The following is a 57,449-nucleotide window of genomic DNA, read 5'->3' as shown; positions in this document are numbered from 1 at the left end:
AGACTCAGAACAACTTAACCTCAGTGGTTTGCTGCGTGCACCATATGCCTTCAGCCTATGCCCCGTTGACTGAAAAACACCCGTGTGACATATATAACCATCCTACTTTGTATGCATTTTCACACGTTTTAACTTAAAGATTCTTCAGTCACACAATATATTGCCAACATACGCACTTGTGTTTTGCAAAGGCCTCTTCACTGCACAAGTGACAGGCATTAGGGAAAGACTTCAGATCACACTGCTAAATGCCATGCAATTGCTTCCCAACGTAGTCCTCAGAAACCCAGCCTTTGTGCACAAGGGCAAAAGTTCAAGGCCCTGAGGGTTACTGAAACTTAATATGATGACTGTACTGTGTGCTGCAGCTAAAGGACAAGAGACAAAGGTTTGGGAGGAGTTGACTGGCCAGTGTGAGATACTTCTTGGTTCCTCAGCATTCCCCCTGCTCCCTCCTCTGTGGGCTTCATTCCATATATACTGCTCACAAGCCAGGCTGTCTTGCAGCCAAAGTTCCCTGCCTGTTCTCCCTCAGGGAGAAGATGGAAGTACAGTGGTACCTTGGGTTACAAACACTTCGGGTTAAAAATACTTCAGGTTACAGACTCCGCTAACCCGGAAGTAATACCTCGGGTTAAGAACCTCAGGATGAGAACAGAAATTGTGCAGCGGCAGGCCGCAGTAGCTAAAGTGGTGCTTCAGGTTAAGAACGGATCTCCGGGACGAATTAAGATCGTAACCAGAGGTACCACTGTAACAGCAAACCATTTCCCCTGAAGTCAGTTTGCCTCACTACAGAGCTTCCCCTATAAAGGAAAGGCACAGAGATATATGTCACTTCTGGTCTCCATCACACTTGGCTGGGGTGACACATGACCAGAGAGCACCCAGTCTCACCCACAGTGGGAAAGCACGTTTGCAAAATTCAGAAGATCACAGGTCCCTGGGGGAAGCAGGCAATGTGAGAAGACCTCTCTAGGCCCAGACCCTGAAAAGCCACTGCCACTCGGAATAAACCAGGGATGAGGAACCTGTGACCCTCCAGAATTTGCTGAACCCCAACTCTCCTCATCCCGGCAGAGTTAGCAGGGTGGGACTGACTGGGGTTTGAAGCCAACATATTCTGGAGGGCTTCAGGTTAGGCACCCTTGGAATGGACAAGATGGCAAGAGAGCTGCCATATACCAGACCAGGCTTTCTGCAAAAGGGCTCAAGATAAAAAGCTGGTAATAACTCGTGGACATCTAATGCACCTGAACATTGAAGGTTCAGGGCAGATAAAAAGAAGGAAGGCACTTCTTCATGCAGTACAGTTCAGCTATGGCACTTGCTCCCCCAGGAGGCAGTGATGGCTTTAAGAGGGCAAGACAAATTCATGGGGGAGGAGAGAGCTATAGTCACGACAGCTGGGCTCGGAGTCTACAGTTAGAGGCAGATGTTTCTGAACGTCAGCTGCCAGAAACCACAGGAGGGGAGAGCTCTTGAGATCGGATCCTGTGTGCAGGTTTCACACAGGCATCTGTTGGACTAGATGGGCCACTGGCCTGATCCACCAGGGTCTTCTTGCCTTCTTATGGAACTCAAGAGATTTTGCATTGTTTCCTTTGCTTTCAGTGCAATTTCTGTTGGAAAGCCTAGAGATTCAGGGGTCTACAGACTACTGAGGGTTTTTTTAACACGTCAGGGCCATCTCTCTTTACAGCCACTCTCTATTATTCTCATCACATCTATTAAAGATTTGAGGTAAGGCACTTATGTAGAACAGGGGGGTCTGGGTAGGATTTTTAGACCCTGCTATGCGCTGTATTCCTTTCAGAGGAGGAAGCGGAACGGAGCCCAATCTGATGTTGTCAGGGTGGGCAATCTTCCCCCGCCTTTTCTTGGATTAGCAACTAATGGGATTTAGTTGCTCATCCAATATCCCCCTTCAATACAGGAGTGGAGGGGGCTAAATGCCACTCCGGATTAAAAAATACACCCCTTCCTCCATAGAAAAGTGCAGCTCAGTTAAGCTGTTTCTAATTAAAGCCAGCCCCCCCCCTACGTGTCCATCACCCCTCCCTGAGCAAGCCATGGCGACCCCAGCCAAAAAGGGGGAGCTTGTAAATGTCATACCTTTCATCCGCCAGCATGGAGAGACTGCTCAGGGGGTCAGAGATGGAAGACACACTTCTTTTTCAGGCAACAGGTAGAAACACAGAAACACCCCCCCTCCTGTTCTATGCTCACAGGCAGTTAAAAATGAACTGACGACCATTTGCAAAACAAAGAAGCCAATTTTTGTCTACAATGATTGGCAGGATTTCAGAGATGTCTCCCAACCCAAGTGGAGACAAGGGCGATGGAATCCGGGACTTTGCATGCAAAGCAGATGCTCAAATCATTGAGCCAAGGCTGTTCCTCACACCGTCAAACCCCTCATCTGTCCTGAGAAGAGGGAGCAGGTGTATAGACGCCATTTCAAAGGGCGAACACCTTTTACTTATGCGCTTTTCGCTTCTCCTTAATTTTTATTTTTATTTTTGCATTCTCCGCTCACAGAAAAAATGTCCACAGTAACTCCTACACGACAGAATCATGAAGACTCTGAGAGTCATCCATCCCCCTGCAACTAGATCATACAGGGCAGGTGGCCATCCAACCTCTGATGAAGGAGTTTGTCACCTCTGGGGGGAGTCTGCTCCACTGTAAAACAGCTCTTGCGGTTTGTAGACCCGCCCCCCGCGAGAAATAAAGACACAGTGACACATGGTATTTGAGTTAATGGGTAGAATAAGGCCACAACTTTTTTGGTTAGAGCAAGTGAGAGGTATTGGCTTAGGCATTGGACTCCCTAGCAAGCATGACTCCACCCCACTCAGCAGGGGGTCATATCAGGTTAACACCCCGAGGAAGGAGCCTGTTGATGCAAATACAACTGAAAGCTCCCCCCGGTGTCACCGGGGGTTGTGCCATGGCCCTAGCCCCCAGCAGGGCGTCGGACAGGATCCACGACCGCTGGATCCCTTAAGGGGACACCCCTATAAGAGGAGGGTTGGATGATGGCTACAACCAGACCTCGAACACACCAGACAACTCCATATTCCAATGCCTACCGCCAAATACCGAAAGAAGTTGTGACGAATTGCTACGAGGCCAGTGCCAATTAGCCAATTGCATAAAAAACTCCTACCAGGCCCCTTGGGCAACCAAAGGCGACCAACCAAAGTCCATAGCAAGGTCAAAGCAAACACACTAAGGGAAGACCTAAAGGGAGGGAGGGCGGGAGATCCGTTTCGGAGCAGCAGCAGAAGGGGAGATATGGAGGCTGCCGCGCTATTTTAAAGCTGGTAAACCCCGCCCACGAGCTGGCCCTATTGGCCAGCCAGGGGTCTGAGCGTGGCAGCAGGTATAGGTGAAGCAGGGGGCCGAACACGCCCCCCTGCTTGGCTCGTAGAGGGGGTCCCGCCTGCAAAGTCTCCCCTCCCTGAAGAGGAGAGATCTTTCTAACAGAAAGTTCTTCCTGATGTTTAGTCAGGTTCTCCTTTCTTGTAACTTGAAGCCTTCGGTTTGTTTCCTACCCTCCAGAGCAGGAGAAAACAAGCTTGCTCCACCCACCACTTAACAGCCCTTAAGGTAGTTGAAGATGGCTATCATATCTCCTCTCAGTCCCCTTTACCAGGCTAAACATACCCGGCTCTCTCCACCGTTCCTCATAAGGCTTGGTTTCCAGACCCTTGATCATCTTGGTCACTCTCATTTGCACACCTTCCAGCTTGTCAATAGCCTTCTTAAATTGTGGTGGAATCAACAGTGCAGAATCTGACCAAGGCAAAATACAGCAGGACATGAATCACTGAGAGGAGCTATAGCTCAGTGGCAGAGGAGGTATTTCTGGTTCAATCCCACCTAGCATCTCTGGGTAGGGATGGGAAAGACCCCTCCTTGCCTGAAACCCATTGCAAAGTAGGCGCAGCAATGGAAGAGGCAGCTTCCTCTTCCTTAGAATATCTGGGGGTGGGGAGATGAATAGATGAGCAGCAGAGGTTATGACATCCACAATAAACTGTCCTTGTATTGACTGTGTCTCCAGGAGTGAAGCCAAACTGCTGCAATAGCAGCACCATAGTGACCTCCTCTCTGTGTATGGAGGTCTTGGGCTGCCCAGATGACAAGACCCCTCTCTCGGACTCACTGATGTGGTCCAAAAGAAAGCAGAGCAACATGTTTGGCAACAGCTTGGCTGCAGGAGCTGCTGGAAGGAGGCATACAAAGCGCTCCCCAACCGTCTTAGGGACTCCACTCTGGATTTGTGCAGGGTTTACTCTTCGGTCTTTTCTTCACCTGAAAATACCATGCAAGGCAGAGGAGGTTTGGGATAGGAGTTTTCCTTCTCCTAGATGCGTTATCTTTCCATGCTGATGAGCCCCCTCTACCCCTAGTTTCCCTTCTTGACCATTGGACCCACTTTTGGTCTCATCCACTCCATCCACTGCAGCCTGTCTTCACATGCAGGGAGTTCCTAACTCACAGAGGGTTTGAGGCCCATCAGCTCCCCCTCACCTGGTTTAGCTGGACAGTCAAAGCCATTCCCAGGGTTAGGCGACTGTCGCACGCCAAAAGCTTCTAAATGGACCTAATCCTCTGCACTTTGTGCGTGTGAAAACAGTCATCAAGAGAGGCAAGCTCCTATTGAGAAAGCTGCAGAACATAGAAATCACCTGCCCAAACCCACAAACACCAGACTAGAGCCAGCAGCTACATAAAACAAGTTTAATATCCAATGGGAGTGCACAGAGGTCGTGGTGCATCCAACTGTTCAGGGGGGGGGGGCGCGAGAAAATCACATCTAGGGAGCCATGGCCCAGAGAATGAACAAATCAGAAGGAGGCAGGGAGAGGAGGAAACCACTTTACACCACGCAAAGGGAGCTGAAGCTGGGTAGGGAGAAGAGAAAAAGAGGAATAAATACATATTTGCCAGGATGGGGGAAGGGAACACACAGTACCAACACTGTCCAGAGGCAGGGAGGGACCAGAAAGTTGCATGCAGTGACCTGGGTTTAACCCGAATACAATCATTATCCCCTAAAATTAAAAAGGGGGGGGGGAATACAACTCTTCCAACTTCCCCCGCATGGAAAAGGAACCTTGCAACAGAAGGGGTGTTTCAGAGGAAGGATGGAATGTTCTGTCCGACTGGGAGACATCCATGGAATAAGCAGCAACATTACTAAAAAGCCACCCTTTTGAAGCTGCCAAGGGCCGGGGCAGGGGGCACACATGCACATGCTCCCCTTGGCTGGAAAGAGCAGGCCAAACCAGGGGAAAAGGTGCAGTAAAGGTGCACGGGCAGCTTTACGATAGCAGTGGTCCCAAATTTACTGCGGCAGCAGCCTGCACCAACGACCATCAAGCCCTAGTCCGTTTTCCAGGAAGGGAGAAAAACAGTAAGGAATTGGTGGGGCTCAGGAGAGGGGCATTATCAAGGGCTCCAGTGCCATTTGGTCAAAGAAGTTGGAGTGCAAATGATTCGAGTCCATCAGCAGCATTAAAAAATCTAACCGTTCTGGGCCACTCATGAGGATGCTGTTAACATGGCGACTGATTTGGGGAGGGAAGAGCAAGGAGGGCGTTCAGTATTGCTGCAATCTCAATTGTTGCCAGCAGGGGTCACTGTCCAACAAAAAATATACAGGGACAGAAAGAATACAAATGATTGGGGGGGGGGGGGGAAGAGAGAATGAAGTAGTAGCACTGCTCTGCCTCCAGAACATTGCCCCAATCTGGGAAGAGAAGGAAAAAGGAGAAAAGGGCATTTGATCACCTGCAGACCCATTTCCTAGAATGCCCCCTCCTTGCGCTAATCGGTCTCTGTTCCCTCCACCCCCACCCCCCGCACATATTGCAGATGCAGACACACACACACACACACACACACACACACACACACACACACACACACACACCCTTTTAGTCCCCGGCTTCACCACCTAGGTCCCTCTGCTGCAACCCAAAGCGCAGCACACAGAGAAAGCAAGAAAGCAGCAGCTGCCACTGAGTATTGGTCACCTCCAGTCAGAAAAACAAGAGAGAGAGAGAGAGAGAGAGAGAGAGAGAGAGAGAGAGAGAGAGAGAAAGCTTCACAGACCACCAAGAAAATACAAAACTGACCAACAAAATAGAAAGGGAAACAAAAGAGAGAGAAAAAGAAAGGCCACAGAATCGGCACCCAACCCCCCCACTTGCCCCAACCCTCCCACCACACCCATATATTTTATTATCTCTCTATATATATATATTTATCACACACGCACACGCACACACACACAGAGACCGTGCAAAAAATCCTGGCAGAGCCAGAATATGAGAGAGAGAGAGAGAGAGAGAGAGAGAAACCAAAAGTTAACCCCTACCCACCCCAAACCCCACAGCAACCGGTGCCGGCAAGGAAAAGCAAACCCAATAGGGGAAAGGACGTTGGGTAGGGGAGAAGGGCGGAATCAACCCATAATGGAACCAACAAGTGAGGGGGCTTCGCCCCACCGCCACCCCTCCACTCATTTCTTGTTCTTCAGCTGGTTGGCCAGCCAATCCAAGCCCTCGTAGAGGCCATCTCCGCTGGTGGCACAAGTGGCCTGGATGTACCAGTTGCGATGGCGCAGCGAATGCAGGCCCAGCTTGTCCGTGATTTCTGCTGCGTTCATGGCATTGGGGAGGTCCTGGGTGGAGAAGAGGAGGCAGAAAAAGACCAGAGAGTTCAACTACCCAAGAAGAAATGCGGGGAGAGGAGAAAGAGGAAGCCAGCCTCAAAGAGGCGTCCTCAAAAATCAATTTAGGACCCAATGTGGGTTTGAGCCAGTGGCAACTGACCCAATGGCGTTCATGTGGCGGGAGCATTTCCAGATATTACAGACCTGGTAAGAAGTGTCCATTTTTGCTAGAGGCACCATCTAGCTGCCCCTTCCTTCCTTCTTTAAGCCTCCTAAGATACTCTGCTAGTTCTTCCTACAGTAGCCAGACTCCATACGGGAAGAGCTTGAAATGCCTGCCTGGCGATGAAGCCCTCCGCACCCACCAACTTTTCAGATTTCATCAAGCGTTGCCCACAGGTTCTGCCTGCTCTGAACTAAAAAGTATGTAAGTTAGTAAAATGGCTACCAAGGTAGTCAAAATTGAAACCGATGCCACCCGTGGCTGCTCCTGTAAAAAACTTCTGCTGCCACCTGCCAATGGCTTCTTCCACATGAGGCCGGTTGAGGGATCATCTTATGAGTTGTGGTTCCCCACCTCTGGAACTCTCACCCAACAGAGGCTTGCCTAGTTATCTTTCACATCCCATTTTACTCTCCCAGACTTTTGAAAGGCGTTATAAGGACATTTACAAGCAGGTTTTTTTGTTTTTTAATGTTGCTTTAAATTGTATCAATATTATTCTCTTGTTTACTTGGAAAACCCACCTGAAAACTAAGATTGAAGGGTGGTATATAATTGTTTTTAAATACTATTTTGCACAGTTCATTCTGCTTCTGCTATTCACAGGGAGGAACAAATGGAGTTGCTTCACAGAAGAACTGATGCATCAGTGAAAAGAACTCTTACTGAACAACTCCTTTGGACCCCTTTGATGTAACCCCCACACTTCCTAGTCCATTATTGCAATCCAAAGGGCTAGAAATCCAGGAGCTGGGGTTCTTAGGAAACAGAATTCAAAGCTCATACCACTATCTTACATGCACTCCCACAGAATCACAGTGCACACGCAGCTTTGAATTATCCATGCACTTATTTTTGCAGCCACAAAAGCACTTGATTCGTTTTGCTCAGTCTTGCACCCAACAAGTACCTTTCCTTCTGAACAGCTATTACCAGTAAATCCTGCTTCTGCCTGCCTCTGCCCTAGAGCATGGGTCAGTAGCACCTTGTTACTGCACTCCCAAGACAGTCAAATGCAGTCTGCCAGCAGGCCAATATGTTACCGTGCGTTCCTCGTCAAATCGCAGTGCCAGAGGCATGTCTGCTTACCAGAGGCAGGCAGGCAGGCAGGCAGGCAGGCATAGAGACCTAGATCAGATCAGCCCATCAAAGTGGCTCAACTGACTCCCCACCAATCTCCGATGTTCTGGAGCACCCCACCTCCCACTCTGGACCAACCTGTTTGTTAGCAAAGACAAGGAGAACAGCATCTCGCAGTTCATCCTCTGCCAGCATCCGCATCAGCTCCTCACGTGCCTCGTTCACCCGCTCCCGATCATTGCTGTCCACCACAAAGATCAGACCTGAAAGCAAGAAAGGCTGAGGATGAATGGACACAAGGTATATGAGGGAGACAGACAGACAGACAGACATCTTGCAAGCAAAGTATGAGGATGTGGAGTGGAAATGGGATTAAAGAATGTGAGACCTGTGTGTATAGGGAGGTATACAAATTTAATAAATAATGATGATGATGATGATGATGATAATAATAATAATAATAATAATAATAATAATAATAAAGAATTAACATGTGAGGAACTCTGGAGACTGCAAAGGGCAGGCCAGCTGCTCAAAAGATCTAACTACCTGGAAAGGCAGAAGTAAGGATGCAAGCCAGTCCAACCCCATTTTTTTCAAGAGAAGATGGGAGAAAAATGTTACCCAATGGAAACTCACAGCCCTTCCTCTCAAGGAGAAGTGAAGTCTCTTAGAAAAATCTCAGGCTTCGAGTGGCCTTTGCAACCACACAGCCTTATCAGCAACTCTGAGAGGCCTTTTCTCTATGCAGAGAATTTTTTTAACTCCCTGCCCTGCCTTGCCCTACCAACACATACACACAAAGAAATGGAGGGATGGGCTTGTTTTCAAACTTGAAAGGTAGAATTCATGTCCCAAATGAGCACTCCAGGTTTTAAACAGATCTCTCAATTGTCCAGGGGCATTGTCTGACTAAAAGCAAGCAGCACACATTAAACCAGTGCCAATTACCCCCCCCTTCAGCAAGGCCCCCCCATGCAAGATGCTGAAGCTCAGGAAAACAGAGGCTGCCTGATAGCTTCAGAGTCTTGACTGTATGGTCCCAGAGTTATCATACAATGCCAGCAGCACAGGGCTGAAGTTCATCCAAAGTCTCATGCTGTCCAGCTCCACTTGCATCCTACCCCAGGCCACATTCTCACTGTACATTCAAAGCACTATGTTAGCACTTTGAAAAGCCTTTCTGAGAGTTCTTAGGAAACCCTAAGAAGTACAATTCCTAGAGTCCCCTGTGAATTGTGTCTAGCTGTTAACCAGAAGGTTGGTGGTTGGAGTCCACTCAGAGACGGCTTTGGGGCAGGACTAGGGTCGCTTCCAACTCTACAATTCTATGATCTCTGGAAACTGTAGCTTTAGGACGGGAATAGGGCTCTCCTAACAACTCTCAAGCACCCTCAACAAACTACAGCTCCCCAAATTCTTGGGGGAAGCATCCTTAGGAAGAACTTCCTGACAGTAAGAGCTGTTTGACAGTGGAATTTGCTGCCAAGGAGTGTGGTAGAATCTTCTTCTTTGGAGGTCTTTAAGCAGAGGCTTGACAGCCATCCGTCAGGAATGCTTTGATGGTGTTTCCTGCTTGGCAGGGGGTTGGACTGGATGGCCCTTGTGGTCTTTTCCAACTCTATGATTCTATGATAATCCTCAACAGCTCAAAATAAGCCACTGCAAATGAATCATATAATTGTAGAGTGGCAAGGGACCCCAATCTCAGCTAAAGAATGCAAGACAGATGGCCATCCGACCTCTGCTGAAAAACCTTTAAGGAAGGACATACCACCCCCTCCCAAGGGAAGTTCTCAGCCACACAGTCCTGCTGACGCTTTGCTTGCAAGTCACTTTGTTCCTCTTTGGAATCGTGAGATTCACACCTCAGTGAGAGAGACACCTGCTCCTATTTAAACACCCTGGGATGAGAGCAACAAAGCACTCTGGCCAAGTTATCTCAAGACAACAAATCAGGGGGTTCAACTGAGTCCGGGGGTTGCTGTGCCAAAGACATCCCAAGGGTGAAAACAAGCCCAGAGCCATGCCAACCTGGAAGGTGATGGGCAGAGAGAAGCTTGGTAAATCCCATACCTTGGGTGTTTTGGAAGTAGTGCCGCCACAAGGGCCGTATCTTGTCCTGGCCGCCAACATCCCACACGGTGAAGCTGATATTCTTGTACTCCACCGTCTCCACGTTGAACCCTGAAGAAGAGCAGCAGGTTCAGAACCGAGTTTAGCATGACAGGGGACTCAGCCCTCCCTCTGAGCTAGAGAAAACCAAGCATTCCACATTTAAAGACAACACACCAAGTATTAGCATGATTTTGCATAAGCCCCAGAATTAGCAGGCAAGCCTGTCTTGCTTCCAGTTCTAGTTCTGGCTTCAGTTGACAACAGGAAGGCAACAAGTGTGGCCATTAGAGACTCTATGCTGCTGCATGGTTCAACCATTTTTTGGTGCTCATTTTATGCATTGGTAATGCCAGAGAGGGATATTCTAAATGTTTTGAATTGTACTTTGGGAACTGCCTCAAGATCTACGGATGGAGGGCGGTATACGAATTTAGTGATTAAAAAAACCCACCACTTTATGAGGCAAGATTTGTTCTCAACAAATAATTTGGCAAAATTAAATCCAAACGGGATCTTAGTTTGTTCTTCAGGCTTCACCAGTATGATGCATTCACCAGTGAGCATGTTACCATGAAGAAGATTAAGCACTTGTTGACCAAATCACTTGTTTCCATGTAGAACCTCAGCTACAGTCCAACAGGGGGTTGAAGAAACCACAGGGTTGTATCCAGTGAAGACACTGCACAAACAGAACTTCTGCTTGTGCAACGGAACATATCCTACCACTCCTCTCTCTGTGTGCCCCCCACATCACCCCAAAATCTGCCCTGGGGTCTGTTTGTCCCTTCAAAAAGCTCCTCTGAAGCAAAGTGGGGGCAGGTATCTTGGGGGGGGGCACACAGGGGACAAGAGGAAGAGAAAGTTATTTAGTGCGAACAAGAGCCATTCTGCTCATGTAATTACCTTGTTGAATTTAACCCATGGGCTCCAATGTGACTAACTCTTTAAAATATTCTGAATAATGAGTCACCCCTTCCAACATAGCTGGATAAAAATCAGATGGTGCAATCCAGGGAGCACTAGTGCTCCGCAATCTGTTTCCTTCCACAGCAGAGGCACCGCTGGTGAATGGAGGTGGCACAGCAACAGCGCATAACCAATTGCACTCGTAATAACCTCACAGAGGGGGCCCCACCCCAATTTTCCTCGTTTCTGAGCCATTAACAACAATGCTATAAATGTTTCCAAGCTTCCCTTTCAAATCCATAAAACCAGCCATGGTTTTTTGTTTTGTTTTTTTGTTAAAGGTTGAGGAAAGACCAAACCAGCCAGTCCTGTTGTGATCCCAAGATTACAGCAACATATCAGAGGCATAATTCATAGCCGAAATGGAATTTCTACATTTGAGGAGGAAGGTACCTTTGGAAACCAGCTGCTGAGGGAAGGTTGTTCTCCCCCTCCTGCCCTGGCCAGCCGCTGGTGGACCAGAGAAACCTTTGATCTACCTGGGCTTTTCTTAAGTTCCCGCGGCTCCAATGGGCTTCAAGGTAAATGTGCTTATGAGAAGCGCAGAAGCAACAGCCATCTCTGCTTAAAGCCTGCCAGCCAGGAATTGAGTGCGCTGGCAGGATTCTTGTACCTGACCAGGAACAAGAATCTCAACTGCTAGGGAGACCCTGCCCCAGTAAGGTGCCTTTCCAAAGCTGGAGATGGAAGCTTGGAATGGCAATAATCAAATTTGGGCAAACCGCTGGCATGGCAGGCATGTTTACGAGTTCTCCTCTGGATCTAGCGGCTCCTAGTTCTGTGAGTCACGCTAATTAAGCCTGCTGTGTGTTCCGTCAGGGACGGAACGGACTAGTACAAATGACAGATAAATTGCTTTAACTTAGCAGACACCCCTCAGCACACCGCTTTCTTAGAACTGGGACTCAATCCCAGGGGCAGTAAGGAAGACGGGGTGCAATGGGTGTACCATGGGGGAGCAAGGTGCTTGCTAACACTGCTGCCCTGAAGGGACAGCCTATAGCCTGGCTGCAATTCAACCCTTGGAAAGGGAAGCAGGAGGGAAGCAAGAGACTGTACCGATAGTAGGGATGGTGGTGACGATCTCTCCCAGCTTGAGCTTGTAGAGGATGGTGGTCTTCCCAGCAGCGTCCAGACCCACCATGAGGATGCGCATTTCCTTCTTGCCAATCAGGCTCTTGAGCAGGTTTCCAAATATGTTCCCCATGGTGGCAGGTTCAACAGTGCAGGACTTGGCTTCTTCTGTCCAGTCGGTGTCAAAGGACAAGTCCTGTGACAATGGAGAAGGGCTATTAGTTGGAGGAATGGCAGCTCACAGTAAGAACAATGCTCTTGAGACTTGCCCATCGTGGATTTCCAGTCTCTCCCAAACTGGAGCCTGTCAGATGTTGTTAGACTCCCAACTCCTACCATCATCGCTAGCCAGCATGGCCAATGGTCAGGGTTGATGGGAGCTGGAGGGCACCAAGCTGGAGAAGACTGGAGCCTGAAGCAATATGATGAGTTTTGCACCTTCCTTTAAGGCTGGGCTCACACACGCAAGCACAGGACACCTGGCCAGATTCAGCAGCCAATTGTTGAGTATACTGTACAGTAAACCAGGGGTGGCTAACTTGTGGCTCTCCAGATGCTGTTGGATTCCAACTCCCATCAGCCCCAGCAGACATGGCCAATAGCCAGGGATTACGGGAGTTGTAGTCCAGCAACATTTGGAGCAGGGCTGTCTCTAGGCCCGGGCTGGGTGGCGCAAGGCGCCAGGGCGCCTGGCCACCAGGGGCGCGGAAGGGGCGCCGAACGGCTGGTGCCTGGGAGCAGCTGCTGCTGGCGCGTGCGGCCATTGAGCTTCCTCCATGAAGCAGAATCAGCGAGACTCCTGCCTAGAGTGGCACCATGCGCCTGCTGCCACTCTAGGCAGGAGTCTCGCTCATTCTGCTTCATGGAGGAAGTTCAATGGCCGCGTGCCACTGCCGCGTCCCGGAGCGGCCGCTGGAGGGAGGCGCCAAGGAGGGGCCAGTCCAGGGCAGGAGGCCGAGCAGCCCCCTCTGCGGGAGTGGGCTCTGCGCCCAGGCAAGGTGGTGTGCGCTGTCCAGGCTCCGCCATCCTCCATCTCCACCCCTCAGAGGATTCTTGCACCATGGCGCTGGATACCCTTAAGACATTCAGGGAGGCTTTTAATGTTTAATAGATTATTGTGTTTTATTTTTCTGTTGGAAGCCGCCCAGAGTGGCTGGGGAGGCCCGGCCAGATGGGCGGGGTATAAATAATAAATTATTATTATTATTATTATTATTACTGATTTGGAGGGCTACAATTTCCTTAACCCCTGCAAGAAACACAGACTCCACAGGAAGTGTCAAGGAGATAGTGAAGTGCTTCCTGTGGTATTGAATCTGCCTGGCGGCTATTCACACACACAGGGTAATTTGATGCATGGATCTAAGACTCCATTGGAAACCTCTTTCGAATGGAATCTTCTTTCAAGCAGGAGGAAGGCTTTGCTGAACTGAAAGCCACACCTTCTGCAACTTAAGCCAGCCCTACAAATGAATATCACAAAAGTTAATAACTGACTACAACATTTTCACACAGCCCACCCACACAATTTTGTTTTTCATTTGTGACACTACAACTGCCTGAAAGGATATTATGCCAATTCTTTCTCTCTTCATCAAGACCCGGCCTGTCTTCTGGAGGCAATGCTTGCTTACCAGGAGGCAAATGGCTCTTCAAAAGCCCTCCCTTTGATGGTAATGCAAAATTATTCCCACCTGAAGATCTTTCATGCAGGCTAAATAAAGACCCACTCTAGTCACAACCAGACCATACATTCAAAGCACAGCTTCCCAAAAAGAATCCTGGGTACCAAAGTTTACCAAACCCCTCACAAAGCTACAATTCCCAGCACCCTTAACAAACAATAGTTCCCAGGATTATTTTCTGCGGGGGGGGGGGGGAGTCATGTGCTTTAAATGCGCATTGAGTGTGCTTTAAATGTATAGTGCGGATGTGACCATAATCTTCTCTTACCTTTTCAATGAGCACCCTTTTCAATGAGCACCATCTATTTCTACCCCTGAAGAAGCTCACAACTTATAACCAACTTGACGAATGCCACAAACATACAAACAGCAAGGTATGATGGGGTTCTCCCATGTCTTAAAAGAAAAGTACCATTTCACAAAATTTGTCACACAATAAATGGATACTATAACAGGCAAACTGGACAGTTTCGAAGTTGCAATTGCCATCTATCCGTAAGCAACCCCAACCAACCAAGGGCTCCATTTTATTTCTAAACAGGGGGTGGTGTTTAAAACCAGAAGTTTAAACACAAGGCCATACTAAATTCAAACCCAATTAATTTTGAGCCTCGTAAAGTTTTCCAGTTGAAAAACATCAAGAAAACAGAAATGCTGCACACCCTCAACCCCCTATATTGAAAAAGGCTACTTTATAGTCAAACATTCACAACAATGTTGAACAAGCATGTTATGAACCATTATTTCCTCCATGCAGAAGAATCACATTACCCGACCACCACCTGAACTTCTAGAAAATTCAGATAAGCATGAGCACCCCCAGATTATGATCAGAGTATTCCTGATCATATCTAATGCCCCCACAGTTGTGTTACTTTCCTCCAGAAATTTCTTTCCTTTCAATGAAGAAGATCAGGCCCCTACAGTTTAGAAAGGAGACGGCTTGAGCAAGGCAACTCAATGCAACTGGCCCAGCCCCAGCCCCCAGTTGCCAAACTAGAAACTAAAGACAACTGTGGCCATAGGTAACAAGATAAAAAACGCTTTATGACTCTGTATGAAAAGGCTTTTGTTTTATGAACCTTTAAGGAATGCAGGCTGTTTGAGACAAAGCATTTGAGTACAAAATTTGTTTCCCAAGCCCTACCATGATTCTTACAAGTTGTGGAAGAGGACAAAGTGTGGAAGTAAGGCAGGCTCTATATCCGCTCTGTATCATCAGGCAAAGGTTGAGGAGGGGGATAAAAATTATCAACTGTCCCCAAAATTTCTGAAGTTGAGTCACATGGGATGGGATCAAGGCACTCACACCTCTTTTCTTCACCATGTACATGAGGTTAAGTTGCTATCATGTAACAAGCAAGCGTAAAAAGCAACAGTAAAAGCAAGCATAGCTATGCTGGAATGCTACTAGTTTAAGACTAGGGACTACAACTCCCAGCATGCCTTAGTAGGTGGAGGTATGCAGTTCAGCAAGATGGGAAGTGCTTCAACATCAGATGATGTGGCTATGTTTGGGGAAGAGTGCAATGCCTTCTAACCTGGGTAAATGGGTTATCGCTGCTGTCGCTGCCCAGAAATCACCTAAATTCCAGTGTCCCTATATGGAAAGCTACATTTGGTGAGTGAAGGATCCCAAGCAGGCCTCATGTGAGATGGGGAACAGTATCCTGATTGAGAGCTAGCGCTGGGGGCAGGGTGGGATCAGCATCCCAGTGTCAGCAGAGACCTATAAGGGATCCTTTCTCCTGCGTCACAATAATGAAAGGCAAAACAGAGGGAGGGGTGAAAGAGAGCACACGTGCCAGGCACTGCCCGTCACATAAACTGAGCCACATATGGCAGCATTCACTGCCCGTCACATAAACTGAGCCACATATGGCAGCATTCATCATTGCTAGACAGCTCAGTCGGAAGCCACATCCACGGAGTTAACAAATCAGGACCCACGAAGTCTTCCTGCAATTTACCTTTACCTTTATTGCCCTTGCCATGAGATCTGGATGATCTGCTTCAGGCTTTGAAACAAACACAGCCTTGGCCTAAGCCACTGTGATCTGCTTCTTTCCAAAATAATAATAATAATAATAATAATAATAATAATAATCCAGGTGTCTTGTCCCTTGATTTAACCAGGAAGCTTTGTGCGTGGGAAGGCGCTGACACATCCCAAAATCCTGCTTCTGCCGGGTGCTACTGTCACCCCCTTCAGCCGAGAAAAAGTAACCGCGTTTCCCACAACAGCTTCTCAAGGCCCAGGTCGCCTCGCAGGCTCGACTAGCAGGATGCCCCAGGCCAGGTATCACTTGGGGGGCGAGCCCACAATGGCGCTCGGCCTCGCTCCTGCGCCTCATGCCTTCCCACTCCGTTGCAAGCCCCCATTCCGAAGCCTTCCTCTCCAGCGCTCAAGAGAGAAAGAAAGCACGACGCCTGTCCTCGCCGCCGCGGCCACCCACTCGAATGCCAGCCAGCCAGCCAGCCACCCACGCGCGCGCACGGAGCCCGCGCCTCTCCCCGGCAACCTGAGCCCTGAGCTGCCACCGGGCCTCGCCAGCCGGGCGCCGCCTGCTGCCCCCCCACCCGCTGCAGCGCAAGGAGCAAGCCTGCCAGGCACCCCCTCATTGCAACGCGCGCGTTCTCGCGGGGCTGCACGCTCCCCGGCACTCTCCCCCTCCTCAAACCCCCGCACCCCACCCGGGATTGCGCAACCCTATCCGCTCCCCCGTTTGAATATTGCAACCCCCTGGCCTTCCCTCCAACCGGGCAAAAGCGGAGGTGTCCTTGCAAACGCGCGCACCCACCGCAAGAGCCTCTTCCCGCTGCCGCAATGGCCCCTCGCGCCTCCAGCCGGCCTCCGCGGGAGCCCGGCCGGCCTGCTTCTATGGCGAGCAAGCCGCGCTCCGTCCTCCTGCAGGCGCTCGGCTCCCCTCCTCCCCGCCCGCCCGCCCGCCCGCCCGCCCGGCGAACGGGGCCCGGGCGCCCACCTGCTCCTGCTCCTGCTCCTGCTCCTGCTCCTGCTCCTGCTCCTGCTCCTGCTCCTGCGCGCGCCTCCGCCTCCAGCTGCCCAGCTGACTCTGCACTCCGAGTCCCGCTTGCCAGCCGGAAGCAGCAAGCAGGCAGGCCCGTGGACACGACGCTCTCGCGAGAACGCGCAGCACACACGCACACAAAAAACCACCTGGGGGCGGCGAGTCTCGCGAGATGCCCCGCGCCACCATCTCCATGGTAGCAGCTGAAGCGGCGGTGCATGTGGGCAGGCAGGCCGGGGGAAGCGGCTGGGCAGGCGGGCGCCTCGGACGGCAGGAGCCACAGGGGCGGCAGAGTTGGAAGGGATCCCGAGGGTCATCTAGTCCAGCCCCCTGCAATGCAGGTATCTTCCGTCCAACGTGGGGCTCGAACTCACAACCCTGAGATTCAGAGTCTCGTGCTGTACTGACTGAACTATCAGCACTCACCTTTTGTACGTGTCTCGTTCTTCTCAACTGGGGTGCAAGATGATTTGCCCCAGGATCATGGCTGCATTTTGGAATGCACTGGTTTTCATGTTATGTCCCAGATTATGAAGCCCAGTCAGGGCCAGCCTGCAGCAGCAAAAGGGATGAAGGAATGGGCCTTAGAGAAGCACAAACAAAGACAGTCTATACAAGTATGCAGGTATAATTTAAATATAAATACACATGATCCACAATTTTTCGTGTATTGATCTAAGGTTATAACTTTTTAATAAATTCAGTTTGGCAATGAAGGACCAACTTTGGCTTGAAATACACTGGCTTTAGCAGTCATTAAATAAGAGGAGAGAGAGGTTCCTCTTGTTCACCAAATGAAAAGCTGTAGAAAGCAGAGTCCCTCAATGATTGATATTGAGACCTCTGCTTTTAACTTGTTCATAAACGAGCTAGAATTGGGATGAACAGTGACATGGCCAGGTTTGCTGATATATTAAATTGTTCAGGGCCAAACAAAAAATGTGAAGAGTTCCAGAATGACCTCTCCAAACTGAGTGAAAGGATGGCAAAATGGCAAATGCATTTCAATGTAAGCAAGTGTAAAGTATTTGCATGTTAGGGCAAAAACAAAACAAAAACAAAAAACCTTAATATGTTCATGGAGTTTGAACTGGCTGTAGTGACTTGGAACACAACCTTTGAGTCGATGAATATGTTGACCCAATGATTATACAAATCAATGGGGCAGCCACATTTGGAATATAATGTACAGTTCTGGTTGCCTCACCTCAAGAAGAATATTGTAAGTTGGAAGAGGTTCGCCAAAGGACAATCAAGATGATCAAGGGGATGGAAGAACCCTATGAGGAAAGGCTGGAACATTTTGGATTTTTCTTTTTTTTAGAGAAAAGGTGAGAAAAGGGTAACATGATTTGTTGTTGTTGTTTAGTCGTTTAGTCGTGTCCGACTCTTCGTGACCCCATGGACCATAGCACGCCAGGCACTCCTGTCTTGCACTGGCTCCCGCAGTTTGGTCAAACTCATGTTCGTAGCTTCGAGAACACTGTCCAACCATCTCGTCCTCTGTTGTCCCCTTCTCCTTGTGCCCTCCATCTTTCCCAACATCAGGGTCTTTTCCAAGGATTCTTCTCTTCTCATGAGGTGGCCAAAGTATTGGAGCCTCAGCTTCACGATCTGTCCTTCCAGTGAGCACTCAGGGCTGATTTCCTTAAGAATGGATAGGTTTGATCTTCTTGCAGTCCATGGGACTCTCAAGAGTCTCCTCCAGCACCATAATTCAAAAGCATCAATTCTTTGGCGATCAGCCTTCTTTATGGTCCAGCTCTCACTTCCATACATCACTACTGGGAAAACCATAGCTTTAACTATACGGACCTTTGTAGGCAAGGTGATGTCTCTGCTTTTTAAGATGCTGTCTAGGTTTGTCATTGCTTTTCTCCCAAGAAGCAGGCGTCTTTTAATTTCGTGACTGCTGTCACCATCTGCAGTGATCATGGAGCCCAAGAAAGTAAAATCTCTCACTGCCTCCATTTCTTCCCCTTCTATTTGCCAGGAGGTGATGGGACCAGTGGCCATGATCTTGGTTTTTTTGATGTTGAGCTTCAGACCATATTTTGCGCTCTCCTCTTTCGCCCTCATTAAAAGGTTCTTTAATTCCTCCTCGCTTTCTGCCATCAAGGTTGTGTCATCTGCATATCTGAGGTTGTTGATATTTCTTCCGGCAATCTTAATTCCGGCTTGGGATTCATCTAGTCCAGCCTTTCACATGATGAATTCTGCATATAAGTTAAATAAGCAGGGAGACAATATACAACCTTGTCGTACTCCTTTCCCAATTTTGAACCAATCAGTTGTTCCATATCCAGTTCTAACTGTAGCTTCTTGTCCCACATAGAGATTTCTCAGGAGACAGATGAGGTGATCAGGCACTCCCATTTCTTTAAGAACTTGCCATAGATTGCTGTGGTCGACACAGTCAAAGGCTTTTGCATAGTCAATGAAGCAGAAGTAGACGTTTTTCTGGAACTCTCTACCTTTCTCCATAATCCAGCGCATGTTTGCTATTTGGTCTCTGGTTCCTCTGCCCCTTCAAAATCCAGCTTGCACTTCTGGGAGTTCTCGGTCCACATACTGCCTAAGCCTGCCTTGTAGAAATTTAAGCATAACCTTGCTAGCGTGTGAAATGAGCGCAATTGTGCGGTAGTTGGAGCATTCTTTGGCACTGCCCTTCTTTGGAATTGGGATGTAGACTGATCTTCTCCAATCCTCTGGCCATTGCTGAGTTTTCCAAACTTGCTGGCATATTGGGTGTAGCACCTTAACAGCATCATCTTTTAAAATTTTAAATAGTTCAGCTGGAATATCATCACTTCCACTGGCCTTGTTATTAGCAGTGCTTTCTAAGGCCCATTTGACTTCACTCTCCAAGATGTCTGGCTCAAGGTCAGCAACCACACTACCTGGGGTGTACGAGACAAATTCATGGAGGAGGAGTGGTCCTGTTTGCAGGTTTCCCTCAGGCATCTGGTTGGCCACCGTGAGAACAGGATGCTCAACTAGATGCGCCACTGGTCTGATCCAGCAGGCTCTTCTCATGTGAATAAGCTTATATCAATATGATTATACGGACTTTCTTCTTACTGTGTTCATCTGACAATTTCCATCTTGCTGTTGCTGAACTCCATCTTGGAGAAGGGCAGAATGGCAAAGATGCCTCAGTCTTGCAGAGCCCAGCAGAATAATGATAGTGGCTTGCAATCCAGCTCCTGTGGCTCAGAGCTAATGAACCACTGAATCATGGCACAGTGAGTGCCCCCATACAAACTGACCTCCAGCTTTTTGCCAGTGCAGTAGAACCCTTAAGGACAAACAAGGATAGCAAATGGATTCCGTGGATCAAATCCAACAATAATATATTTAATTGAGGTCATTCTGAATATGAAAGGTGAATTTTGTAGCAACTGAAAAGACTAGTCCATCCCTATATACACTGTGCAGCAGGCTATTTTGGACATGCCCACCTACCCCATACCTGGCTTTGCTGAAGGAAGGGGGTTGCTGGCACTGCTCATCAGCTGCATCTAAAAAGCCCTGTGCAAAGAGCTCTGACAGAACCAACAGTAAGGGTCCTTTGCTTTGCAAGGGGCTCAGCAAGGCCTGACAATCTGCCAGCTCCCTTGCTAGATAGCACTATGCAGGGGGCATAAGAGCCAACTCCTAAGAGCCAATGTCCCTTCAGCCTACCCAATAAAATATTTGAGGGGGTCATTCCCCAAGTTAATGGGCATTCCCATTCAAATGGCTAGACTTACCTGGGTCCCCCAATATATTTTTCTCTTTTTTTCTTTTTTCTTTATTGATACACCCCCCCCCCCAAAAAAAACCAAGACAAGAAATACAAAGCGAACCATAATAGGGACAGTTTTTAATTACAAATCAGTAAAACAAAAAGCAGTCCTTGGACTATAGCCCAGATCTCCCGTCCATTCCTTATTTCAATAATCTATTATTTGTTGCCAATACATGTTTTTTCAAGTGTGCATGCACATGAAAGCTCATACAATGACAAACTTAGTTGGTCTCTAAGGTGCTGCTGGAAGGAATTTTTTTTATTTTTTGTTTTGATTTATCTAAGGTTTCAGATCTTTCTTAAATCTACTACTAAAGTTATTCAAACACTGCAACAGAGTTTAAACTACTGTAATTGTTTTTCAAATAAACTTTAAAGACTTCCCATTTTGAGATGAATTCCTGTTTTGGTTTGGTTTGTTTTTCTGATAAACTATCTAACTCCGCATAATCTGTTAACTTTTGGATCCATTCATGAATAGAAGGGATTTTCTCACTCTTCCACTTTGTAGCGATAAGAATTCTTGCTGCCACTGTGGCATATAAAAAGATACTCTTCATTTTTTTGGGGATATCCAGATCTTTGCAAGGTGCTGCTGCTGAGACCCTTGGAATGTATCATCATGCAGAGAGTGCTTTGGAAAGAGCTTCACAAGACCCAAAAATCAGATAAATTTTGGGTCTTTTGAAGCCCTCTGCAAATCACTCCACAATACCCTGTGGACAAAAAAGTGAAATAATGTCAGACTTGGCCTGGGAAGGATGGGAGAAAATACAGTGGTACCTCGCAAGACGAATGCCTCGCGCAACGAAAAACTCGCAAGACGAAAGAGTTTTGCGTTGCACGAGGGACTCACAAGACAATAAGGTTTTCTATGGTTTTTCTTGGTCTTGCGAAGCGGGGCCATAGAATGTAGCGCGGGAAGGCGGCAAAGGAAGATCAGCTGTCAGCGCGGGAAGCTGGCAGATGATCTTCCTTTGCCTTCTTCCTGCGCTACAGCTGGTTCCCCCAGGCTTGTCACCGCCTGCCTTGGCAAGCCCCGGTAAGCAGTGCCTGCTGCGCTTCAGCATCAGGGGACAGAGCCGAAGCGCGGCGGGCGCTGCTTGCCAGGGCTTGACAAGGCAGGCGGCGACAAGGGATCGGAGAAGTGCTTTACTCTCCGCTTGTCCCCCCCCAAAAAAGCTGGGAAAGGCATCTGACGGGGGATCAGCCCCTCTGATGCTCCCAGGTGTCAGCGGCGTGGCGGCAGGGGAGAGGAGCGGAGAATAAGGATCTCCACTTCTCTCCCCTGCCACCTCGCACACAGCCGGCATCAACGGCGGCGCTTGCTCTCTTGGCTCGGGGAAGGCAGGCAGGCAGGCAGACGGCAACAGCCCCGGAGCCGATAGGAACTGCCTGCCTGCCTTCCCCGAGCCAAGAGAGCAAGCGCCAGCGCCGCCGCCAATCCCCCCGGAGCCCATAGGAACGCATTGATTAAGTTTCAATGCATTCCTATGGGAAACCGCGACTTGCAAGATGAATTTTTCGTAGGGCGAATTGAGTCCTGGAACGAATTTAATTTGTCTTGCGAGGCACCACTGTAATGATCTGAATCACCAGCTAGGTCCAGTTCCACACTTCCACATGAATGTACTGTGGTCATAGCCTGGTGCTAGCTTTCTCCATGCTGAGGCCTGGAAAGTTTGGTAGATAAAGTGGTGAGAGATTTAAATAAAGTTATGCTTCTATATTGGGGAGGCTGTTAATTCTTGTATATTTTCAGAGAACTTATGGCAGATTAAAAGAGGGGTTGCTGTTCATGTTGTGTGTTATCCCGCTTTTACCTGTGGTAAAACATATTGTTGAGACAATGCAGAAACCTGCAAAAACATGTTTGACTAGAGATGTATGTTGGCCATGGGAAATGATGCCGCTGTCAAACCAAAACAAAAAATTATAATAATAAAATTCCTTCCAGTAGCACCTTAGAGACCAACTAGGTTTGTCATTGGTTATGAGCTTTCGTGTGCATGCACACTTCTTCAGATACACTGAAACAGAAGTCACCAGACCCTTATGTATAGTTAGAGGGTGGGGAGGGGTAATACTCAGAAGGGTGGTGGGAATGGGTGATTGGCTGATAGGAGTGGTAAACCTGTTAACGACTGTTAACGACTGTTAACACTTCAGCTCAGAAAATCTGTCTCCTCTCTTTCCAAAGAAGCCTAACAGTGTAATCCCAGTGGTATTATTTCATATTGGAAGAGTTTCTGAGGGTCATCTAATCCAACCCCCTGCAATGGAGGAATCTCTTGCCCATGAGGCTCAAACCCATGACCCTGAGATTAAGAGTATCAAGCTCTACCACCTGAGCTATCCCAGCCAGAAGTGCTGATAAGCATGCATGTCCCACTGAATGTAGTGTTTACTTCTGAGTAAATGTGCACTGTAAATCTGTGATGGCTACTTTTAACTTCCCATTACTGTGTAGTGCAGAACTGCAACAAGCATGGCACATGCTAGTGTTCAAAGCCAATTGTCATTGCTGTCAGTCTATGGAAAGCTCTCCTATAGTGATGAAGATGAAGATGATGATTTTAAAAGCCCTAATGAAAACTGATCAGCATTTTAGAATGAATTTCTCCTGGTATGCCAAATGTTTGTAATTGTATACTCATTTTTGCAAAGCTGATTTTGCCTAATATTTATATCTCCATAAAATCCATGTTTTTATGTTTTCATTTCTATGCACACTTTATCTCAGTATAGGCATTTTTGTACACATTACTTGCTGGAGAACTGCATTGCAGAATTTGGGGAAATGTGAATTTCAAAGGATGGCTGCTTCAGTTTGTGGATTGTTTCAGAAAGTGTGAATTAAGAAGCATATTTGCCTTTAAATGTGAACTGAAACACATTATCTCTGGTGCCTACTGCTAACACACATTTCAAGCAGTTTGAGCCAAATCCCAATCCTACCTTTGCTGTGAACATACTGTGAGGTGACATGGACAGAAGTTCACTCTGTGCCCCTCCCTGCCCAGTGGCCAAATGCTGAGCCCCCCCTCAGTGGCACCCACAGTAACACACCTCTCTCCCCTACTGCTTCCCCTCTCCTTCCACCCACTGTCTCACACATGCAGTTGGCTGAGCTTTCCATGTGTTCAAATGCAACCACTCCCTCTTGAAGTGCGCAGAGAAACTCAGCACAAGTGAAGTCATGGCTGCGGGTGGAGACCTGGTCCAGCTTGACTCACAGCTTGGGGGTCCCTCTTGGGCAGGGACCAGGATGAGGACACTGGCAAATGGCTGGGGATCTTTGCCTTCCGATCACAAAAAGCTCTCCCATCTGCTTAAACTCAGCCTCTGTGATCTTCAGGTGCACTGGAGAAGACAATAAGTGGGGCAGGATATCCCGTAATTGAAAGGACTAGTCAGCAACTAGATTTCCTGGTCTGCTACTATGAGAAGCAAATGGGGAAAAGTGGAGAAGTGGTTCAATTCCCACCCCATAATTCCCACCCAAATCTGTTGCCACTGACAGCACTTGCACCACTTTTTCTTTTTTAACACTTTCAGGATGGCGAGAGGGTGGCAAAAAGCACCTGCCTAACCCAGGCACATTTTCTGCACTCCCAATTGCATACAAGGGTGCAGCCGAACTGGGAGTGCAGGAAGGACAACATGGCTGCGGAAATGTCCCAACTGGATCTGAAGATGCGTTCAGACCAGGATGTGTTTGTGTGTGTGCCCTTTGCTGTAGCAAATTGCAGAAGGTGGTCCACTCCATACCACAGTCCATGATCTCCCACTTTGCTTTCCCCTTCCCGTGCCCCCCACCGGCCCCCATGCAGAAAGCATGAAGGAGGGGAAGAGACACAAGCTTTTACCTGATTGGCTGGAAGAGAACCACACTGTTCCATTTCATAGACATTTCCCTACTAATCCCTAATCATTTTCTGATTGTTTTAGAGTAATTTGCTCCACTGCAACTTCCAGTCATTCACCTACATATTTAAAAACTGTGTTTCACAGTGGATTTTTTTCTGGCAATCTAACGGTTGCATGCTTCTGTAAAGAGTGTCAGAACACGTAAAGGAGAAACAGAGTAAAAAGGTTCTTATAATCCGAGTCATGGAACATTTACAGATGCTGTTTTTAACCCTGACACATCAGTAAAAAACGATTCTTGAGTTCCTTTGAGCATATGAAAAGTGCCTTTCCCTTAGCCACAATTTCAGCAGTGACAGCAGACGACTGCAAAGAAGGGGCAAAGCTTCCAGAAAAGACCTTGAGGTCTGGAACCTCTCCTTAGTAATTAACTACTGGAAAGGAAACAAGAAGGAAAGCACTCTCAGCTCGGAGGCAGCTACAACTTTGTAGAAGCCCACACTGTTAAGGAAGCCCGACTTGGAAGGATCTGCTGGAAAATCTCCGTGGTGAAAAAAGTGTCATAGAGGGTGGCGATGGGGAAAGACAGAAAGTTCTTCTGACCCACAGGACACCATCCAGTGAAGAAATTCTTCAAATCCCCATTAAATGAATGGAACCTATCTCAACCCATACTTCATTTCCAGAGACTGCAGAGAAACTCTCTTGCATTTGTCCCCTGAAGGTGTGCCAGACACCTTGCAAACTGCGTTGAGATTTCAATACACTCGAGCGGTATATAAACCTTGCTATTTTGGGGGCAGGGGGCAAAATGCCATTTGGATTTTCCACCTCATGTCTTAGGCGGCATACACATCAAAAGTTTAAGGCATTCCCCCACCCAAGAATCCTGGGAACTGTAGCTTGTTAGGGGTGCTGGGAATTGTGGTGTGAGGGGAACTACAGTTCCCAGAAAGCATTGTGCTTTAAATGTATGATGTGTACGCAGCCTAAGAGCACCCTTGTCCATCCTCCTTTCCCAGCCTTGCGCACGTAAAGGATACAAGGGAGGGTATGCAATGTTGCCGTTAACCCTTCCACCCTCATTTGCAAGTAGCCTTCCCTCATTGCCTTAGTGGGTGACAGCTAAATGTAGCAAAGCCCCCATCCCCATAATCTTCTAATTCCAAACAAACCCTTGCACAAGAAAGTAATGCTTTGCTTTAATTTAGGTTTATTGGAAGAATCTCTGAGCATCGGTTCCATCTGGAAAGAAGCATCATCCTGGGGCTGATCTGAGCTGCAACCCTGCAGTGGCCGCGTAGTAAATCACCCCATGGAGCTGGCTGCAGCAAGCGCCTTTCCCTGAGACCAGAGCCAGGGCCTGACAGAAGTTGAGAGGAATTTTGAGAGGTTGTGGTTTGGGTTGGAAGGAGGAGATGTTCTGGCACCGAGACACTGACATACACACATCAAGCTAATTGCAAACACACACACTCCATGCTGATCACATACACTATTATCACATGCGCTTCCCCCACTTACTGGACGTTCATTAGGATGTACCATTAACTCCTGAGGCTCCACATCTGGTTGCACTATTGTAACCAAACTGAAATAATATATGGTCTGCTTATGACACATGCTTGCGTTGACAGTCAGGCTTCCTTTATGTACATTTTGTAACATTTACCTGTAGTAGCAAGTTGCTATCTGTCTTCATGTTACACCAGGGACAGGCTGCAGTCTCTCCCTGCCAGCACCTCGTATTTGCTTGCTCCTTTTCAGGATTTAAGTCAGTCCTTTTGCAAGCTCAAGGAACCACACTGATGCAATTGCTGAGGAGCGCCTGTGCGTTGTGAGCAGTCCTAGGTGCATCCCACTTCAAGCCACAGGCCGTCTGCGGGCTGGATTTAGAAGGCGATTGGGCCAGATCCAGCCCCTGGGCCTTAGTTTGCCTACCCATGGATTAGGAAATGAGATCTGAGTTAGAGGAAGCAACTTGCATGAAAGTCTGGGTTTCAGCACCATCCATTTTGGGACCTAACTTTAGTCCTGTGTATTACTTATCTCCTGTGGGACAAGAAGCTACAGTTAGACCTGGATATGGAATAACTGATTGGTTCAAAATTGGGAAAGGAGTACAACAAGGCTGTATATTGTCTCCCTGCTTATTTAACTTATAAGCAGAATTCATCATGCAAAAGGCTGGACTGGATGAATCCCAAGCCGGATTGCAGGAAGAAATATCAAGAATTTCAGATATGCTGATGATGGCAGAAAGTGAGGAGGATTTAAAGAACCTTTTAATGAAGGTGAAAGAGGAGAGCGCAAAATATGGTCTGAAGTTCAACATTAAAAAAACTAAGATCATGGCCACTGGTCCCATCACCTCCTGGCAAATAGAAGGGGAAGAAATGGAGGCAGTGAGAGATTTTACTCTCTTGGGCTCCATGATCACTGCAGATGGTGACAGCAGTCACGAGTCATGCCGCAGCCTAAGGTAATACTAGCAGAAGAACTGCCATTTTGAAAAAATGTTTTTTAAAAATAAGACAAAGATTAATATTGTCTCTTCCTTTTTTGGAAAAAGTGGGTTTCAAGTTGCAGGACAGGTGTAAAGCTGGCACCTCACCTTGTTTCTAACACAGAGAGGCACATACTCTGCCACATTGCACATCACACCTATAGCATACACAGCAACAGATGTTTATCTCGTTCAATACAGGAAAGCTGCATAGCGAAGGTCACATACAAATATGAACATATTCCATGCCACACACACACACACACGTGTAAATGACTATACCATGGGGGTAACTGCTATTCAAAATTCAGATCCAGTCTAAAATTCAGAGCTTTCTTTTTGGAGTCTGTCTGTTGCAATGGGCCATCTGTTCCTGCTTCCTTGTTCTCAGGAAAAGGTGTGTCCTGGCCCCATGCAGGCTGCTCTCAGACTTCAGAGCCTGACTTTGGAAAATGGACTTCTTGATTCCCTGTAGGGTAAGAAGCTCTCATTCAAATAAATAAATAAATAAATAAATAAAACACACCTCTTTTAGGTTTTGAATTCCAATTGAACTGATTTCGAAAAATTATGATTTGTGGGTTTGTTTGTTTTTTAAATTGCATTAATGTGTCTGTGGATTTGAATTTCTGTGCCTACCTGTGTTCTTAAAGGCATTGGTGTGTTATGGTTTTGTACCTACTTGCCCTCATTCTACCAGGGAACCAGCTGTGGGGACAAGGTTGGAAGGTGGTCAAAAGGTGTTGTTTTACACCAAAGAGGTGCAAGTGAGGAGGGGCAAAAATAACTTTCACCCAGGGCAGCAAAACAAATTGAGCCAGCTACTGCTGACCTGTACCACACACAAAAACCCACAGAGGTCTACAAAACAAATGGACATTGGGCCAGTGGAAAGATGCAGCTCCCCTGGATAATGTTATACCTCCATTAGCCATATGAAATGGCTTCACAAACACACTTCAATAACAGAGCAAAAAACCTGTCATTTTGCTGGTCTTGTTTTTGCTGGGTTGGTTGCCGCTGCTATTCCAAGAGACTGCAAGAGTTGCAGTTGCTTTTGCCTCCTAAAAGGAGAGTCTGAGCTTCTTACGCCTGGGAAAACAGGCCGACGGAAGGCTACAGCCTTCGAAGGAGACTTCCATGCTGGGCTTAGAAATCCATTTGTAAGTGTATTCCACGCTGCAGCAAATCCTTCCTGTCATGGTGTTAGGAGAGGCCCAAGCATGGCATGTTTGGCATGTGGCAGAAGAACCACAGTAAGCATGTTCTGCAGAAGGCCTAGTCTCAGGGGGTGCTGGGCCCCCTGAAACGCGGTGCCATTCAAAAGCAGCTCATTGGCACATGGCGCCAGGCCCTCGCCATGCCGCCCTGCCCCGTGCCTCACGTCACTTGCAGACATTCACCCACTCTGTGGCAGAGCACTCCTCACACTGCACGTGGCAGCACCAGTGGAAGCGGCAGTGGCAGCGCTGGGCATGCACCTCCTGCAGCACATTGTGGCCACGGCCGCAGCACAGGCTGCTGCAGCCGCCGGGCCGGGCGCTGCCCTTGGTGCAAGGGCGGCCATGGGTGCCCGGCGAGCCCAGGCTGGGGTCTGGCTCGCAAAAGTCAGGTGAGGGTTCGTAGAAGATGAGGTGCTTGGCCAGGCGCGAGTGCTGGAGGCGGGGTCGGAAGGCCCCTGAGTTGCTGTTGTGCGGCCACAAGAGTATAGCGTGGTCCATTCGCTCCCTCAGGTGAGAGCCCACATGGCGGAAATCTGGTGCTGCCAACCAGCATGTCCGGAACTGGCAGCTCCCTGAGGGGCCGTGGCATTTACATCTCCGCTGCCTCAGCTCTGACACAACCTGCCAAGGACGGGGTGGGAAAGGGAGAAGAACGAAGCATTAGCTGCAGAAAAACGTAGGGTATTTCTTTGCAGTCCCGCCAACAATTCATGTTTTGCCAGATAGGTGCACCAAGGGGCTGAGGCTCACAGAGCTTTCCTGTAAATTTCCTAGAGAGCACTCTCTGAGATCATTTCCTTTGTGCCCTGACAGGAAGTGTGTGTAGTTCTACAACCTCCTCCCTGCCTCTTCTCCAGCATGCCAGCAATGTGAGAACATCTGCTAACAGGGGTGCCAACTTGAATTGGGAACCCTGCCCTGCATAATTGATCACAGGAGGCGGTGCATACACACCATTTGAATGCCCATCAACTTGTGGGGGCAGCCCCCTCAAATATTTTATTGGGGGGACAAAGCCCCCCTTGGCCCCTAGTAGTTGGCTCCTATGCCTGCTAAGCTCAGACTCCATTTTTAAGTCAGACTTAAATACAACTTATGAATTACTATTTTAAGCTTACCTGAACAAAGTTGCTGTATACGGTATGTTACTCTTCAAGAAACATACTGAGTGAATAAATATTATTTTTACCTTTTGCAAGGCTTTATGGGATGGTTATTTTAAGGGGGAGAAAAGGGGGTAAGGCCAGGAAAATACAGTCTGCCTTAAAGCTTCTCTTTGAGCTGCAAAGGGGTAGCACTCACAAACATGAGGAAGGAAGGTTAATATTTATTTAAAAATCCTCTCCAGCATCTAATCACATCCCAACAGAAGAATGGAGGAGCTTCCTGCTGCAGGGAAAGAGAAGTGACCAGAGACACCAACCAACTCAAATCCAGTGTGATTTCCGATTAAATCTCTGAATCACCACAACAATAACTATTTCATCTACTGTAACTCATTTTCTCTTTTCTCTTTTTTTTGTAGCCAGTGCAACTTGAATGGCTGTAAAACAGGATTAGACAAATTCATGGAGGAGAGAGCTATCAATGGCTACAAGTCATGGTCACTGTGCTTTATCTCCAGCAATGCTTCTGAATACCTAGCTCTACCAGTTGTGTGGGGAGATGGAGGCTGTAGAACAAGTTGCTGGAAACCGCAGGAGGGGAGAGGGCTCTTGTGCTTGAATCCTGCTTGCTGGTTTCCCACAGGCAACTTGCTGGCTGAGCACAGTGAGAACAGAATGCTAGTCTAGATGGGCCACTGGCCTGATCCAGGAGGCTTTTCTCATGTTCTTATGCATTTGTTTCTCTCATGAATCACACAATCACACAACAGCCTTTCAGGATGTCCTGTTGTGGGATTATTGCATCTTCAGGGTAAACAAAGCTCATGATATTTCCATCTCAGAAAATGCATTACTGTATTTCCTATGGGGGGGAGGGGGTTCCCTACCTTCAGGATAGTATAAACTTTATTCTGCTGTTATTCTTACCAATTTAGTTTTGTAAAAAATAAAACTATTTGGTCTTTATGTACAACTTCAGTGCTGAAACATTATGCAAGTGTGTGTGTGTGTGTGTGTGTGTGTGTGCGCGCGCGCGTAGTGGACTAAACATATGTTGCATTTGCCACAGCGACATAGGAATGCCCCTTATCTGCATCCACAGAAAGTCAAGGTTCCAGTGGTGCCCTGCCCTTCAAGTTCTATATTGGAAGTTCTATATTGGAAAGCGTAATGCTGGTCTCAAGGCAAACCTAAAAAAAATGTAGTATAAACACTGACAACTGGGAAACACTGGCCTGCGAGCGCTCCAGCTGGAGAACAGCCTTTACCAAAGGTGTCATGGGCTTTGAAGAAACTCAATCTCAGGACGCAAGGGAGAAACGTGCTAAGAGGAAGGCACACTTGGCAAATCCACATCGTGATCAACTCCCTCCTGGAAACCAATGTCCCCACTGTGGAAGGATGTGTGGATCCAGAATAGGCCTCCACAGTCACTTACGGACCCATTGTTAAAACCGTGTTTATGGAAGACAATCTTACTCGGATACGAGTGATCGCCAAAGAAGATGATGATATTGGATGTTCACGCTGTGAGTCACCCAGACCTTTAGTTCATGCCTATGCCAGGATCCTGCACACTGCAGCCCTCTAGTGCCCACAAGGAGTCTTGGAGAAGAGAACAGGAACAAATCTGGAAACAATACTGAATGCTAATCCTTCCAACTCAAATTTGGTTATTTAAATACAACACACACAGGAAAACAGTGGGATTCCCAGGAGAGCCCACCTGCCAAATGCCAGACTTCACAATGACATTGGGTGACCGAATTTGGCCTGCACAATGACATTGGGTGACCCAGCTGATTGATCCATAATCATGAGCGCTGTAGACTTGCAACATGAATCCTGAGGATGCCACACATTGCACTGCATACCAAATTATGTACTTGCCTGTTTACTGCTGCCAACACAAAAGTGTGCGTAGACCTTCAGGAATCCAGCCCCGCGGGGGACCCTTTCTCTCTGCTAACTCCAGCCCGGCCCCTTAGTTACACCAGATACTCTGGCTAGCAAAACCCTGCCCCAGGGATGCTTCCTACCTTTCTGCCTACGCGATGACTGTGGAGCTGCATCCGTGCGTGAGCATCGCGCGGTTTCCCTCGAGGGTCCAAGAAATGCCGGGCAAATTTCTGGGCATAGTCAAAGTCTGCACTGCAGCCCCCCCACTCCCAGGTGTCCTGGGGGCCAGGCTCCCCCCACAAGGAGGACTTGTCGCGGCTCAGAGTCTGCAGCTGGCTGAGTTTCAGCTTCTGGTTCTCGGTGCCTTGCCTGGCGCAACCACAGCTCTGCAGCTCCCCAAGGCTACAAGCTGTTGCTACTGCATGGGTCACCCCAGCTGCCAGCAGCGAGAAGGCAAAGGCACTTTCCCGGAAGCCTGTGGGGACACATAGGAAGGAAGAGGGTGAGTTGGAGATGCAGCTGGAGGACAGCTGAAATAACCAAGCGAGGAAGCATTTGCAAGGAGACTGGTGGGCGGGGGACAGGGAGAGAAAGGATGCCTGGCTATGTATCTAGCCCTGCACATTTTGGGCATGTGTGTGTCCAACAGTCATGTTGATTGATTGATTTTTGACATTTATATACCACTGACCAACCATGTCCACTGAGAGGTTCACGAATTTAAAATCAGTTACATGCAGATGGAAAACACAATTGATGCAAAAGCTGCACCCTGCACAAAATTACGGTAATGTAAAACCAGCATAAACCCAAATGGAAGCATTAAAAAAGCACTAAAACCCAACTAGGGGAAATGGTTTTTAAAAACTGGTATTTGGTATAGAAGGCCTGGGAGAAAGAGAAAGATCCTGACATAGTTGTCAGGTGAGCCTCATTGGAGAGAGCATTCCACAACCCGGGCTGCAGCACAGAAAAGCTTTTCCAGCAAAGGGATTGACTCATCTCTCGTCTCATTGTGTGACCTCTGAAATCAGGGCTGCCTGTACTCTGCACTACCACTACTGCCATTCCTGCCACACAGACAAATCCAGGACTAAGCTAATCCAGAACTTGGACCAAGATAGACAAATTCTGCATCAGGTACAAATTTACTCAAGCATTCTGCACATAATTGCTAATTTCTCATCATTTCTTTCCCTTATTCATGGGCAGGAAAATAACAGAAACAGCTATGCAGGACACTCCTTCTTTAACCACTAGAATTCCTGCTCAATCCCTCATTGTCTGGCTTATGTGGTTTCCTCAGGTATTACCGACCCAGTTTTAACCCTGCTTTCACAGTCATGAGGGCTAGGAGCTTTACAGAAATGTAAAGTACTACATTTGGACGAAAAAAAGAGAGAAAGGCACAAATACAGGTTAGGAGACACCTGGCTTGAGAGCAGTACATGTGAAAAGGATCTAGGAGTCTTGGTAGACTACAAACTTGACATGAGTCAACAGTGTGATGCAGCAGCTAAAAAAGCAAATGCAATTCTGGGCTGCATCAATAGGAGTATAGCATCTAGATCTAGGGAAGTAATAGTACCACTGTATTCTGCTCTGGTCAGACCTCACCTGGAGTACTGTATCCAGTTCTGGGCACCACAGTTCAAGAAGGATACTGACAAGCTGGAACGTGTTCAGAAGAGGGCAACCAAAATGGTCAAAGGCCTGGAAACAATACCTTATGAGGAATGGCTTAGGGAGCTGGGTATGTTTAGCCTGGAGAAGAGAAGGTTAAGGGGTGATATGATAGCCATGTTCAAATATATAAAAGGATGTCATATAGAAGAGGGTGAAAGGTTGTTTTCTGCTGCTCCAGAGAAGCGGACATAGAGCAATGGATTCAAGCTACAAGAAAGAAGATTCCACCTAAACATTAGGAAGAACTTCCTGACAGTAAGAGCTGTTTGACAGTGATGCTGCCAAGGAGTGTGGTGGAGTCTCCTTCTTTGGAGGTCTTTAAGCGGAGGCTTGACAGCCATCTGTCAGGAATGCTTTGATGGTGTTTCCTGCTTGGCAGGGGGTTGGACTGGATGGCCCTTGTGGTCTCTTCCAGATCTATGATTCTATGATACAGTATGTTTTTTTTTAAAAAAAGCAAAGGGTGCTTCTGGACTGTCGTTGTTTTGGGGTGGGATTTAGTCACACCAGCAAATTCAAGTTGTGCAATTATAGTTGATTGGGAGGTCTTGAGTGGCAGAACTTCTTCTCTAGAAGACTGGACTTTTGGGACATGGCAAGTGATGGGGGAAAGCACTGGAAAATGTGGGATAACAGTTGCTTTGATGCAACATCATCTAACCTTCCCGCAAACAAAACAGAATAAATCCTCATTAAACAGCCATTGTTGTCTAATCTCTAAGCAAACTAATGCTCAATAAACAGATCATCTGGAGGAGTCCAAAAACAGAAAGCAGAGCTTTTCAGGATTAAATTCTGTGCTTGTGCGGTGAGGTCACAGTGTATATAGAGCCATGCTTAGATCAGCTGAGAACATCATCTTAGTAATGCCATTCGTATGCCAAGTTAGAATGTCAGCAGCTACCCAAAACGAGAGAGTGCCCTTCCCTTTCAGACCACCACAAAGGGTTTTTTTTTTCGTGGGTTGGACTGGGATTAAACTGGTTGGGGTTGTGTGTGACCGTGATTTTAGCAACTAACTACTGTGACCATTCACAATCTTTCAGACTGGGCAGGCACACCTTAAAATATCTAATAATTTTAAATTAAATAGGGTTGTGCATGATGATCCTAGAAGTGACATGTTTATGTCACTGTCAGGGCTTTCCCAAAGAACCCTGCAAGGACGGCAGTTTGTCCTGGAGTTGAAAGATGCCTAGCTGTCCCCTCACAGAACTACAATTCCCAAGGTTCCCTGGGGTTATTATAAATAAGTCAACAATCCTAGACATGTCCACGCAGAAGCAAGCACCAGTGGAGTTCAACAGTAAATGTGGGTTGCAGTCCTAGGGTGCTTATAGGCAGTCATGATTCTCAGGCTGGATTCAGTCATACCCCAGCAAATTGTTGTTGTTGTTGCTTAGTCGTTTAGTCGTGTCCGATTCTTCGTGACCCCATGGACCATAGCACGCCAGGCACTCCTGTCTTTCACTGCCTCCCGCATTTTGGTCAAACTCATGTTAGTAGCTTCGAGAACACTGTCCAACCATCTCGTCCTCTGTCGTCCCCTTCTCCTTGTGCCCTCCATCTTCCCCAACATCAGGGTCTTTTCCAAGGATTCTTCTCTTCTCATGAGGTAGCCAAAGTATTGGAGCCTCAGCTTCACGATCTGTCCTTCCAGTGAGCAATCAGGGCTGATTTCCTGAAGAATGGATAGGTTTGATCTTCTTGTAGTCCATGGGACTCTCAAGTGTCTCCTCCAGCACCATAATTCAAAAGCATCAATTCTTCGGCGATCAGCCTTCTTTATGGTCCAGCTCTCACTTCCATACATCACTACTGGGAAAACCATAGCTTTAACTATACAGACCTTTGTAGTCAAATTAAGGCAGCACAATTAAAGCTGATTTGGAGCTTATGCAAAACATATCCGCTTCCCCCAAAATATCAGACTTTTTCCAACAAGAAAAATGACTGTGGGGGGTGGGGAGGATGCACTGGAAAGGGTGGGATTAACACTCACGTGGCACAATCTCCCCACAAACAAATCAGGCTGAGGGCTCATTAAACTGGTCGTCTGGAAGCAATCTTAGATCCTGATCTGTTAAGGTTTAGCACTATTGGTATTTTCTTACAGTCAATGCAGGTTTCTTTTGTAGTGGAGATTAGCCCTCTTTCCTCAAGTGAATTAAGCCTCTTCCTCCTCATCCCATCATCCAGCCCTTCGTCTCCACTAATCCTGATTGACCTTTCCGGTTTGTTTCTTGATCAGCCCAAGCCTTTCTGTTATTGATCCTCACTTTCCTACCACCATCCCATCTGATGCTGCCGGAGATCCTGTTGAGCTGGGCCAAACTCCCACCGCCACTCTCCATGACACATCAGGCCCAGGCGCAGGGCCCAGGCGCAGGGGTTACAGCTTGATGAAGCTCTTGCCTCCCCAGGGGCTCACTTTGATATTGGATTTAAATTTGGAAATGGCTCCTTCAAAGCTGAATTAATCAAAGGGATCCAGAGAACCAAAGAAAGGAGCTCCCGGCCAACTTGCCTCTAGGGTCAGGTGTTGGCCACTACGTCTGCAACCAGGGAAAGGTGCTTGCAGTAGGCTCAAGGGGAAAGAGCCAGGGGTGGTGTGCATGAAGGCAGGCAGGCAGGCAGGCAGGGCAGAGCATGCAGGATCTAGGTTCATGGGGGGTGGGGTGGTTGGGAAGATGCACTCAGATGCTTCCCACTACCCTGCCCCGCCAACCAGGTTACTACCTCCTCCTCCTCCTCCTCCTCCATATCAGCTGCACAGGGAGAGAGGGCAGGCATCAGTATCATCTGCTGTTTACGGTTGCCAATTGTTTGCCTGCTCCAATGGGCAAGTGGCAACGGTGGCTAGGAGCATCAGTCAGAAAACCAGGAGGAGCTCGCTTTCCTTAGTTTTGGCTAAGCCATCTGCTACAAATCACACCTTCACTCAGGTTTGGCACCCAGCTATTAAGTCGTAACAATAAATGTGCCTTAGAGTTAAAAGGTAGGAAGACAGGTGAGCAGCCAGTGGAGAAAGGAGCAGGAATTGGCACAGTGGCAGATGGGAAGGACGTGGCAGGGCAGGACGTGGGGGAATCGGCAGAGTGAAGCAGGCCCAACTCCCTGAGTCCTCATCAAGATAAGAGAGCAGGCAGGCGTTCATTTACTTGGAAAATTTATGAACCTCTTGCTCAGGAAAAGTGATTCAGTGACGATGCCACTCACCTGACTGGCTTGCGCCAATCACTCTGGGGGGCTCCCAACAAAAAATAGCAAAAGCACAACATAACAACACCCACTAACAACTTCTCTGAACATACAAGTAGTGTACACGCCCAATCCTATTTTTAAAACTTGACTAAAAGATGGTTGCTGTTCCTCCTCCTCCTTAGTGGCAGCAGGCTTCAGGAGAAGCCATATTCAGGCATTCAGGTCTAAGCAGCTGTCTGAAGATGCTAGCTCCTCACACCAGCCCTGAGGCAGCCCTGGGAACTGGCTCATTGCCAGGGCTGGCCCTACCATTAGGCAGTGTGAGATGGCCATCTTAGGCGGCAGATGTGGAGATGGACAGCAAGGTCAGGGAGGACAGAACTGCATATGCAGCAGCAGAGCCTGCTATGCTCCAGCGCCCTCCCCTTGAACTAGCCTATTGGCCTCAGGTGTGGGACAGGATAATTAAATGATCCAACTGCACTCAGTGCAGAGATGTAGCAGGATCAGTGCTTTTATTCTAGAAAAAAAATGGTGCTGGTATAATAATTTTCTTCATCATAATAATAATTTATTATTTATACCCCACCCATCTGGCTGGGTTTCCCCAGCCACTCTGGGCGGCTCCCAACAGAATTAAAAGCACAATAGAACATCAAACATTACAACTTTCCTAAACAGGGCTGTCTTCAGATGTCTCCTAAAAGTCTGATAGTTGTTTATTTCCTTGACATCTGATGGGAGGGCCACTACCAAGAAGACCACTCCCCATGAAGTTGTTACAGTAAGTGCCACCCTTTCAACCAGTGTTTTTCTTCTAGAAAAGAAAGGTGCTGGTACCATGTACCCCTGAGTAACCCCAGAAAAAGAGCACAGAGCAGAATCCTCATTCACCGCAGAGGCTGGTTGATGAAACATACAGGGATGCAGCAGGCAGCCTCTTCTATAATTGGGCTCTTCTGGCTCAACCTGCCTTTCACATCCAGTTTATTTCTTTCTTCTGGCATGCTAGCAATGATTTCATGGCGCACCACTGTAATTCTCTGGGCCTTCTTTGGCCCTCTTTGGTCCTGTGACTTGCCAAGCGACAGTGAGGCCTTCTTTGGCTTTCCCACCCTGTTTGGCTCCATTTCTGTTGTCACAAGAGGGGAAAGGGGGCCCTGAGTCAGCTACTAGAGGGAGGTGAAGGAGGATGCAGCAATGATAGCAAGGCATGAATCAAGTTCTGGTTTTATTGCTTACAGACTCAATAAAAGAAGAGGAAAGTGTCAAATCACACCACACGGCAAGCAAGTATCCTCTCAAGCTCCTCACCTCTCTTCAGAACAGCGCTGTTGGGAAGCATGGTGCCACTACTGCTCAAGTCCGAGCAATCCCACCGCCTCTCTTGCAGCTGATGCCGGCATTCGTGGATGGCGAGGTGGACGCCTTGCAGAGCTGAAGCCATGGCTTCTGGGCTGCGGGTGCAGAGTCCAAGTTGGCGCCGGCTCAGCCAGGGGAGGGTCATGCAGATGGTGTTGGGAGTAAGAACAGGTTCAGCCAGCACCCTTGGGCCTAGGAAGTCATGGCCCAGGATCCTGTAGGAGAACAGAGAAATTAAGCAGGAACCTGGCTTTGGGAACAGAAGAGGAGGAGGGAGAGAGGGAGAAAGAGAGAAAGAGAGAAAGAAAGAGGCTACTTACTGCCTCACCCACAGATCATAACAGACAGGAGCTAACACAGTGGGCAAAACAGAATGCTAAACGATGGAGGCTCCATAATTGAGATTGGGTGCCCCTTAGATAAAAGGGCCACCTATCCACCCAGGCATGGAGTAAGCTACACAAGTCCTTGGCTAGACAAAATCAGGTACAATGGCCTAAAAAAACTGGGCAATAGCACAGCATGTCTACAAATTCTCTGGGCCTATGTCCATCACTAGCACCAGATGTAGAAGCTGGAGCTGGAGTCAACAATGGAAGTGGAGCAAAGAGACCACAGCATTAAGAAGCTCTGAAGAGAGCTATGAACGCAGCAAAGTCCAGAGGAGACTGGAGGACTTATATAGCCATTGTCTCTACTGGTCCTCTGCAGGGTCATTCTCCCTCCTCCTGGGCAGATCCTTCCTTCTGAGTAGACCCTTTGGGTCAGAGTTGTCTGGAAGCCAAACAGGCTCCTGTGACTTTGGCTTTCCCATCAGCTTCGCAGCCTTCCTTTGTACCCAAGGCTTAAAGGATGGTAGGAGAAAACTGCAGAGAAAGGCAAGGCTCAGGATGAGGTCATGGAGTGGGGATGTGTGGGGGCAGGATGTGTCCAGGTGAGGCATCTCAGAGATGGGGCTCTAAAGGCTGTCTTTGGATTGGTTTCTCTGTGTCTGCAGTGGGAATGGGGTGCTGTGTGGGAGCCCCATCATGCCTCTTCCTCCAAGGAGGTCTCTCCAAGGTCTGGATCAGCCAGGATCTCAGTTCCATGCGTCTCTGCAGGAATGCAGGGTAGAGGAGACCTCTGTGCAAAATTCTGTGGACACCACCAGAAATTTGGGGGTGCCACCATATCTGTATCTATCCCCTGAATCATTCAGATCCATTCCTTTTCTATCACCTTCGGATATATAGCTTCCAACTGAGAGCTGGGAATGAAGTTAAATTGTTCTCCCCCCCCCCTGCATTGAATTATGTCTGCTATTCCCCCTCCCTGTCCGCTCTCTGACCCATTGAAAACCTCTTTCTTCCCAGCCAGATGCAGAAGAATCCACCTTAGCCCCTAGGACTTGAATCTTTGCACTACAACCTCTCAATTTCATTCCATTCTCCGGTGAGGTGGGAGGGAGGGAGAGAGGGAATGACTAGGAAGCACAACTCCTATGTCTTTGCTTAACCTTACAGGTCCCACTTCTCAAGCAGAATCGGGGCCAATGCATTCCATCATACACGTGTGCAGGGTTGTACAAAAGCCTTGTGGCAATCCAGCCCAGGTCTATCGCCTGAGGGAGAGATCAGTGCACCTGGGTGGGCGAGTATCCAGGGGGAAATTCCCTGCCTGCCCCCCACCCCCCTCACTGGCAACAGATGAAAGCCAGGTTGAAGATCAAAAGCATCACCCTGCGGCTCAGCACCCAAAGAGGGGGTGGGGGTGGGGTGGAGGGAGATGTTCCCCTGACAGAAGCAGAGGAGCCCCTCCCAGATCTAACGCAGGCCGGTGTCTCCGTGGCAACAGAAGGAGGAGCAGGAATATGGCAGACACAGACATGTCGATGTGGGAAAGGGAAATAGAGCCAAGTTTCCTGGTCAGAAGGGGCCACCATAGCAACCACCCAGTGGAGAGGGGACATCCTCAGGACAATTTCACGTCCAGCTCCAGCTAGTTCTCCCTGCTGACACAGAGAGATCAGTGGCAGTCCCTCCTATCACACACCCTCTCCCAAAACATTACCCCAGACAAACATCAAGCATTTTTCACGACAAGCCCCACAGGGAAGGAGTTTTCCATCAGTGGGGCACTTGTCTTAGGGCCTCTCAGCACAAGAGGACCAAACCAGCCCCTAAGGGCCCATGTTAGATCCTTTGGGCATTCTATCATCTATCTAGAATAGAATAGAATAGAAAATATAGAATAATTTATTGGCCAAGTATCAACCATACCTGGAATTTTGCTTCAACTACATTGCAATGTAAAGAAAAGAAAAAAGTACCTCATACAACCACTATTCCCCTCACAATACAACAGCACAGCAAAAAAGACCCCCTACCACCAACTGGCTTCCCTCCCACCCACAACTACAGATTCAACAATTTGATGGAACAAGGAAAAAAAGCTATTCCTGTGCCTAGACATTTTTGTATTTGGAGTCCTGTACCGATGTCCGGATGGGAGTTCTACAAATGATGACCAGGATGCGAAGGGTCTACAGCAATTCTCTCTGCTCTCTTCCTGACTCGAGTGGCATAAAGTGTCTCTATTTGAGGCACACTAACACCAATTCCCCTCTCTGCAGTTCTTACTGCTCGTTGGAGCCTCTTCTTGTCCAGCTTAGAGGCTGTACCATACCAGACAGTGATGGAATTACAGAGGACAGTTTCAATAGTACCGCTATAAAATTGGACCAGCGATTCTTGGGGCAGATTAAATTTCCTTAGTAGTCGCAAGAAATACAATCTCTGGTGTACCTTTGTAATCATAATATTGATATTATCTGACCAATTCAATTTTTGAGAGATCATAGAGCCCAAGAACTAAAAGGACTCTACCACTACAACCATGTTACCAAGAAAGGAGATTGGCGACAAGATGAAAGGATGCCTTCTAAAATCAATTATCATTTCCACTGTCTTTGGGGCATTTAGCACCAAGTTGTTCCTGCTGCACCACAAAACAAGATGATCTACTTCCCGCCTATATGCAGATTCATCTGCCTCCTGGATGAGCCCAATGACTGTAGTATCACCCGCAAATTTGTGTATAGAGAAAACAGCAGTGGGGAAAGCACACACCCCTGGGGAGCACCTGTACTGATGGTACTATTTCTTGATGTATTTTCCCCCAGCCTCACCTGCTGCCTCCTGTCCGTTAGAAAGTTGTATATCCATTGACAAACAGAAGCAGGTACTGTACATTAAGCTGGAGTAATTTAGAAACCAATTTGGATGGAACAATGGTATTAAAAGCTGAGTTAAAATCCACAAACAAAACTCGCACGTAACCCCGTGGGGAGTCCAGATGTTGCAAGATGTAATGCATTGCCATGTTGACCGTATCATCCACTGACCTATTAGCTCAATAAGCAAATTGCAAAGGATTCAGCGCCAGGTCGGTAGTATCCTTCAAATAGGCCAACACTAATCTTTCAAAAAGGGATGTGGGTGGCTCTGTGGGTTAAACCACAGTGCCTAGGGCTTGCTGATCAGAAGGTCGGCGGTTCGAATCCCCGTGACGGGGTGAGCTCCTGTTGCTCAGTCCCAGCTCCTGCCAACCTAGCAGTTCGAAAGCACGTCAAAGTGCAAGTAGATAAATAGGAACCGCTACAGCGGGAAGGTAAACGGTGTTTCCATGCGCTGCTCTGGTTCGCCAGAAGTGGCTTTGTCATGCTGGCCACATGACCTGGAAGCTGTACGCCGGCTCCCTTGGCCAATAACACGAGATAAGCACCGCAACCCCAGAGTCGGTCACAACTGGACCTAATGGTTAGGGGTCCCTTTACCTTTACCTTTAATCTTTCAAAGACTTTCATTACTACAGATGTTAGAGCAACCGGTCTGTAATCGTTCATCCCACTAATATCAGATTTCTTAGGTACCGGAATGATAATAGAATGTTTAAAGCATGAAGGAACCCAACACAGCTCCAATGAATAGTTAAATATCTGTGTAAGGATCGGGGCCAATTGTACTGCACAGGCTTCACAGTTTTTTTCTTATCTAACTAACTACCGTAACTAACTAACTACAGTAACTATCTAATCATACACTGAACAGAAATATGGGAGTCAAACATTACAGAATGTTCTCCCTATACAATTGATTTTGTCATCCATGTGTGCAGGGTTTTCACACTAAGGCCTTGTGGCTGTCAAATGCATCCAGTTTATGGTGCTCAGAGGGACATTCTTTTGAACCTGTGAATCCTTCCTTCCTTTATACCAACAAGAACCACTACTGCAGCTTAGAGACCAACTCGGCAATCCTGTGCATGTTTACTCAGAAGTAAGTCCCACTGTGTTCAATGAGGCATAGCATCCCAAGTGAAGTGGGCATGGGACTGCAACCTGGTGGAAAGGCCCATTAAACAACAGCATAGTTTACTTAAGATTGTGCTGGGCTGCTGCAATAATGTGCATAAAGGTAAAGGAAAAGGGACCCCTGACCATTAGGTCCAGTCGTGACCGACTTGGGTTTTTTTTTTAATAATATAATCTTTATTAAGTTTTCTACATTAACAATAATACACATCATTTCCTTCATAATTATTTCAAATTCATATTTACACCGCGAATTCCGCAAAGGACAAAAAAAAAGAACAAAAAGAAAAAGAGAAAAAGAGAAAAGGAAAAAAGGAAAAGGAAAAGAGAAAAGAGAAAAAAAGGGGGGAAAGGGGATTATTTACCCCCTTTCAAATGTATATTCCCATATTATTGTTCATTGGCTTCCCTTCTTCTGCTGCTTTTTATTTTCATCGTTTCATTTTTATTTTCATTCAGCAGGGGAAACACAGCCCAGAATAAGTAAGGAGGTAGTACAAGAATACTTGGCTAGTTTAGATGTATTCAAGTCTCCAGGGCCAGATGAACTACATCCAAGAGTATTAAAAGAACTGGCAGAGGTGATTTCAGAACCACTGGCAATAATCTTTGAAAATTCCTGGAGAACAGGCGAAGTTCCAGCAGACTGGAGGAGGGCAAATGTTGTCCCTATTTTCAAAAAGGAGAAAAGAGAGGACCCAAACAATTACCGCCCAGTCAGCCTGACATCAATACCAGGAAAGATTCTAGAGCAGATCTAGAGCAGATCTAGAGCAGATCTAGAGCAGATCATTAAGCAAACAGTCTGTGAGCACCTAGAAAGAAACTCTGTGATCACTAAAAGTCAGCATGGGTTCCTGAAAAATAAGTCATGTCAGACTAATCTGATCTCATTTTTTGACAGAATTACAAGCCTGGTAGATGAAGGGAACGCTGTGGATGTAGCCTATCTTGATTTCAGCAAGGCCTTTGACAAGGTGCCCCATGATATTCTTGTAAAGAAGCTGGTAAAATGTGGGCTAGACAATGCTACCAGTCAGTGGATTTGTAGCTGGCTTACTGACCGAACCCAAAGGGTGCTCATCAATGGCTCCTCCTCATCCTGGAGAGTAGTGACTAGTGGGGTGCCACAGGGTTCTGTCTTGGGCCCAGTCTTGTTCAACATCTTTATCAATGACTTGGATGATGGGCTTGAGGGAATCCTGAGCAAGTTTGCAGATGACACCAAATTGGGAGGGGTGGCTAACACCCCAGAGGACAGGATCACACTTCAGAATGACCTTAACAGATTAGACAACTGGGCCAAAGCAAACAAGATGAATTTTAACAAGGAGAAATGTAAAGTACTACACTTGGGCAAAAAAAATGAAAGGCACAAATACAGGATGGGAGACACCTGGCTTGAGAGCAGTACATGTGAAAAGGATCTAGGAGTCTTGGTAGACCACAAACTTGACATGAGTCAGCAGTGTGATGCAGCAGCTAAAAAAGCCAATGCAATTCTGGGCTGCATCAATAGGAGTATAGCATCTAGATCAAGGGAAGTAATAGTACCACTGTATTCTGCTCTGGTCAGACCTCACCTGGAGTCCTGTGTCCAGTTCTGGGCACCACAGTTCAAGAAGGATACTGATAAGCTGGAACGTGTCCAGAAGAGGGCAACCAAAATGGTCAAAGGCCTGGAAACGATGCCTTATGAGGAACGGCTTAGGGAGCTGGGTATGTTTAGCCTGGAGAAGAGAAGGTTAAGGGGTGATATGATAACCATGTTCAAATATATAAAAGGATGTCATATAAAGGAGGGAGAAAGGTTGTTTTCTGCTGCTCCAGAGAAGCGGACACGGAGCAACGGATTCAAACTACCGGTACAAGAAAGAAAATTCCACCTAAACATTAGGAAGAACTTCCTGACAGTAAGAGCTGCTCGGCAGTGGAATTTGCTGCCAAGGAGTGTGGTGGAGTCTCCTTCTTTGGAGGTCTTTAAGCAGAGGCTTGACAGCCATCTGTCAGGAATGCTTTGATGGTGTTTCCTGCTTGGCAGGGGGTTGGACTGGATGGCCCTTGTGGTCTCTTCCAACTCTATGATTCTATGATTCTATGATTCTATGATTTGGTGCTGTATCCATCATTTTCCAAATGTAAATTTTACCTCATCTTTTTACAAATACAATTTGTATAAATGTATACAATTTTCTGTTACATAATTTTATAATGCAATAAAGTCTTTACAACTCTTTTTTTTGTTATAATCATAAATCTCTTAATTTACCTGTTCCATATTGACTTTAATGATTCGTGAAGCGGTAATTGTCTATAATTTTTCTAACTAGTCTGATCACACAATTTATCAATGTATTTCATAAATTTACTCCATTCTTTCAAAAAGGGTTTATTCCCTTGGCACCTGATCCTTGGGGGTTGTGGTGCCAAGGGCTGATGGGAGCTGGAGTCCAGCAAGACCTGAAAGGACACAGCTTCCCTGCCCTGGTTTTACATATTGCCTGTAGTGGCATGGGAGCTGTTCCCAAGCCACTCCGGGAATCCATAAAGCTTCCACCCATGTTACACAACATGCCAATGACACACCACCCAAGAAGGCAGGCGTTGCTGGCATGTTATGTCAGCGTACACTTTATGTCTATATGCTGCTGTGTCAGTGCGAGCACAGCCCTCAGTCCGCGTACACATCTGATAAAGCAAGGCTACAAAAATGCAAACCGCGATGAATCAGTTTCCAAAGGGCTGCGATACCATCTCCTTTTGTGAACATGAAGCGTCCTCAAAGCATCTGAGCATAAGAACATAAGAGCAGCCCCGCTGGATCCAGGCCAAAGGCCTCTCTAGTCCAGCACTCGGTTCCCACGCAGTTCAACCAGACACCCCTGAGAAGGCTACAAGCAGAACATGGCTGCAATGGTCCTCTCCCACTTAAGTTCCCCATCAGGACTCAGAGGCATTAAGAGCCTTATCCTCCATGAATCTCTCTAATCCTCTTTCAAAGTTGCAAACCACTTTGAGATTCCCCCCTCTTAAAACTATAAACAGTATAGAAATATTGTTGTTATTATTATTATTGCCATCCAAATTGGTGGTCATCCCTACCTCGTGTGGTCAAGATGGGGATAGCCCATTAGCACTACCCCCACAGAGGAAGAAACTCTCATTCCACCCACGTGTCCATTCGTTCAGCTACTGTCCAGCTGAGACCCTCCAGCACATATTAGCATAAGCTTGTACTTAGCCCCTTGCCTGGTCATCTACAATAAGTAAAAAAATGCCTGCAGGTAATGACTCTCTCACACCCCACCTAGACTCTTGGAGGCTTAGAAGATACCTGTGCCACCTCTGAAGCACAGGCCACAGTGCCTAGCACTCCTTGCCTCTCTTCTAGCTCCTGAGTTGTAAGCCCTCAATCTGCAAGAGAAAAAGAACTGAGCTTGCGCTTTGAACAGATGAAGCTGCCTCACATCTAACCATATCATTGGCCCACTTAACCCAGTTCTGTTTACTCTGATGGGCAGCAGCTCTCTAGGGCAGGGCCACCTGCTATTGAACCACACCTCCCATCATTCCCTGACCACCAGCTGTGCTGGCATCCAAAAACATCCAGAGATTCACATTTCCCCCATCCCACCCTGTCCAAAGGTTTTGTGAAAGGGGTCTTTGTGAATTCTGCTATCTCAAACCCCTGGAGATGCTAGGGTCTGAGCCTGGGAGGGACCCAGCGCATGCAATGTCATGTGTTTCATAACTGAATTATCTTGCCTCCCTTGGCTCAACCTCAGGTATGTGGCTGGACTACAACTCCTATCATCCCTGATCAAAGGCCATGCTGGCTGGAGCTGAAGGGAGTTGGAAGTCCAAAAGCATCAATAGGCCCACATGTTCCTCACCTCCAGTCTAGCTTGGGCAATGCTGCTATGGCATCTATTTTAACCAACTTAATACCTAAGTTGGTATTAAATCTAGTGAAAGCTAGCATTAACTTGCATATAAAAACACACAGCACACATTCTTGCTGTGGATTAATCTTGGTCCCATACACAGAGCTAGTTTGCATGTAATACTGAGCCTAACTATGTCTTAGTGTGAATATGCAGGCGTGCAAACTCTGTTTGTAGTTTGGCTTAGCATTACGTGCGGAACCAGCTCATAATCACAAACAATCCCTGCAGACCATCATTAACTCATCCTGAGCTACTGGTCTTCAGCTAGTGGGCTGTGCCATGATCCAAGCTGGGTCACAACAGGAGCAGGATCCTCACACAAATAGATGGCATATAAGAAATGGGTCCCCAAATGCATGAGCCAAAAAGGGTGAAGAGACATGTTGTCAGCAAAATCAGAAATGTGTTCCAGGAGTTCCGCCTACATCTTCCCTCAGTTTTAACCCTCTAAACTCACTGCTTTCGTGGGAAATCCAGGCATCACATTTTAAAAATCCAGTGAGAAAGCAAGGACAGAGGAAGCTGACTGGGGAGAGGCTACAGCTGTACAGTTTGTCCTTGGCATCTTGCTTTCTGCGCACTGATGTAGTAATGAAGAACCAACCCCAATGCTAACTGGGCAGATAAATGCCCTTCCACACCATGGGCCCTCATTGGCCCCACATAATCACACCAGTGCCATTCTCCTGGCTGTTCAGTATCCCCAGCAGGACAGGGGCAGTACAGTAATTTCTGTGGCAGCTCCATTCCCACCACACCTCAGTGAAGCACTTACCCTCTCCAAAGGCAGAGGCAGGCGGCAAAGACATAAGTGGCCACACAGGGGCTCATTGGAGCCATGCCGAGCTGTGACTGGGCTGCTCTCTAGTTTGGCTGGAGGTCCCCCTCTCCCTCATGGCCCTCCCAAGCGGGGCAGAAGGAGGAAGGTTCTGGAATAAGAAGAGACAGTTAGTAAGTGGGGTGGGGAGTGGGCAGGGGGAAGCAAGCCAATAACCCTTTCCCAACATCCTCCTGACTCCTGATTCCCTTGGAGGAATAAGGGGTCATTTCCCCAGCCCCTGACTCCTTCGCCTACCCCAAAATATGAGCCGAATCATGGCCTCCCCATAGTTTAAAGCGTTTTTTAAATGGCAACAGCTAAGGGGATCAATACAAAAAGTAAATAGGCTGCCCATGTGAGCCCAGCTCCTGACAGAAGCTCCCTCAATTTGTTTGATGCAAGGTCTGTCATCTCCATCCCACCCACCGCAATCAGGTTTCAAGGGCTACGCTGGGTATGAACTTGTGAGGAGGAAGAGCGGCCTGCGGTTATAGGACGCTATATAAATTCAATTAGTAATAATAATAATAGCAGCACAGGCCAGACAGCACAGAGAAGCTCAAGCTTCAGCAGTTCCTTTCCTCCCACAAAGATACCATCAATTCCTTCCTGCAGCTGGAGAGGCAAGCCTGTTCAAAACACACACCCATTGACAACGGGGCACTGACCTAGGACTGCCTAAAGCCCCCTTGCCCCCTCCAGTGTGAAAGAGTGGCAGAAATCCAATACTGTACTCCATTATGGAGAAAGAGCACTATCAGTTGAATTTCTGCCTGTCTGGCCGTAATTAAAGATACAGGTGAAGGCAGGGATGGTAAAGCTACGTTGAATCTAGCGGCATGGCTTCAAACACAGCTCAGGTTCCCCCCCCCCGTCCCCCCCAGCAGACCTGCCTTCACGGAACCGAGGAGTCCGCGCTCCCGTCCCAAGGGAACAGGCTGGAGAGCGCGCCCTCGTTCTTCTCCGCCTGGTTCTCTAGCGCAGCGCCTGCCCCAAGCTCAGCTCACCGTCGCAGCCGGGAACCCCCTCCCCTCTCGCTCGCTCATCTACCTGCCCCTTCTCCCTCTCTCTCTCTCTTTCTCTCTCTCCGCGGCCTGGGCGAGGTTTTCCCCTCCCCATCCGGGGGCAGCTGAAGCCGGGAAGCAGCTGTTCAGTTCGGGTGCGGTCCCAGTGCCCACACCCACGGGCGTGAACGCTAGCCCGCCGTGGGTCCCACGGGCAGCACGCGGCGCCTCTCTTCTCCCCAGGCGCAAAGCGCAGACCCCACCTTCTCCCGCAGCTCCTCCGGTGACCAGGAGACAACCCGCCCGCACCCCGCCGCCTTCCCAACGGAAAGAACCCAGGCGTCCTGGCGCCCCAAACCCCGATCCCGTCTCCCCATAGCGATTGGATCCCAACCACTGGATCCCAGCCTCTCCCTGCTTTCAAGCCTCTACAGGTCGATAGATTAGAGCAGAGGAAAGTTTCTGTTCGGTTCTTTTTCTTCCCTCTCCTTCCTTCGCCCCCCCTCACCCGCCCTTCTTTCTCGTTCCTCCTCTAACCTGGCTTGCTTGCCTTTTTTTCTCCCTCCCTCCGTCCGGACGATCCGCTCCGGCGCTTCTGCTGCGAGGTTTCATGTCTCCACTCCCCTTTTCCTAGCAGGCTCCGCTGCCGTCCCTCCTGCCCCGGGAGTCCCAGCCCCACACGCACGATCGCGTGGGTCGGCCTCGCTTCCTCCCCACCTTTTCCTGTGGGCGGGTGGGAAATCGCGCGGGAGGAAAGAGAGCTCCAAAGGCCATCTAGTCCAGCACACACCCCGCACGCGGGGAGCGCGCACAGCCTCAAGGCAGAGCGACGCACCCGCCCCTCCAAGCTAGCCCCCGTGTGTTACGAAGAGGAGAGAGCAGATGCATCTCCCCAAAATTAGGAACCGGGCGCGTTCGGGACTCTAGCCAGTCTTCAAAGATAAGCCCTGGAAAGGTTGCAGCATTGCAGCAATAAAACTGATAGCCTCTGTGCAAAGCTAAGCAGGGTCCGGTATGGTTTCAAATTGGATGGGACACCGTGTGTTGAGATTCCTGCATTACAGGGGGTTGGTTGGACTAGATGACCCTAGGGATCCCTTCCAACGCTACAATTCTGTAGTTTTGTGCTTTAGGATTCTGCAATTCCTCTTCCCTAAACACAGGAAAGCCCTTCAGAAATTGCCGGACTGCGACTCCCACTATCCCTCACCATTGCCAATGTTGGCTGGGACTGATGGGAATTGGAGTGCCAACGCTGTGAAGCGGGAACTCTGTCTCTAGAGAGCCCAATGCCCCACAACTGAATGGGTATCCCTTTCATAAATGCTCCATGCACGACACTTAAGTTAACTGCAACCCCGTTATATTCTTGGAAGAATGTTACCTATGGTCCCTCCCAATTAGCCCCATGGGAGGAGAGGCAGCATCGATTGGCCTGGAGAAATTTAATTTGATTGTTGGCCAAGGCAAGCATTTAAACCCTTATCTTCGCTCCCGCAATGCTGTACTGGTATAGAGTTGTTGCAAAGTCGTTCATCAAGCTGGGCGCTCCTTCTCAGATTCAATTGCATTGCTGCACGATGAACTTAGCCTTTCTTTAGCGCGTTGTGCCGGGTGGTGCGTGGACTCTGAGCAGGCGGAAGTGCTGCTGAGCCAGTCGGTAGCGTAAATTAGAAGGTGCGCCACGCAGCGAGCGAGCGCCCCAAAGGCGGGTTGGTTCCGAGGCCACGTCGGATAATAGCAGCCCGATGCGATGCAGAAATTGCGAGCCCAACTCTAAATAAGATGGGGCTGCTGCATGTCGGGTGCACTGCCTTGCAGAGAGCAAGCATGCACAGTTTGCGCTTAAATTGCAAGACACTTGGACAGGATGCCTCGTGCCTGTGTTGCATGACCTTCCTTGGCTCGCTTAGGCTCCCTTTACTTACCCTTCGAATTATTGCACGGGCTGCAGGCCGCTCAAAGCTGGAAATCGCTAATGGGGAGGAAAAGGCGGCGATCTCCTCTCCCACCCTTCCCTCCAGGCATAAATCAGACCTGCACAGACCAACTCCCACCTATAGGACTTCGCACACAATCCAGCCCCCGTGTTGCAGTATTAGATTATGGGGCCTATAGAGTGAGCAAACCGGGATGGCTGCGCAAGCCAGCAGGCGCCCTAAGTAAGAGGAGCATTTTGCACAGCGGGGTTTGGAGTGTGTGTGTGTGTGTGTGTGTGTGTGTGTGTGTGTGTGTGTGTGAGAGAGAGAGAGAGGCTACAGCACCACCACCAGCTGGCATAGCTGCCAAGTTATCCCTTTTTTAAAGGGATTTTCCCTTATGCTGAATAGGCTTCCTCGCGAGAAAAGGGAAAACTTGGCAGCTATGCCAGCTGGACTCATGTTCTCCGAGCCCTGCAGCCTGGCGGGGTTGCTGCTTGCAGTTGCTTCCATCACAGGACACTCCCAAGTTTCCAGTCCGCTGGATGCCCGCCGCTTCCTTCCCGACCCCACGCGCGGCTCCGCGATACTGCCAGGGAAGCCGCCCAGCGAGCCCAACTCGCGTGCAAGAGAGGGACTTTCCAGGGTGGGCTTTGCCTGTGCCCGTTCCCGGGAGCCGGGACCTTCCCTGACTGCAGGGGCGGCGCACTAGGCACTTCGATGCAATTGCATTTGCACAGCTCGCAGCGGTTCCTTCCTCCCTCGCGTCCGCCCTTCTTTCTTTCTCCCCGCCCGTTTATCTTGGCTGCAGGGGACGATTATGTATGAGTCAGTCGGAGGGGAAGGTGAGGCGCTGAGGGTGGGATTGAACGGCGGACGGGCTATCCCTCTCTCCGGGGGTGGGTGGGTGGGGGTGACCACCAGGCTTTGGGCGCCAGGCCTGCTGGTCTCGGGTTCTATTTCCGTCTCTGGGAGGAAGATGACTGAGGTCTAGAGGGTTAGAAGTTGAACATGAGGCTGGGAACGAGCCAACACGTCCTCAGCTCTTTCCTTTGCTCTGGGAGAGAGATGGACTGGGTTTCAGAAAGGAAGGCTCAGCTCTGAATCCTCGCCAGCCAGGACTCCGAGTCTAGAGAACCTGTTTTGGAAGCTGGGGGGTGGGTGGACATGAGAAGAGTGCTGTGAAGAATGTGCAGAGTGCATTCTCGCACCACAACAAAAAGCCACTAGGTTGAAATTTGCACGTTCACTGCCCCCACCCCTGGGTTGTCACACGATGTTGTGATGGCCATTAAATGGTTTGGTGGGTGGACACTGGAGCCAAGGTAGGTCTATCAGGGTCTCCCAATACTTACATTATATGGAGCATCCATGTTCAGAGGCAGTCTACCACTGTGGGGACAGCTGCTACCTTGACGTGCTACCTGTGGGGCTTCTCAGAGACATCTAGCTGGCCGTTGTGGGAAAGGATGCTGGACCAGGGGGCTTGTCCATATGACCTATTATTGAGCTTTCACCCTGAGTTGCTTGCACAATACTTATTGTGGAGGTTTGATTAGATCCTGTCTTTACTGAACGTTTGTTCTGGTTTGTTTGTGGGACAGTTATATGGCAAGGAGCATTTGTCCTGCTTTCATCCTGATTTCCATGTGCACTGTTTATATATCATTCATTCATTCCACATTACTCAGCACATTTCCCATTCACTTTCCTAACCTCTCAATTTTTTTTTTTAGAAAAACAAAAAGCAACAGAGCCTTTAAACCTATTTTAAGGGCACAAAGCTAACTTTTCCAGTAGGTCAAGGGTCAGTAAACTTTTTCAGCAGGGGACCGGTCCACTGTCCCTCAGACCTTGTAGGAGGCCGGACTATGTTTTGGAGGGGGGGAAATGAACAAATTCCTATGCCCCACAAATAACCCAGAGGGGCATTTTAAATAAAAGCACACATTCTACTCATGTAAAAACACGCTGATTCCCGGACTATCCGTGGGCCGGATTGGGATGGATCCGGCCCCCGGGCCTTAGTTTGCCTACCCATGCAGTAGGTTCCTTGAATCCCTCCTGCAAAATACAGTCTGGAAGTGCCAGACGTTGATCTGATCCCACAGGGCTCTTTTTATATATGTGTATATATAATGTTTGATTATTTCTGTAGCACCATCAATGCACATGACATTTTAATGCAATGTACCCTCACAGAGAAATTCATCCAAATTTCATTCAGTTTCTTCTGTTCTGGAAAAGCGTCTCTTTCTTCTGCCAGAAACAGGGCCAAAAACAAGTGTGGCAATCTTAACAGCCATCACTTATCTGATGTTTGGGATAAGGGTGTGTACTTTCTAGAGAAACGTAGCCTGGCCATCTCGTTTTTGCAGTTTAAAACACTGTTGAGGGTGGTGGAACATCAGCTACCAACCTTGAGACAGATGTAATGGGTTCTGGGGAGAGAGAGAGAGAGCAGAAGATTTCTGCTTCATAAGGACACCCTGGTTGCATTCTGTGCCAATGAATCTGAAATGACTACCAGGCTGCAGCAAAAACAGCAAGTGTTTTGTTTTTTATTGGGTGCTTTCATGGGGCAGAGTCCACTTCGTCATGCAAGCTTAGGCTGAGAAACATTTGTTGCTCTTTAAGGCACCATCCGACTCCTCTGCTTCTTCAGATTAACATGGTTACCCCTCTGGAATTTGTCCGCATGTTGTGGTTTGAATAGATCTGTGCAGTGTTCAGCCTGCATTAGAGCTCTGTTGTTACTATTGGTGGATAGATAAGATGGTCTGGCATCCAGGAGTTGCTCTCCCTTCCTCCCATTAGACAGACTTAACAACTGGCCACAATGGTGGTGTTCTACCTCCACGGTTAGAAAGCGGCATGAGTGCCACTTGCTGGGAATCACAAGTGGTGAGTGTGGGGTATGAAACACAGAGCAGTCAAATACAACATTCCTAGAGTGGACATGTTTAGAAATGAAGAGGGATGTTTGTCCAGCCCGTAGATAAACTTCCTGTTTCCTCCTGTGCTGGGACAAACTTCCTCTACATGTGACCAGAGGTGGGCATGACCTCACCTATGCAGGTAACAAAAGCACAGGACTGGCCAGCACATCTCTCTCTTCTCCATTTTGCTTTCATCGAATAAGCATCATCCTGAGATGCTCTCTTGGAAATGAACTATCTCCCTAGGGGATAGATTCCTGGTGTATATAGTTTGTAACTTAAGTCTGCCTTCTGGGATCCATCTGTGAACAGAATGAGTGAGTAAACTATTTTATACTTTTATACAAGACTCTGTTGTGTCTATTTCTTTTTAGGAGGGAATAAAGGGGGAATTACCAGGAAACTTATTTTAGAGGCTTAAACAAGCCTGGCAAACCTATTCGCTGTGTACTGTAAGTTTAAAAGGGGAATTTTACTCTGCTAAATCGTAGAACTTGTTTACACAAGTTGGGAAGGATATACCGGTAATTAAACAATATATCCTCTCCTGCCTCCCTGAACATTCCCACAGGGAGAGGGCAGTTGTGTTCACGTCTTGCCTGCCTGTGTCTCCTAAGTAGATAGTTGGCCACTGGGCTAGATGAGACGTTGGCTTGATCCAGGAGGGCACTTCTTAGGTTCTTAGAGAAGGGATGACTTGAGTTGACTTGCGGTTCCCAGAGCAAGGGATAGGTGGGGAGAAGTGCTGAGGAGAGAGGCTGGAGGGATGTTGCTGCCTGTGGTCCAGTGGCATCACTGCTATTGCTGTGGCTAAACATGCGCTGGGAACCAAGCACCATACTGCGGGGGCAGGAATGAGGCTTAATGGCAAATAGGCTATACAGGGACCCCCACCATGCTGGTCACCTGGAACCTGGGACGTTAATTATTCTTCAGAAAAGATTGTGCGTGCGCAGAAGCACACAGACAGCAGATGCCTCGGAGGGCAAATGTGCCCTTCTATGCCAAAAATAGAACTCTTCTGCTGAAATCCCACCACCTATTTATTTGTTTATTTATTGGCTGCCTTTCATGCCAGCTCACAACAGATTAAAAAACTCCAAATGTTACAAGCTGAAAATCATAATGTAAAACACAACACATCTAAAAATACAATAGCAGCAGCTATAAAAGTATAATAGCAGCTCGGCACAAGAGAATGCCACCTCAGCACAAACAAACTATTTTGGCTTTTCTCACAGGCTGCTCAGGATCTCTGTGGAGCTCTGCCGTTGCAGAAACCACTTTTCTTTGAAGCCTAACCCCTACACAGACATTGTAAAGAAGGGTTAGCCCAAGCGAAAGGGACCTTTAGCTGATGACAATTCATGTTATAATGCAATGAAGCAAGTTTTAAGATTTGCTCTACCTATTTATGACACCTGAGGCTTAATTGCAGAGGTATTTGTCTTTGCTCTGAGCTGAGTACATTAGCTCTGGCTCTGTGCACACTGCGTTTGAAGCACATTGAAAGCACATTTGCCCTCTCAAAGAATTCTGGGCACTGTAGTTTATTAAGGGCTGCTGAGGACTGCAACTCAGACAGGTAAGAATTCTTTGACGAAATATGTGCTTCCAATCTACTTTAAAGTTATATAGTCTTTGTCTGGGTTTTAATTGCACAATGGCAACAATTGCACAATGCAGTTGAAACCTCCTGTGCAGCTCTCTGCAGGACTTGATGCAGGACCTGCTCAAAGCATTTTGCCCCATGGATCTGATCTGTCTGTTGTCCACTCCATTGCCCTAATCACATCCCAACCAAATGCCACCACTTGAGGCAGACGCCTCTCCTTACATCATAATGGAGCTGCTTCTGGAAAGGGCTGTTGCTACCGAGATGGTCTTAATAACAACGGTCCAACAACATGCTCCTTAAACACCCAGATGGTAGGTTGGATACATTCAGACACCCTCCCAGGTGATGGGTTGAGCAAGGCACCCTGCCCCCTCTCTCCTAAATTTCATGTGGCTCCGCAGCTAGAACAGATGTGCCAAGACATGCTGCAAAAGTGCAGAACTCCCCTCAGGAGGAGTTAATGTTTACTCACCTTGGAAGGAGGCAGGCTCTTCTGAGAGCAGCTGCTGAAGTTGCAGGGGAGCAGAGAGAAGATTGGGGATCTTCATGTTTCAGGAGGCAAAAGACAATTGCCTCTGGTACTGAATCAGAATATTTGCCACGCCAGGCTGTGGGAGGTGCTCTGCAACCTGAGAGGGCGTTAGGATCCCTGGATGTCATGCAAGCCACTTGATATCATTAAAACGATTAGAGCCATGGAATGGCCTTGAGTCAAGCCACACTTTTTGGCTCACTTTGCCCTTGTGCATCCCAAATCCACAAGGCAGCTTTTACCCAGGCAATAATGTGAAATACAGTGCCAGCTACAGTAATAGTAATAGTAATAGTAATAATAATAATAATAAGTTTGTGCTGAGGTGGCATTCTCTTATGCTGAGCTGCTATTATACTTTTATAGCTGCTGCTATTGTATTTTTAGATGTGTTGCATTTTACATACTTTTGAAGTATCTGAGGCAAGGAGGTTCAGGAAACTGAACTTTGGGACCGTCTAATCACTTTAGAGTAGCCCACTCATATGGCAGAGGTTTTTGCTGTGAGTACACCACATGTTCTCTTGTGGTCCAAGGTTGTGGCCTGAAAGTATATGAGACCAGCACCTTTCAGGCCTGGGTCTGGTCAGTGGGTGGGTGGGAGACCTCTTGGGAAACACATGTATGCCACATTGGATCCCAGGGTGGAAAAACAGTGGGATAGACATGTAAGGAAATCAACCTGGAGCAGGTGCAGTTTGCCTCAGCTGCCTGTTGGTTGTCCTCCAGTGACATTAACAGACACATTCTCGTCGTCACATTAAGTTATTCATGCAACAAAAATTGTCAGGGGGATAAAATATGGTTCACACTGGGACTAGAATTCTGAAAAACCTTGTCCCCTCAAGTTTGCAAAGATATGTTTGAATATGTGAAGACTAAATGGGGACAGCAGGGAAGCGGACAGAAGCTTACCTCCAGCGAGTATCTCAAGGTCACAGTGTCAAATATTCTCAAAGGTTCAGACAGGTGTTTTTTTATGGGATACGCACTTTCCATGCAAGCAAGTCCCCCCCCCCCTGCATCCACATTATATTGTTGGTGTCAAAATGCCAGCCTGTATTCCTGCCCCCATTTAATCCTGATTTATCCTTTCCAAGGGGAATCCAATAAATCAACCGGTTGCCAGCGCTTTGATTGCAAATTAAGCTGCTATCTGGAAGCACTCACTGACTGCATGCAAACTGTACATTTCATGCACACACACGTAAGAGTCCTGGGAACTCTAGTTTGTTAAGGGTGCTGGGAATTGTAGCTCTGTGTGAGGTAAACTACAAATCCCAGGTGTTCTTTAAATGCACTTTGGATGCATGGCCTGTACAAGCCACTACTTTGAAGTACCTGTGTGCACAGTATAGAAAAGAAAATCCCACCAGAAGTTAGAAACATCCCACTTTTGCTGTTCTGAAAAGTGGAGCCGTGTGTTTTACTTCTCCTGCTTAGATTTATATATTATTTGCACAGTCATACCTCAGTTTAAGTATGCCTCGGACGCCTTTCAGTTTAAGTACTCCGCGGGCCCATCTGGAACGGATTAATCCACTTTCCATTACTTTCAATGGGAAAGTTCACTTCAGGTTAAGTACGCTTCAGGTTAAGTATGGACTTCCAGAACCAATTACACTCATACTTTTCCAAAATCATAGTTTTCCAAAATCTTTTGTATGTCACTCAATCTTTTGTATTGCCATTTAAAGCCTTGCACCCTATTGTATTTTCATTGTAGTGTTTTATGGTATATTTTAATTGTGGGTGACCGTGTTTATATTTTAATGTTTATTTATGCAACTGGTTTTTATACTTCGTGAAAATTTAAAGGTCTATTTTGGTAGGAAGTGATGTAATAATAATAATTTGAAATTGACCGGCAGGTGGGGGTGCAAAGGCAAAGCACTGACAACCAGGGTGACCTGCAGGTTTGGCAAAGCCAAGCTGAAGGCCATCAGGTCAATGGCCCTTTCTGGCTCACAGCTTAGGCTTAAACACATTTTGGCTACCCTTCTGAACCATTTGCCCCATCGGCCTTCCTGCCCCATCTGCATTTTCTCCTCAGGTCACCTCCCTGCAAGGGGCAGTTCAGCAATCCAAAGCAGCTATCTTTAGGTGCCAGGCAGAAACATTTCCTATAACCAGGCCTTTGGCTGGTTAACATTCAATGTCTTTCAAAAAGGTGTTTTTGGAGGGCGACGTTACTGATTTGTTTTTGTTTTTATTATGTATTCTGGGTTCTCATTTCATATTTTTATGTTGTGAACAACACAGTTATCTTTAGGCCCGTGTATCTACACTCCAGAGAATTAAAGAGCTGGAGCTTTTCCTGGATGCAGCAGAGCACACTGTCTGCACCAAGGAGGAGACAGGGGACATCCCTGAGGAGGAGGTCAGTTCCCCAACACAGGACACAGGTGTATGAAGGAACGTGACTCATAGAAGTAGAAGGCCCAGGGATCACTCGTGAGTGCTTAGAACTACACAATCAATTTGAAGTGCTCTCCCTTAACATGGAAGACGAGGAACAGACTCCATTTGAAGATCTCTCCCTCATCACAGTTGATCAGAAATATGAAGACGAGCAGCAAAGTCAGTCCTCCAGGAATATGCAGGTGACCTTGGAAGGGACAGCACATGGAAGAATCCCGACCAAGCCTATGACGAATGCCCCTTCCTTTTGGTTCATGTGGGAACCAATGACTGCAAGCCATAGCCTTCAGAAGATCAAAAGTGATTAAGAGGCTCTCAGCAGGAAGTTGAAGCAATTAAACGCACAAATTGTCATCTCATCTGTCCTCCCAGTTGAATGACGTGGC

At 47.9% G+C, this 57,449-nt stretch overlaps 2 protein-coding genes across 8 annotated transcripts; both read right to left on the bottom strand.

Annotated features, from left to right (window-relative positions):
• Positions 1-4,738: 4,738 nt before the first annotated feature.
• On the bottom strand, positions 4,739-16,913 carry ARF3 (ARF GTPase 3). Of its 6 annotated transcripts, none has more exons than XM_035102872.3 (5): positions 16,822-16,913; positions 12,138-12,348; positions 10,071-10,181; positions 8,133-8,257; positions 4,739-6,700 (listed from the first exon to the last, which is right to left on the bottom strand). In XM_035102872.3, the coding sequence occupies exons 2-5, from the start codon at positions 12,283-12,285 to the stop codon at positions 6,539-6,541; spliced, it is 546 nt and encodes a 181-aa protein (XP_034958763.1). In that variant the 5' UTR covers positions 12,286-12,348; positions 16,822-16,913; the 3' UTR covers positions 4,739-6,538. The 6 variants fall into 6 exon arrangements, with proteins under 6 accessions (XP_034958763.1, XP_088518999.1, XP_088519000.1 ...); XM_088662873.1 differs by having other exon boundaries at positions 12,138-12,351; positions 16,831-16,913; XM_088662874.1 differs by having other exon boundaries at positions 12,138-12,351; positions 16,837-16,913.
• Positions 16,914-25,722: 8,809 nt separating this feature from the next.
• WNT10B (Wnt family member 10B) lies at positions 25,723-48,374 on the bottom strand. Of its 2 annotated transcripts, none has more exons than XM_035102859.3 (5): positions 48,172-48,374; positions 46,586-46,739; positions 37,465-37,727; positions 31,401-31,735; positions 25,723-28,876 (listed from the first exon to the last, which is right to left on the bottom strand). In XM_035102859.3, exons 2-5 carry the CDS (start codon positions 46,648-46,650, stop codon positions 28,418-28,420), a joined length of 1,122 nt encoding a protein of 373 aa, XP_034958750.1. In that variant the 5' UTR covers positions 46,651-46,739; positions 48,172-48,374; the 3' UTR covers positions 25,723-28,417. The 2 variants fall into 2 exon arrangements, with proteins under 2 accessions (XP_034958750.1, XP_088517322.1); XM_088661196.1 differs by lacking the exon at positions 48,172-48,374 and adding an exon at positions 47,520-47,668.
• Between the last annotated feature and the right edge of the window lie 9,075 nt (positions 48,375-57,449).

This window comes from Zootoca vivipara, chromosome 2 (genome assembly GCF_965207765.1).
Source record: "Zootoca vivipara chromosome 2, rZooViv2.hap1.1, whole genome shotgun sequence".
NCBI lineage: Eukaryota > Metazoa > Chordata > Lepidosauria > Squamata > Lacertidae > Zootoca > Zootoca vivipara.
Note: the sequence above shows the minus strand (reverse complement) of the source record. Positions and strands in the feature narration are given on the sequence as shown.

What these genes read in the sequence shown, in the direction of transcription:
- WNT10B (XM_035102859.3), bottom strand. Translation starts at nt 46,650, where the DNA reads ATGGCTCCAATGAGCCCCTGTGTGGCCACTTATGTCTTTGCCGCCTGC. An exon ending in TGCCTCTGCCTTTGGAGAGG is followed by an intron (nt 37,728 to 46,585) that starts GTAAGTGCTTCA and finishes GTTCTCCTACAG; the next exon opens with GATCCTGGGCCATGACTTCC. An exon ending in CAGCGCTGTTCTGAAGAGAG is followed by an intron (nt 31,736 to 37,464) that starts GTGAGGAGCTTG and finishes GTGTCCCCACAG; the next exon opens with GCTTCCGGGAAAGTGCCTTT.
- ARF3 (XM_035102872.3), bottom strand. Translation starts at nt 12,285, where the DNA reads ATGGGGAACATATTTGGAAACCTGCTCAAGAGCCTGATTGGCAAGAAG. An exon ending in CACCACCATCCCTACTATCG is followed by an intron (nt 10,182 to 12,137) that starts GTACAGTCTCTT and finishes GCTCTTCTTCAG; the next exon opens with GGTTCAACGTGGAGACGGTG. An exon ending in CTACTTCCAAAACACCCAAG is followed by an intron (nt 8,258 to 10,070) that starts GTATGGGATTTA and finishes TCTTGCTTTCAG; the next exon opens with GTCTGATCTTTGTGGTGGAC.